Source organism: Cebidichthys violaceus, unplaced genomic scaffold (genome assembly GCF_023349555.1).
Source record: "Cebidichthys violaceus isolate CVI_PGR_0920_01 unplaced genomic scaffold, fCebVio1.0.p SCAF_10, whole genome shotgun sequence".
In the NCBI taxonomy this organism is placed as follows: Eukaryota; Metazoa; Chordata; class Actinopteri; order Perciformes; family Stichaeidae; genus Cebidichthys; species Cebidichthys violaceus.
The window spans coordinates 12,799,305-12,871,393 of NW_027176263.1; the positions used below are offsets into that span (position 1 = coordinate 12,799,305).

Below are 72,089 nucleotides of genomic sequence, written 5' to 3' on the forward strand. Positions count from 1 at the left end.
ATACAGTCTAAATGTCTAAAAAAAATAAATGGTAGTTGCCAGGTCAGGTGGGAACAAAAGGGAAGTGTTTGGGAGCATTTTTATCTCACCCTGCCAGAATATCCTGTACTCAATCAGCTCGCACCCAGCCGGACAGACAACTTTTCGTGCATGACAAATTCAGATAAAACTACAGTAGATGATTACCGATACGTCTCTGCTCCATTCATTTTCCTCTTTTGACATGCGCAAAATAGAACCTGACGACGAAGCAGAGCCAGTGAAGTCATGCGTGGTAACGCTCCAAAAACAATATTTTTGAGTCGGAAACGAAACACCTCTGCAAGTTTGCTTCTGCGCCTCTCTGCTGAAATACGGAGTGGAGCGGAGCCGACACATCATCAAAGACAAACGAGCCTCAGAGACGCTGACAATTTCACGGGTAATATGCCCGTATCGGCGGGATAATGACTTGAGTTATGATAGCAGACAATATCAGCCTCCAGGGGTTATTGCTTTTGTTGTGTTTCACTCCTTGCATTACAGGAAGCTGCAGGAGGAAGCAAACACATGTTCCCAATATACAGCACAGCGGCAGATCTGCGATAATCTGCGCAACTTGGTACATGAAACTCAAAAGAAAACATGAGCATCTGAGGTATGTGCCGTTTAAAAAAGATGACGTGAGAAAAGTCACGTCTCACACGGCAAAGCAGGAGTCTTATGTCATTACAGTTTACACCTGTCAAGTCTGCATTACAGCAAGATTAACGCGAATCTTTCTATTTAAGCTTGAATCCTGTACTGGCCGAGGATAAAACATGCACACGGGAAGATCCGACTGCGAGTTGTGTAACTTAAGACGAGTTTAGATTGGGAATGAGGGGATATACGGAGAATGAATGAATGTTTGCGAGACTTTAGAGGCGTGGCGTTCAGAGAGGTCACGGGCGGTGAAGATCGACCGATAGGAGCTCAGGAATGGAGGAACAGTCGCGCCGAAATGTCAGCGCAGGGCTCGAGTCAGGACTGTCTCAGCAGAGCGGCGGTGGACAAGACGACCGCGCGCTACAGGGGCACTGAAGATCAAGACGTGAACAGAAGTAAACGATGTATAGACTAGGCAGGCGACTGTGTCCTGTGGCCCCACAGCCTCAGGGGCCCCAAAGGCTCCAGGTTCACTGTGTGGCAATTAGTTTGTGGTAATTTGATACTTGTTTTTTTTTTCTCCCTTTTGTGGTAATACTACATGGATACAACGCTAAAGCACTATACAAAGTGAAATGAAAGGGTCTAAAGGTGACACCTGCATTATTACATAATCTTGAGGCCTCTTCTTGTTGAGAAGCTCAGAATCCAATTTTCAGGCCTTTATTATTTCAGTTCATCTTGTATTTACACGGCACATGTACCCAGAGAAGTTTGTGGTTAATGAAGTTAGCACAGACTTATTGCTAATGCTATCAAATACGCACAGCAAGAGGGAGAAACTGGTGGCTGGTCTCTGGCCTTTAGGAGGGTTAAAGGAACACTTGGTAAGTTTTGGGAAATATGTTTATTTACTTTCTGCTGGAGTCAAAAGACTGATACCACTCTGTTGAATGATAAGGCTACAGCCAGCATCTAGTTTGTTCATGTTAGCATAAAGGCGGGAAACAGCTAGCTTAGCATAGTTTGATTTTGAATTGAAAATTTGCTAAGAAACACCCCTAAAGATCACTAATTTACGTCACATCTTGTTTGATTTCATCTGTGAGAATTATAATTAGCCAGTTTTCCCAGAACTAGTGTGAAACATAATCCCCCAATAAAACTAGAAAGTGTCTTAAAATGTTTTTAGTTTTTTTTTTACATTTCTCACTGTTTTCGCACATATTGAACGAACAAGATATATTGTTTAAATTAGTGAGCTTTAGAAGTGCTTGATGTTGTTTACACTCGGACAGAGCCAGGCTACTTGTTTCAACGTTTCCGGTAATTGTGCTAAGCTAAGCTAACCGGCTGCGGCCTGGAATTGAAAGGAAAGCTGTCAGAGTGGTATCCATCGTCTCGTCTAATTCTGCCAGAAAGCTAACAAGTGAAATTCCCAAAACATCAAACTCAAGTGTTTGCAGTGCTGAGGGCCACAAAAACAAAACAAACAAAAAACACATTTGTGTGCCTGAGACGAAGATGAAGTAGCATCAAAAAAAGACAAACTCAGGGGAAAGTGACCTGCAAGAACATCTGAAAGCTGCAGCCTCTGAACTCTTGTGCAAAATCTGGTCCTTGTTTTTTAGGTCAGCATATACAGACATCAAGATCAGATGCAATCACCTACAAAGACATTTTACACGGTGCCTGTGAATACGTTTAAAACAGGAATCCTGCAGCGGTTTCAACTGCGGCTTTTAAATGACGTTCATAGGAGGCTCGTGAAATCAGTCAGGGAGAGGTGAAGTTTATATGACTGTATAAACAAACACCTGCGCTCATTTAGAGTGGCTCTACCATGATTTAAAAAAAAAAAAGAAGGCTGCAACATGACTAGACTGGTGGCCTGAATCTGATCCAGTAGCAAATTCCAAATTGCCCTGGCACAAAATGTACAGTCTGGGGGAAAGGGAAGGGATGCCAGAGAACTCCACAAACACTGGAAGTCATGCAGGAGCCTGCTGCTTACATTTTTACTTGTTTTTGGATTAAGATCATCGTAGTCCCCAGAAAAAAATCACTACGCATTTTAATTATAAGTTAGAGATTACAAAGCGTATAGCGAGAGGGCACTCATCATGAACTGCAATAAAGCTAACGATCACACAAACAAGCAACACGCGTGACAAACGTGACACCTTGTATTGCACAGATTTTATTATAGACTATTGTACCATTAATCATTCAGCCTTTGACATTGTACAGTATATTCTCTATGTAGTGTATGAGATTTGAGGAATAGTGTACGTGTAATGGCAGTTGAATAAAATCAAATACATTCGTAGTGCTGGTAGAAAAATCTGTTAAGTGGCAAATTAACTTGTTGTAATTTTCATTTAAAATCCCCGTAACCTTAACATACATTCAAAATGAATCGCACTCTAAATCCATCTCTAAATGCGACTCCAAACAAATCTCAAGAGTAAACAAAGATGACGCCTCATGCTTTCACACAATAATGCCCCTCTGAAATGCATCACGCTCATCACAATATCGATGGTAGCATTGTTAGGAATGCATGAGCCGGTAATAAAGGGAAACATTTAAACATTACATCCGTCAGATCGGCTCATATTGTAGTAGCGTTACCCAACCTGGAATGTAATGGTACAGCATGCACCATCACTTCATGCCTGCATCGTCTATTATAGTATTCCTAGAGAGCCATTGGTCCAACATTTCTGTTAGAAACAGACGACAAAACCCAAACCTTGCCCTCCACTTTCTCAGTGAGAACTCCATTAACATGCTCACCAGTGAGGTTCATTATTAAACACCTTCATGTGATAGATGTTACGTGTTCTTCAGTGCGCTGATGAAGCATCTTTTGTCACTTTGTGGATGACAAATTGTGGCCTGTGTGGACTTAACCAGGGTGCTTTTTTTACATTAATTGAAACCTGAGCAAAACACCTAAATGGAGCCTTCAGCGAGATAATTAGCTGCTGTATACTGCATATGTAGAGTAATCGCAGCCTTCTATAAACATTAAACCATTTTGAATTTTTCTATAACTTGACATACCAAGTAAGTTTGGGCATTGCCACATTGGATGGCCTCTCCACTGTCTCTGGCATTGGAAAAGTTAACAATGAAACACGAGGTTACACCGATTTAAAAAAACAATATAAGACCTATAATGTGGAAAATCAAAAGGATTCAGGAAGCACCCCCCTCCCCCCCTCAACAGCAAGAGAAACCTCCCTGAAAGGTTGCACCAGGATTGAAAGGAGGGGGAGTTTGTTCCAAAACACCTCTACAGATGCTTCATATCACCCCTTAGCATGAGTTACAAATAAGGTTCTGTATATATAGTCTTTACATTATTAATTACTTTCTATACATGAAACATCCAGGGGCAAATGGAAGTCCCTCAGACTGATATATTCTCTTCTGAAAAGTCCCACGGAGAGTTCCAAGTAAAACATCAGAGGGGTTCTGTAAAAATATGAAAAAGCTACAGGGCTGTCTGAGAGTGTAGCTCGTCTTCATGCTGGATCATTAACCGCAGTCATGCTAGAGTGACATCACTGTCACAGGAGCTGCACTGTAGCAGGCGGTAGCTGAATAATGAATGTCCTCAATGGACAGATGCCAAAGTCAACAAAAGAAAAGACACCATGAATCACCAGTGGGTGCGTTAACTGCACGATTAAATAAGAGTCTGCATGTCGATGTGAGCCGGCGAGCACCGAAGCCGGTCTGAGCGAAGAGGGCGAGGGGTCGTCCCGTGGTCACCGCATTCCAAGACCGTTGTTTGGGGCGCGCCATTGTCTGGTGTGCTTTTGTTATTGGCACTCAAATGTGTGATGGGAGACGCAACAAAAAAAAAAAAAACAGGATGGAACAGCGAGTCCTGTGGGTCAATTCACAAAAAAAGCGACAGGTCTTTGTTGTCAAGGAAACTTAGTATCCTTGAGACCCACTGGAGAGACTTTCGCTATCAGAGCAATAGGTCGACTGGGAATATAAAGACACACACTAACAATCACACTGAATTTAACTTCAACACATCATTTCAACCACAATCCACCTCATACACTTGATTAGTAGAGGAAGTGAACAACAAATTGTCTCACAGATTTGGTACGATCCGGTGTGAATCATTTGTTTTCCACTATTAAAGAAAAAACATTATTAGAATACAAATCAGATTTTAAACTAGCTAGGACGGTTCTGATTGATCATATAGTGTCATAGTACACCTCCCTCCACTCACAGAGTGAATTAACATGATGGCCTCTCAATATACCCGATATCCACACACACATACACATACACTGAAAATACAGTTCCAAAAGAATGTGCTATGTGCATACTGTCATCACACTCCAAGCGCTGGGCAGAGTAAGTCCAGCTCCTTTTGTGCCTCTTCATCCTGAGGAGAACAAAAAACATTATTCAAAATGAAATAAAACTAGAAAGGTGACCTCAGTAGAGTGCAAAATCTCCACCAGGTGTGTCTGCAACGACCACCGCCGCAATTGAACAAATACAACCCGCTACTGACCCTTCGCTAAGCCCCGCCCCCTGCTGCCACTCTGTCAAGCTGTCAGAGCTACAATGGACTGCATAAATATGATGTCATTCTTGGAGAAACCAAAAAGTGATTTCAGAGAGAAGCAGACAGCGTTTGAAGGATATATCCAAGATGTTAAACGGATACAGCAGTAAAAACAGGTTATAAAGATCACCTGCTGATGGAGTGAGAAGAAAATGAAATTAAGGAACAACGCTGTTCCTGGAAAGCAGTGTTTGTCTTTATTCACCGTTACAATCATTAAAGCAGCATGTGTATACATTCAGTATACCTTAACTAGCTAGCGTAGCATAGATGCGCCGACGCTAGTTAATAATAACAATAGCTGGCTACGCTATGATTGGCCGGTCTGCGCTGGAAGGGCGTGGCCTAGCTAAGGGTCAATTGACTAGACTTCAAGTGGATCAAACAAACGTGTTTTTCACTCGCACAACGAATAATCTCTCATTTTATTCTATGATACAGCAAACAGGAAATAAAAAGGTGTTTTGAGAAAGCATGCATCAACGCAACTACAAGAGGTCCTTGACTGAGCATGCAGCCACAAACGAGCCCCCAAAATATGATGCAGTTTGGTGCAGCAGTATGGGAGATTAGCCGTGGACAGACACAGAGATGTGCACACACACACACACACACACACACACACACACACACACACACACACACACACACACACACACACACACACACACACACACACAGACACACACACAGACATGACCGATCTCATTATCTACTGGCGGAGATAATAATAAAGTTGTATTCAACCGTTGCAGATGGAATAAGCATGTGAGATGGCTATAAATCCAGTACTGCAATAGTAACAGTGATGAGGTCTACCTCTTTGGTCACAGTGTTCATTGAAGAAGCAGCTTCACACATCTTCCTCGCCTTGTCCCTCTGACCCAGGTCTTTGTAGCACTGCCAGAGAAAAGAAACACAAACTGTCAATGCATTGTTGAGTCTCAGCAGGATCCCCACAGAACAGTGCACAGACTAGTCCCAAAACAAACAACGGCGATGGAAGTTCAACCCAGAGTTTCTGGTACTGACCTTAGCTAGAAACACATAGTTGTTTTTGGAATATCCTGGCTGGATCTCCTCAACCTGAATTAAGAAAAAAAGGTTAAAAGACACTTAATCTCTTCATAATGCACACGCAGGCATGGTCACCTGTCCTCACTGTATCATTACAAAGGCCCCTCGACTCATTCACCTGGCTCTCTCTCCCCTGCAGCTCCTGCAACCCAAACAGCTCTCCTACAGTTAGTCAAGTACTGATAACCACAGGTTAGAGGCTGGGGACCCGTGAAACCTTGCAGGATGTGTTTGTTAAAGCTCAACAGCCTCACTGGAGGCTGTGCTCCGGGTCACGGGCGGCATGTTGTAACAGGGACCACTTAAACTCAAATTGATGGGTGAGATACGCAAGACATGAGGAAGAGGCACCAACAGGGATATTGGCCAAGAGCATTTCTCTACTGCTATATAAACAATTGAAATGTGGGAACACGGATTAAGCCTTTCTAAAGACGAACTGTTCACTCGTTGAAAACCGGGTACAGGAGAGACCTGGCTGTTTATGAAAACATCGGAATTGAGCAACTACGTCCGACAATTATTGTAACTGTCGGAAACCAAAAGTCACGGCCAGTGTTTTTTCAGGAGTGTGGAGGTGAGAAAAGGGGCAAGTTTAAAACTCTCAAGTACCTGCATTAAAGACACCGTGATTACCTTTCACTGTGTGCCGTTTGTACTCGTTGCGTCTCACCCTCTCTATGACGGCGGGCTTTCCACACCACGTTTTTAATGTGAGGTGAAACGGCTATAAACACTTTTCACAATGTGAATGACACCTTGCAAAAAAAAAAGAAAAAAAAAAGACGTTCAGAGGAGAATGATTTCAGAATAAATTTCCTAATGTACCTTTTGAAAATTCTTCAGTGCATCTTCGACTGTTGCACTCGGAGGCTCTCCAAATAACGTTGCGGCGACTCTCCTCTCAATCCACGACAACTGAGCCACCTGCAAAACAGTCACAACGCCTCAAAGTCAAAAGGCAACTCTGCACATTAGCTTCACGGTAACTTAACGGCACGCTAAAAAGCAGTGCATCACTGCCCTCTCTGGTTCCAATGCTGGGTGTGGCTGGGTGTGGCTGGATGTAACTGGGTGTGGCCGGGTGTAACTGGGTGTGGCTGGGTGTGGCTGGGTGTGGCTGGATGTGACTGGGTGTGGCTGGATGTAACTGGGTGTGGCTGGGTGTGACTGGGTGTGGCTTTTTGTAACTGGGTGTGGCTGGGTGTGGTAAGTAGTGTGCGTTTGTAACGACACCCGACGGGGAAGTCACAGTGATCCTGCAGAACACTCGTACATCACTGAAGCAAGGCGGCGAGCGAAACCATTGGAGGTCAGGAAAAACAAGATATTCAGGGGATGTTAAATGACTCTCTAAGACATCACTAATGAGCTGTTGTCAATATGTGTGGCCATCAACTTAAAACACTTTTTTTTTTTCTTGTACTGATGTAATTACTAAAAACTTCCAAAAAAGTCAACATTCATTCAGGTTTCCAAAATAAAGTATATAAACTACTTTTCAATTAAATTCATAATTCTACAATCAAATTTTGTTGACATCTATGTTCAACTTTTCAAAACTTAAAGAGAGTTCTCATCAGATCTTCTTTGGGCATATCACTGCTATCTATTGTGGAGATTTTTCCTTTTTGCCCATCAAACATAGTCACATCTGCGAGCCACCAACAGTGGGAGGACGTGCTTCAACAGTTAATGGAAAGGTAATGGATTTTGTGGGTATTCGTTTCCATAAATCTCCAAGCCGGTTTGATTACATATAATTTTTCTTAACTATTCCAGGCCAGAAGCACTACTTTCCTATTGACACTCTTCACAGAAGATGATAATGGCCAGGAGAAGCCTTGGTCAAACATGTAATGTTCCCGCCGCTCACCATTCATCAGAGCGACGTCTAATTGCAGGTGTAGCGTTGCTGTGGCGTCGTCACGGGACCCTTCAAACGGAGCCGCTGGCTGACTACAAACAGTGGGTCATTGTTGAACATGAACGCACCACAGACAGCCAGGAAAACTCAATCCACAAAAATATCAGGTGTTACCGCTCCGCTTATATTCGCACAGTCCCTCACTCGTCGTCTGGTGCCAACAGTGTAGGTTATATAATTTAAGTCAGAGCAATCGCTGCAACACCTCCCTGTGTTGCGACACCTTCCTTCCTTTTCAGGCAGTTGGTTTGAGCACTGGCACAGAGTTACGTGATAAATAGTTTGTCAAACAGCAGGAGCACTCAACAGCAGAACGTACGTAAACATCATCAAGGATCATTTTTAAAATGACCCGCAGTGATTGACGGATGAGACGCGACCATCATAGAAACTACCCGCGCCGAAAAAAACACGAGCTGAACAGAAAACAGGATGAAAACGTCGCCCTGGTACAATCTGATTTAAAGCTAACAATGGCTGGCGTTAGGCTCCCCGTCGCGCTTTCTGCGAATATTGCAGGGGGAAAAAAACAAACCTCGGGGAAACCTAAACAGTGGGAATGAATGAGGGGAAACCGTGGGAAGGTTAGCAAAAAGGAGGGGGCACGCAGACATGTCAGCCTCCATAAATTCACAGTTTGTGTATGTGCAGAGAGATGGGAGAGATATATGTGTTGCGCAGCGTGTCGGGAGGGTCACATACAGCGTAGCACCAGCGGCCCAGCAGGTAGTAGGACATGGGGTCCTGCGGCTTCAGCTCGATGGCTTTATCCAGATGATCCTGGGAGGGGAAGGCACACAGACACAGAGACAGGGGTGAAGATCTGCACTGTTGATTCATGACACGGCTGCTATTTCTACCGCCTTCTGTTCTGACCTGATCTGTCCTGCTTCACCAACCCACAAGTATTTCACAAACACCTCTCACACACGCGATCTCGCACAGCGACCACGCACCCCTGGCTGTCACACACCCTCCCTCCCTCTTTCTTTTTCCATTCTCCCTCTCTCTGATTCTCTTTTTTTGCTGGTGTTGTCGTATCTTCCCTCTCCGGCGCTCCACGGCTCTCTATTTCACCTGTCAAGAGTTTACAGGTACAGTGTTTTGGGGGAAGCCGCTGACAGAAGATAAAATGCTACGTGCTGTTGTTCCACACTCGGTCATGTCTTATGCAACCGAATGGCTGTGGGAGGGGCTTACTGGCTTAAGTGATATGAGGGGCCATTCCCCTCTCCTCGGAGTACATTGGGAGAAGCAATGTTCAACACGGAAATGAGAAATGTACGCACAGAACAGTGCAAGAGTTTCACTAAGTAGTCACAACACGCTTCAGATTGTGCACAGGACCAGACACAACATACGACTGGAGGACAGACTTACCTTAAAGATGTATCCGTTCTTTATCTTGTTCTGCACGGTGTCGTATTCTGCCATAATTCCACACATGATGGCGTACCTGTGGAGGGACAACAAGTATGTTGATCAGCTGTGTATCGGGTGTCTACAAACAAGCTCATTGTTTCCAGAGAAAAAAAATGAAGTTTGAACAGGTTTTTACAGATTTTATGTCCCCAGATCCCAAATTGTTTCCTGCTGCAAGATGGCAATGACCATAATTGGCAGTAAAGTAAATCCTTCTTTTTAAGAGCACAACTGACAAAAAAAAAAGAAAAAAAAAAAGAAAAAAAAAAAGTAGAAAATGCAATTACAAACAGCGGTTCTAAAATCTCAACCAAAGTGCTCGTTGGATGTGACAATTTTTTTGTACTCTTCCTTAATGGACAATCCGCGAGTATACCCACTTCAAACAGTGATTGTCCAGGTGTGTGAAGTAGGCGGGGCATGGACACAGTTGCTCTGAACAATAGGACAGTAGCTCTTTTCTACTTTTGAGTAAAGACGGTCTTAAAGTGTGTGTCTTTACCTGCACACGTTTTACAGTGTGGCCATCTTTTTGACCATCCGCTAGCCATAAGCCAGTTGGGTGTCTTACACAAGAACACCTCAACACAATCACCTAATCCACTGACCATTAACATCCATTAACAACATCACCTCTGTGCTCACTTTGCCTCATTGTTATAACACAAAATGAACTGCAACCAGCAGCAGGGTGACGAGGCGCTTGTTATCCATTCTGCGCTGAGAGCTGCATGTTTGCCTTTTTTTTCTGAGCGCGGAGGGTTTAAAAATGTTGAACTTTGGCTAAAACGCTGCACTCGTCACTTTTGACCCAGCCACACAATCATAGTGGAGAAGGGGCGGGACAAATAGCCTACCACAACGACGTGATCACATTTGTTTTGTTACGAGTATGTTGTGGTCCTATTTGTGTATGCTAAACTATCGCTTGTCTCGTTTTTACTGTGGACCTAATAGTGGACTTATTTCTGGACCTCTGGACCAAATTTCCTCGTATGTGCTGAAAGTTGATCTGAATCTGAACAAAACGATGGCAGACATATCAACGTTAATAACTCAAATACTCCCAGCTTTTTCTTTGGAGAGAGTCTGGTGTTTTCAGCTGGGGAAAAATGCTTTGGTGGACACATTAGGTCAGAGAACTTTATTACTCTTAGTCGATACTGTGTCTGTTCGTTAATGGAAAACCTGAGATCCGACTGGAGGAATATAACATGAATTCAAAGAATTACAATGATCGTAACCGGCACAGTTTTTGGTTGCCCAGTCTGGACCGACTACAGTACAGAAGTCACGTCGTGAAGTTTTTGCATTTAGTGAGGAGGGCTTTTCAGTCACGCCACCTTTTCTCTGGGTCACTAACAATGAGGAACCAGAAGGACTGGAAAAAAACCCCCACCAACATTCAACCCTCTTTAGCGAGACTCCTCATTAGGGCAACATCAGCAGAGATAAGCCGCTTCACCTTACTCCTTTACACACTAATTAATACGCTGACTTGGACCAGTGGGCAGGTGGAGGGCAAACAAAGAGCGATCTCAGCTTCGGGATCTGTAAGTCAGCGTGACGCTGTGGGTTTGGAGAGGAGAGGAGGGAGCTGATCAAAGTCTTTTTCACCGCGAGGCTGCTTTAATCCTGCTGGTACTCTGTCAAACACCACCGAGCGACATGAATACCTTTTCATATGAAGGATCGGCGTGTACAAAGGTCATCCGACAGTGTTGGCTGACATGGCGGTGCTGATGGTAGTTGGAATCTGCAACTGTGCGTGCGTGCACAGAGGTGTCTGACATCTGTGAATGGACTTTTTCTTTTTTTTTTTAACAGGGCATGATTTGGCGGCGGGCTCCTGTTCTCCGTTGTAGCTCTCATTCTTTCTGTCTCGGTCTCTGGACTGTGATCAGTCAGAAAAAGTTGAAAATGAAAAAAGAAAAGAAAATTGTTCTGCAGGATTAGTTGGTAATTACTAAATTAAGATAACGTTGGTACAATGATTTTTCTCATTCGCGAGTAAGAAAAACTGGGGATTGGACTTCAGTTGACAAAGTTCCAACCACTGACTGACAAATGTACAAAAACAAAAAAGAACATAACTCAGGTAGTTGTAATTGGGGGGTAAACATCATGCAAACATGAATCTTTGTGCTAACCATCATCACTCTTATTTGAAGTGGGTGGTGTGGAAAATGAACAGTGATAAGACAAGTACTAACCACATCACGTCTGAGTGCCCAGAATATTATTTGCAAAAGAAAACACAAGCAGATGAATTACGGGCAACTATAACCAAAAAAAGGTCGGTTTATTTTCTTACGGCAGCGCAGGGTGCGGCCAGACTTGCCACCGGTTGGCGCTGCATGAGTGGAGAGCTCCGCAACATCACAGGAGCACAGATGCTATCTGTCTGCAGTTGTGCTGCCGAGCCTTCCAATGAAAACAGACTGCTGGATGCGAAGGCTTTGAGCAAATCCATCAACCGGTGACTCAATATCTGCCGCGAGGAAGCGGAGCCAGGGCGGCAGCTGGTTTGCGCCTGGCCTCCGCCTTTTAATACGATTTTTCAGCTGCTGTCATAAAAGCAGAGAGAGTGGTTCCACGAGCCACGGCTTTTAAAAAGTGAGAAAACTAAAGCAACAGCGGCTCAAAATTTGTTCGGGAGAAGTGTGAACAATTGGAGCTGGAGTATTGGATTAACGTTTATCAAAAATACACTCAACAGGTAGGGGACCATTTGCTTGATTAAAACACGTTTTAGCCACGCTAGCTGCTAATAACTATTGGATGGATTGGCATTCCATTAGCGCCGTCATCCGGACAAACTTTCACTTTGACCAATACTTTGGTTTGTGGCCAAATACTCGCTATGTTTACAGCTTTTAGTGTTTGTTTAACGGTGACTAGCAAAGGTTAGCGTGCTAACGTGCTAACCTAAGATGCTGAACATGGTAAACTTAACCTGCCACACATAAGCCTTATATGAACTCATTGTCATGTTAATACTTGTAGTAATCCAGTAAATACAGATAAAACAATTAGTCGAATAAATGATTGATGATTCGTCAATCAACAGAAAATTAATTTCAGAATTTTGGGCTGTTGACTGAACAAAACATGCAATGTGCACACGTCACTTAGGAATGTAGGACATTTTTTGGACACTGATGATTAAGCTGCAAATGAAAAAGCTAATGAAAAAGAATCATTACTGACAGCCTTATGCAATATGCTGCGTTAATTATACGTAGATGAATACAAATCCCAACACATCCTTCCTGATTAGTGAAAAAAGAAGCATTCCTTGCTTCTCTTACTGTAACAACACCCACAATGTTCTGTGAATCCAACTAGCCGATAATACAAGTCAATAATGCACTATGGCGCTACGCTGATCTGATTAAATGCAATAAATCTTGCATGGTGCTAGCGATGAGATGAGGAGAGCGACCAGCGCAGCATACCAGAGGGGAACGGTAATCAGAACTGAGATCCAGCATCGCCCAGGTGAGGGCTGTGGGAGAGATTATTATTACATCCAGGCTACCACAAGACATATTTCTGCTTCCCTTTGATTGGCTAGCTCTAACAGTATTCAGCATGTAGCAATTCTGGCAGGCATTTAATGTTGGCTCATCTCTGCACTTGAACTTCATACTGTAGAGTTGGACTGGGGGGGGTTGCCTTCGTGATTGTTGTCAAAGTTACTCCTCGGCCCACGCTTGTCTTCTATGTGAATAATATCCACTAATGCACCATGCAGGAGGTCGATTTTGGTCTTATGCAACACCTATTGTCATTGTGAGAAACAGCACCAGGCCTTCAGGGCGAGAGGCGGAGAGAAGTGAGCGTATGAGAAGAAGTGTGGAGGTGCAGAGAGGCGTGCCTAGCCTCAGGGACCAACCTGCTGTTGTTTATACTTTCCTGTCTTCACCGAGGTGAAATACTATATCTCTACCCGTCCAGAAAAGGGAAATATCAAGAGAAGGAGGAAAGGTGGGCGGCAGCAAAACATGACAAGGGGGGGCGGGGGGGAGAGAGATGAAAGGAGGACAGAACACTTAATTGCGCAAGGTTAGTCCACGTTTGTACCGCGGCTCAGTGAAATCCCCGACTCTACCGGGCGAAAACAAAAGGGCCTAAGTGTCAGCTGTTCATGCGGAAACAGCAGATTGATTTCAGCCTTCAAATCCAAACATAGAGACCTCATTCAAGACGGAGAGGCCGTCGTACAGGACCAGGAGCAGGAACTCAAGGAATTCAAGGACAGCCTGTGCCTGACGATGCACCGGGCCCACGACAGGATGGGCCGATAGAGTTTTTCTTTGCATGTGAGGCGGGATTTATAGATTTGTCAAGTGTTCTCACGGCGATGAACCGGAGCACAGCGAGGTCTAAAAGTTTACAGGTTTCCACAGGGTTTCCACGGCTACCGGGAGCGCAACGCTGCCACGGTGACACTAACGGTGTCCGCGGCAAACAGAGGCACGTGTTTGAAATTAAAGTTGTCTTTGTGGAGGTCAAAGTGACCCCTGTCCTCCCCCGCCAACAGCCCCCCCCCCTCCCCCGGACTGGCACTGCCACAGGCTCCCTGCTTAATCCGCGGGCCTTTGTACCCTCAGAGAGGCCCTATAGTCAGGGATTTACATGGGCTGAATTCACACGCTGGGATCATTGGAAACGCACCTATAAACAAAGCCGGCGATACAAGAATGCAATCACATCGTCAGCCCGCCGAGATTATACAAATAGGCTTCACACTCACTGTCACGAAAGCACCCCATGTAACCCCACGCAAGCACAGCGTACGCTCCCCCCCGGACGAAAACACATCTTGTGCTGTATCCCAAATGTGGTCCGCGCATTCAGCTCTCTTTGTGGTTTGTTAGGAAGCTCTACGGCCGACACGACGGCTTACAGTTTACTAGATTTTGCCTGAGCATGAAATATGAAATGAAAAACGAGGAGGTGTGGAGAGCCGTGGAGATGCCGATAGTGTGGCGCTCGTTGACTGCCTCAATACACGTCCAACTTCAAAAGAGTCCTCGTCCTCCTCTCCTGGGAAAGAGGCGCAGAGGTTTGGTGCATGACAGATTGGGAAAGTATGCGTAATCTCTGGTGAAGTGATGGCCGTCATACGGACATCACGCTCATTCATCGCTTCAGCTCTTCAAACGGCCGGTGCACAGGCTCAGCGAGGACGCTGTGTGTTTTAAACTGCATGAGGTTCGCAAATGTGCCGTGCTCGTCACATCAACATTTTTTCATAGGTAAAAGCTTTGGGTTATTTAGTGTAATCCCTGGTTCTATGATAACAGTCGGAGATCTTTCACCATGGCCATCGATAAATAAAAAAAAAAAACTCACAGAATGAGCTTCGCAGTTTTTATTTTTGTAGTTCCATATATAACATTTTGTGGATGTGGACAGGGCACTGGATTTTTGGATAATAAACTTCTGATAATATATCAGTTGATATTGTTTTCACATTGCAACAGAACAAGAAACACTCAATAAGGATCCCTTAAATGTGGTTATTTGTTAGTTATATGCATTATACCAGATATATATATATATATATATATATATATATATATATATATATATATATATATATATATATATATAATATAAAAATAATAAGCTGATATCTGCAAATAATGAGACAGTTATTTATCGGTTGGGCTCTAGTAGCCATTATGCACAATAGGCAGTCACTCCAGGAGTGTTTCAAATACTGTAAACTCCTGAACAACAACATCAGCCTCCATTCAGGGTTCCCACTCTTTTGTAGAGCTGATTTCCCAGAACATTGACAGTGACAATCTATGTGGTGTAACAGACAGGGATGATGCCATACACTAATACGTTCCTCTTTGTGGAAGCCTGATCTACAAGACGTGCAGTCTGTGGCTATAACTTCTCTATGAAATCATCTCTTGAATTGAAGTTGATTCAGGTTACACTTTAGCCCCTTTACTAGTAATATCAGCCTAAGAGGAGCTTTTAACAATGCTAATTACACCCACTGTGAGCTGCTGCTACAAAGTAAAATATTGAATTGTATGGTCTATTTGAACTTAATGGAACAGTGTGTGACATTTAAGGGATTTGATTGGCAGAAAATGAATATATAATTGAATTTAAGTGAGGATTATTACCGCCACTCGATGCCACTAAATCTCACACACTGCTCCTTTAACACTGCGTTTGAGGAGACGGTGCTAGCAAAGTAAGAAGGTACAGTATTTAGCCGGGGTTTGACTCATACAGTTGGGCTCCCGCGCCCTAGTTTGACCCCAATCATGACTATCCAACTCTCTCAACAATGCCCACACATTTGGAACCGTTGCTCCCAGCCACAGTTGAATCACAAACCTTAAACCTTTGCGAGAAAAACAAGCTAGCAAGCGCATCGACTGCGATTGACCCAAACATGCTAATCAAGTGAACATTATCCAACCGTTTAAAACGAGTTGGGAAGAAGTCAATGTTATGCAATGGCATCCGACCTGCGTGTGCTACCATGTGACCTGAGTTCGCAGCGTTTCCACAACATAACAGAGAGCAGCCGACTCAAAATTCTCTCGTCCATAAACTACCGTTTGAACGTTAACATTATCCTGAACATAACACACAGGGTGTACCAGCACATTTACTCATCTCTGTGACTTGCCCTGCAAGCTACAAATACAACAGGTTTGTTGAGACTGTCCTCCTCACCCTGCCTGCTAAGCTGTCACTCAAAGATCTCTGAGTGACTATGCATTAAGTCAATTTCTGGATACGGTATCGCCAAGAAAATAACAAAAGGCCAATTTACACTAATCAAAAACAGATTATTTAAAAACTCATTCGGTGGGAATTGTTATTTTAGAATTGGTTCTAAATTCGCACAAAGTCATAGATCATCAACAGTAATTAGGCACTAATTGTAGATGTGTAAAACTGGTTTAACTCCACAGAGTTTGTGTGTCGTCAAAGTTGAAGTTTCAGAATAAAGGTTTTGGTAAGCGTCCAATTAGATGCTTTCGGCAAGATTTTAGCCAGACTTGTAATGGCACACGGAGAAACCTAAGAATGAGTCTTTGTTTTGGTAATCGTAATGCCATAATCAACACTAACACTTAAGTTGTAAACAACTTTGAACAGGGTGAAATGAACATATTACAACAATAATCGTGTTAGTGACAGTGCATCCAACAACGCTGCCCTTCTCTGTGACTTACAGTACACAGCATGCTGTTCTGCCACTTCATCACTATGTACATTCATCTCAGCATTATCCTAATAAAATGTATTTTGCTGCACCTATTATTTGCTCATACTATATATTTCATCAGTGTGTTGCCTGCATATTTCAGCTGTGCCTGCATTTCTTTCTGTGTGCGTGTATTTCCACAGATTTAAAGAAGGCTGTTACAAAGATAAACCTTCAAAATCATTTGTAGATTCTTCACATCCCAAAAAAACACATTTGCAACACTTTAATAAAAATGTAATTGGGGTAGATGGCAATGGACAGGTTTCAAAAAGCCGTCCATTCACGTGTGCTTTGTCAAGAAGACTATGTAAGTAGTTTCGGTGGCAGCGCATCTAAACATCACCTGCCAAATTGTGACAAGCTGGACGGCATTCAGGAAAACAGGTGACAAGTTTTCTCACGGCATCGGCGCACTAAGTAAACAGTTACCTCAGACGTAAACTTCCTTGCAACACTGCCTGGCACCGTCCCCAGTCCCTGCCTCCTCCCCTTCCCGGAGCGCGGCTTTACCTACTTTGCCCTGTCCGTTCAATTTAGACCGCGTTTCTGCTCGGTTTAAGAACCTTACAAATTCCATTAGTGGATATAGGATTAAGCATTAAGCTTTTTCAAAGCTGTTGCTCTTAATTAACTAAACAAACTCAGCCTGCTATTCCCCTTGACGTCTCGAGTGCTGCGGTATGTGCATGAGCTAATGCTAATTATTCCCTAACGAACAGAGCAAACAGCGCTGCTGGCTCGAGCGGGCGGTCTGCAGAAAGCAACCACATGATCTCCATTACACGGGGAATGTAATTAATGGTAACAAATAGACACACACTGGGGAAGCTATTACTGTTATATAAACAATCAAACACACTGTTTGCTGTATGGACACGAGTAAAGCAAAGCCAAGTAAAAGGTCTTCGTATGGGTTCGCTGCGGCTGCATTCGACGTATACTTTTATATACTTTTGCAGTTGTTTTGAAGCCTCTGCAGTTGCAAACTGATCTCGGAGCTGCATCTGGTGCAATCTTCATCTCTCTACTCCAGCCGTGGACTCCGTGTCTAATCAGCAGTCATGTTTTGACATGAGCGGCGTTTCAGATGAGGAATGCACCACTGGGGCCTGCACAGATACAGACGGGATTCATGCCACCAGGCCCACTCTTCACAACTAATTAAAAAGCAGGGGGATTTTTCCCCGCTGCGTCACAGGGCAACCGGGGAGGTACACAAGGGTGGAAGAGGTTCTCCCGACTTTGTCTGAGAATCACCTACGGCGGCGAAAATCCCCTCGACTTAATATCCACTCAAAGAGAGAGAATTAGCCATTTTTAAAATGTCCGCTAGCATCAGCCAGATGCAGCAAATATGTCTTTTAAGTTATTTTTTTCATTTCTGTGGAACAAGTCAGATAATAAACCACAGAAACAAGAAGACAGAACATGAAATGCAGTCAAATGTGATGAGCTTGACACAAAAACAAAATGTCTGGGTGCCAAACGATCAACAGCAACTCCCCAGGCATTAAATCGTTCCAGTGTAACCGGCAGTCTATGTGAGCGAAGTAAAACCTAGGCCGTGTTTACGTTCGTCAAAATAATTACGGATGAAGTGGTGATCTGCAGGGAGGAGATGTTTGGGGGGAAAACTGCTTTTATCTCACATTGACGCATCACTGCAAAGCGTGCAACTATTTCATTCCTTCATTTGACTACATATGCACTTTTCTTTGCCTACTCCAGTCCGTGTTGGTCCAAAAGTTAAACTGACACAATTCACACCACTTCACTCCGTCTCTTACCCCCCCATGTGTTTTCTGCGACGTTCGTCTGGATTCATTCAAGTCAAATTTGCTAAAATTGCTCAAAGAAATGCCTGAGTGAACATCCACTCAGATACTGAGGAACGGCAGCTCGAGGCCCGACACGTCACTCAAAAGCACAGCGCCTCTCGTCTGGGGAAAGTACCTGTGTCTACGCTTCCATTCTGTCTCATGGCCTTTTACTGAAACAGTTTAACTGGATTAGAACGCAACCATGGGCGATGTGGAAAGGAAGGAAACGAGGCAAACCTACCACTGATGGCTTTCAGCACACGTAGGGTTCAGGCTCACCGCCTCCTCGCCAACCTTCTTCCCTAAGAGCAAAGGAAAGACAGACAACAGATAATGATGCTCCACTGGAACACAAACGCAACACACTCGATTCACCAAGGACGTTCTCACACAACAAAACGAGAGAGCGTGGATTAGTAGAGACGAACAACAGGGTATTCATAGATAACGAAACATCACAGGGCACTGCGATGAAGAATACAAACACCAGCGACATGAAATGCAATCCAAGGAGAGCGCTAAGTGGTAAATCCGTCCTCACTCAGTGGAAAGCGTCTCATTCCAGCTGCACTAATAATATCAGAATGAATGTCAAATATGATGCCCTGTTGCTTTAAATAGCCCCGTCAAGAAACAATGTCAAATGCATCGACACGTTATCTTTTCGTCCAGCACCTGGCCAGCTCTGATTAGAGACACATTGATGAGGAAGGATTACAGAGAAACAGGTCAGTCCAGTCTGACGTTCAGTAGAACCACGAAACAGCCTCTGTTTGAGATAATAGAAGAAAAAGCATTATGGATTAAACCCTGCTTTAAAAGAGCCTGTGGGAGATCAGTGAGACAAATGTTTTGTCCTCAGGAAGATGTCTTTAAGACTGTAAGGTGTCCTCTTTGTCGAGTGCATAGCCTGTTTACAGTGTGTGGGATACACACTTTGTAAAGCAATTTCATGCTGACTGTTTAGGGTGGATTGGATGTCACATTGTTTGCGATGGCTCTAAAAAACACTTCCATAGGTGCAGGACTTTACGATAACAATTTATAACCATGTAAGATGAATGTTTGGTAAATCGTAATGGTAAAATCGGAATAAAGAATAAACTAGTACTTCAATACATTGAAAAAGAATAGGAGACGGAAGTGGTTGCCACCGGGGTAAAGATGGCATCATGAAATGTCAATTTTGCAAAGTTGGTTTTGAGAGAATGTATGAAGTATCAAGTCCTTGTTGATGTGTGTGTGTGTATGTGTGTGCATGTGTAAGTATGGATGCATGCGTTGTATAAGTGTATGGCTGTTGTGTACGTAGGTGCAGGTGTACGTCTGTATCAGGCGGCAACCTCCGGTTCTGACGAGTGAAGCCGATGCAGAAAATGTCATAACACTTTTTGACAGGTCGCTGCCGCCACCAGGTAAAAAAGGCAAGATGGCGACGGCCAAATCGACGAACTTGAGGCTTCAAAACTGCAGTCCACAAACCAATGGGTGATGACTACGTCCACTCCTTATAAACAGCCTATAGTCTCTATCTGTGTGCTGTATTCACCCCAGTTTATGTAATGTTATGTATGTTGTAATATTTTATATGTTCTTTTCTGTCAACATGAACTGATATTGTGATTTTGGTCCTAAACTTCTGACACTTTCAGATTTTTGATGCGGCCTGCTGAAGCTCTGCAGTAATTCTGCCGTCAGTGGAACATTGTTTTTGATCGACAAACAACGATTTCACTACGTGTCTCCATTCATCTGGAACAGCCCAAAATCACAGTGTAAAGAAGCCTTTGAACTCCCAAGCTTCAATGGATGCACAGTGCTCTTTCCACCACAACAGCCAGAGATTTCACTAAATTAAAATGGACATAAATTGGATAAATAACCAAGATGTGGCTTTTGTTCACCAATCAAGGATTTGACCCTTAACTTGACTACAAATATGACATTTGGGGTTTGGTCAGAATAGCAGCTGCGGTCGTGATGCTATAGCATCTCACATCCAGAGTGGGGTGCGTGGCAAATGAGGTGCATCACAACAAAGGTTTAGTAGATTACCAGTTTCCGCATGGGTCTTCTTCTCCTCCAGAGTGCAGCTGACGTCGTGAACATCACAGTAAGCCCGGATTAGCCGCCAAAGAAACGTTGAGTTCTGTCCGAACTACAGAAGTGTATATGGAAGTGTTAGGACACGCTGTTCCGCATTGGCTGAGCTACAGGATCACATGGGTCAATCAAATCTACGCAGGAGTCAACATACCTCCTCTCTCTGCTCCAGAAGGAGGGCGAGAATTTCCCTTTTGTCCGATTCGGTGGCCTGACGCATGCCGTCGATCCTCTCGAGGAGGACACATAGCCTGTCTGCGGGTTGTTCTTCCTCCCCCTGCTCCGCGTCGCTTAGCTCTTCTTCCTCGGAGTCCGTCAGCGCAGTCATATACCTGAAAGCACAAACAATCACAGGACAATTGTTCCTGCAAGATCAGCAAGACGTGCCTCAGGAAGCGTCAATAAAAAGGCCAAACGTTAGACGATGGCCTGTGTCCCGGTAGCTCAGTCTAAAGCCATGTTCAACTTGTGAGGTGGAATGAAAACACCTCGGCTGAAGAGCTTTTTCATATCAATCAAAAAATCTTAACGAGCATCTTTTACAAGCCGCTTTCTGCCAGGTGCTGATTTAGAAAAGGATCAATCTTCGCTGCCTGTATACACACACAAACGGCGGGCGGGTTTGTTTACATAAGTGGGTCACCTAATTGTTTATAAGTTCTAGCTGTTAAGAAACTCTTGACGTCTTAACGTGGATACCTAAAGGCTTTTTCACAAAAAAAACCCAACTAAAAACACACAGGGAGACTTGTTTGTCGGGGTGAGGCACGCAACACTTAGCGTTGGATGTTTTATGGTGCCCTCTCAACTCCTGTAAGCGTGTACAAACACCCTGAGCCAACACTTAAGACGCAGCAGTATAAAGAGCGATATTATAAGGTACAGGGAAAAAATGAAAGACATAGACAAGGATGAAAATATGAAAAGCCTCTATTAAGTGTTGGCAGCGGCCGCATGTGCGTCATTGGTGGTTAAGGGAAGTATTTTGGGCTGCGAGCCATGGTTCTGGAGGGATGTGTCAGAGCGGGCCACAGACAGAACCAACAGGTGCCCCGAGGCCGCTTCCTGGCTCCGCCCCCAAAACGCACACCTTCAAACCCGAGTGCCGCGATTTCAGTAGTAACATGAGGGCATTTGAGCTGACGAGACTTTTTTTTCTTCTCAGTCGAGAAAGGAGCTGTCAAGAATAACGTCCGACAAAGTCAACAACACGGATGAGGCCGCAACGGTACGCTGAGACCGAAGAATCCCGTCCTGTTTTACAGTGATAATATGTCAGGGTTGTGTTGTTTGAATAGAAATAAATCGGTTTTAAAGCCTGTATGTTAAATAGTCTTATATAAACAATGGAGCAAATGACTTGTTCCCCCTGCCCCCATGAGGCCAAAACATTAGTTAATGCCATAGACTGTATGTAAGAAGTTGGCGGAGTCATCGTGCCGTTTTGAGTATATCTTGGAATACACGCGGCGCCATCTTGGCTTTTTTTGCAACCGATGAATGGACGTTACCGTATTTGGAATGCGGAGGAGAGACGTAGAGACATAATTTAATAAATGAACATCACGCTGTATTGAAGAAGACGGAAGGAGTCGCCGCCTGCTGGCCAGTAGAGAGAACGCACTTTTTAAGACGCTTCCACATTGGCTTCAATCGGCAGAAACCGGTATTCTCCCTTTTATAAAAACAGATGCAACTAGAATCCACGTCTGTGCAAAATGTCATCACTTCCTCACTAGACATTTGTGTAAAACTGTCATATTTAGCATACGACTTCTTTAGTTATGGCCAAATTGTAAAACGATCCAACTTCACATCCAGAAACTAGACTTTACAGTGTCTTCACTTTAATCTCTATTTGTGTTTATACCGTCATTTTGAAATAGTGTGCCAAAGCTGTTCTACAATCCCCATCTCTGCACTAACCCCTGAGTAAACCCTAAAAACCTGCAGGCAAGGCTCAAACCACTTATTGGCCAACACACCCAAGCTTTAAAAAAAAAAAAGAAAAAAAAAAATCTGAATGTGTGTGCTTTCGTGTTTACTCTGACTGTTGCGGTCTTCCTTCTTCGTCTGCCTGCACCGTACCACAGAGCACTGCGTTGCAACAGACAGGCCTGGTGTTTATCTGCAGCAAGATAAGTCACATTATTGGACTTGTGTCATTCATTCATTCCCTAATTCATTCATCCTTTTGTCCTTGTATTCATTCAGCAGTTCGGTTTGCCAGCCTCCCTGCAGTTATTTACTCAGTGGAGCTGGAGAGACAGGCAGTGCAGTACTGAGTGTTCAGCGCATTCCTGTCACGCCATTCCACGGCTCATGAATCACTTGAGTTGAAAGAAAAAGAAGCTAAGGATCTATTTGCATTACTGTGTGTGTGCTGATGTAGTGTCTATATGCTTGTGCAGGAAACATTATTGCCCCTGCAATGTTACTAATAGTCTAAATATTGTCAGTAGCGTTTCAACACCGACTAAGTAAGTCACCTTCTGTGACTCACACGTGAAAGGAAATATCGTTTTATACCTGGTTAAGGGCAGAAATAAACTACTGACAATGTGCAAAAGACAATATGATATATTGACGATTTGGTTTTGTATTCAGCCACCCGTGCTGTGTAACACACTTGGTAAAGTGAAAGCCTGAAAAGCTTCAGCCCTCGTTTTCAACAGGCAGTGTGCTCATTCGAGGAGCTCGGCCACTCAAAGGGGCACTGACGGGATCTCTCACCGGAGCTTAGCAAAGGCGGTCTCCGCGGTTACACAGTTCAAAACAAACCTGAGTTACCATCCCAACGTCGCCGGGCCTCGGAGCACGCAGCCCAGCTTATTGAGGCAGTGTAGCACTGCAGGACCAATGAAAGCCTGCTCTGCAACATGGGCTGACTGACTGGAGAGAGCCGCCACCCCCCCTGCACAAAAAGACTGGGCACAGACTTTTCAGTTAATCCTAAATTATCACTGACGTAGCTGAGAGCATTTCTAACTATGTCCTCCTCTGTTGTGGTAAGTGGGAAAAAAAAAAAAAAAAAAGTCCTAAATTTGTCACAGACACATGATGACAAGGCAGTAATTCATCTTGCGTGTTCATGCCATGACATTGATTGTATTCTAATGGGTGACCTTAAATAGCACTTCTGTTTGGATGTTGCAACACATGGTTCCTAAAATAGCACGAGGAAGAAACAAATGTTTTTGTACACAACCGCACACAAATGACAACTGGCTTGTCACTTCGCCAAAAGGCAAACAGGCAAGATATAGATCTGAACTGGAGGCGGGATGACACCTAGTCTTGAATGAACCTCAGGAAATAAGAAACAAAAAAAGAAAATTAAAGAAAAAGAGACTTGGTTGATGAGGGTGACCTAAAGAAAAGTCCTCTAATAATGGCAATAATATGTATTATAATAATAGATAATAATAATAATAATGAAGTTGAGGGCAGGAAAACCAAAACAACTAGAAAGGTCCACGCACTGCAGTATCTGCAACCACCACTGCTGTAATGTTTGATTAAATGAATACAAACCACAAATGTTTTCCATGTATCTCTTGCTCATCTCAGGCAACAGATACACTCTCATTCAAATCAGTGCCGCTGCCTCATGCGGCTTCTACCGGCTGGTTAAGGGGAGTGCAGAGTCAGCAGTCAATGACGCTACGGAACAGTCAATAAAATCTGTTTATTTCAAAAAAGTGTGAATCACCACAACCACGAGAGGTACAAAATAAAATAATAAATAAATAATAAATTAGGCTGATGGGTCCAGTAGTATGAGAGATTAGCCGTGGACAGACAGATGCGCACACACACACACACACACACACACACACGACCGGAAACACAATCTCCACCCAGGCTCACAGCTGGAGATAATGAGCTAACAGATGCTAACAGACGCTAAAACCCTCTGAAAGGAACTGAGTCGGGACGATAATTCTCTGTGGGTCCATCACCGAGGTCGAGACATTTCACAAACAAGTCGATCCTTTGCCAACACAAAAGAATATTTGGTTATTCAGGGAGCCAGCGTTGGCCATTAAAGTGGCGGTATCTTCGTCACACTTTCGATCTATAGTTGTACACAAATCACACACACTGTGTGGGTGGTCAGAGTGAGACTCGACAGAGACAGGTCAGAGACAGGCCAGCGGGACCGCTGACACGTCAGAGAGCTTAACGTGTGCACGGCATATACATTGTGTGCAATTCAAAATAAGTGTTTGTTTGGCTAAAAGCCTTTTATTGAAGCATGAACCCGAGGATATAGACGTGAATGTCTCGGATGCGGACAGCTGCGGAGCGGCACGTACCATCGCGTTCACAGGGAAGTTCGACTAAAGCTTTTAATCACAAAGCAGACAATGAGCTCCCTTTTCTCTTTCTAAACATTTCTGCGCGAGTTGATCAGGCTTGCCCGTCTCTAAACAAAACTCCTGCTCAGATCTGCTTAAATCAACAACCGTCCAATGTCATAAATGCAATTCTTTTTTTTTTTTTTGGAAAAGGAAAAAAAAAAAAAAAAGTGGTAATGTCCTTGAGCTACAGCGACATGATGTGAATAACCTCGGTGGGAACTGTTCAAGACATTACAAGTTCCTACAAGACGCTTTTCGACGAGGCCTCTGACAGCTTGGCACACCGACGGGGTGATGGATGGGTCTCCTCTCTGAGGAAGCCGCCGTGACACACGAGGAGCCAACGGAATAAACAGCTGGAACTTTTCAACCCCTTCGTTCGGCGTGTTTCCCCGTTTCGCTCTATAATTTGGACATTATGTCACACTAATTGTTCCGAGCATTACGCAGACAGAGGCTGGAGCTACGCCGCCTTAGCGGACGATTTGGTAACGCTGGTCACCCTTTAAACACATCTCTGCAAACTGATTTATAAAGAAATATATATATTTCAACACAAATGTCAGAAAACCATTAAGCTTATAGAAGCAATCATCTCCAGGAGAGCACAAACACCAGCCTTCACCTATTCATGACTTGGATTTGCTGAAGGCCCTGTTCATACTTGCACTAATGCCCCCTGTAGGAAATCTGCTGCCCCACGAAAGGCATCATTTACAGTTGAGAAAGTTTAGTAAACTGTGCCGTTTAAGACACGTTTCACTCCAGTTATTATTAGAGATAATCGTATTTAGAATTATTCGAACTGACTGGCATACAGCTCAAGTTTTTGAGGCGGCAAAATGTTCGACCGAGATGTTTGCAGACTCAACATTTTGCACCAAGTGATAAATGCGCTAATCTTGCTAATCTGAAATGGATTCTTAAGGCTTTGGATTTCAACAAACATGCAATAACTATTACACAACCCTTAGCGTCAGTGCTCTTATGGGGATATCGTGTGGAGATGCTGTTCTCTAAAGACTTCCAAGCCGGCCGAGCAGACATGAAGGGATGGATGCGAGGATTAGGGGTGTACCTGGGGGGGGGGGGGGGACGCTACACATTCCCTAAGGGGCTGGAATTTCTTCGCCGCACCATTCCACCCCGCACGCTCTGCTCGTACAAATAACAGAGCGGCAGGACAAGCTCTTCAATTACGGGAGCAGTGTGCGTGATGTGATTTCTTTCAAGGCGTAATAACCCCGGCTGGAATTAAGAGCATTTGATGTGGCCGACGGCTGCCACTCAAAACCTGCGAACCACATCTGCTGGAGGGCAGTCTTTACACTTCCACCTGCTCCCCCAGCCAATGAGGAGGGCGATGGTAACACAAGTAGATGTAGGCCGACCTGAAGTGTTTATCCATGAAAGGGGACTCATACGATACGGTGTTATTACCCTTGTATGAGCCGTCTCACTTCCTATGTCTACAAACGTACGGACCAGCAATGCTTTTAGGGCGTCATTAGTCCTTTTTGAGCTGTTTAGGCACAAATTTTGCCGAGAAAATAGTGCATCTTAGATGACACAGACGGTAAAACACAACACTCATTAATTATCCCGGGTGCACTGGATGTTCGGTTGGCCTGACTTTATGTTGTTATAGTTGTAAAAAAAAAAAAAAAAAAAAAGGCGCTCTAAGGCAATTTATTAATCATTGCGAGGACAGTGATGGGGAGGAGCCGCACAGCTCTGATCTGAGGCTCACCGTTCTCACCTAATATCTGTGTGGTTAGGGTGTAAAAGCAGCTGAGTGTTATAATGTCTTCTTGGCACTTCACATGCTCTACTTCCTACACCGACGAAGAAAAAGGTCAAATCAAGTTGAGTACTCGAGTGAGGGCCAGCGATGTCCATCCAAACACTCCGGTGTATCCAGTCGTGTCCAATGAAAACTGAAGTCTGCCCAACAAAAACGTTAAAGCACACAGGCGTAATCACCATCATTTAACTGTTGGTGTTTGTTTTTATGAGATCATGAGATTAAAAAGAAACACATCTGTTGTTTATGTTATCTGCGGATGGCACAAGTTCAAGGCATTTGGGCGTGGATGGAGGTGGATGACTGGGCATGTAGTGAATGATTAGTCTGCTGTTCTCTGCATGCACCTGAGGCAAATGTACACACTGTCAGGGCTATAATTTAGCACATAGAGTGAGCGGAGCTAGCCTGGTGAACTCGGAGGGCCACGAGATTCTGGATTCACACACTGATCGACGGATGAGGCTGTTAAAGTAAAGAACGACCTGAAATCACTTCACACTTCGCCACCTGTTCAGATAATTATCTGCTGCTTATCTACCTTGTGTTTATCTACTGGAATCATTTACATTAAGAAATGACAAGAAGGCTGAAGTCGATGTTGATAATTCGCAGAAAGAAAAAAAAAAAGATTATTGATGGAGACGCATACAGTTTTTGTGATCATAACAAAGAGGGTCATTGACAGCTTTTCTGAAACCCCTTACGCCAACATCTGCTCATCTGTTACACTGTGCCCACTCATGAGCAGCAGCTAAGAACTGTAAACAGTGGAGTCTGCTGGACAAACTATGTATTGATGACACTGATTCTGCACAGTTTCTTCTAGGGATGCACCGATCGGGCTTTTTCAGTCCCGATACCGATACCTGAATTTGGGTATTGTTCCGATACCTTTGTTTAATTAATAAGCTGTAAGCCTCACTGTGCGGAAGCGGCAGGATCATTCTCTTATGTGTAAGGCGGCATTACGATTGACCTAAACACTGCTTTCCTAACTTCATAAAACTAAAGGCAACAAATAAATTGAATGACATAAATATACTGAATTCTTATCTATTAATAAAGTCATTAATGGAACACCAGCAACTTAAACAGGAATTATAACTGTGCAAATCTTATAAATGCAGCAACAAATTGGTCAAAACGTAATGTCAAAGATTCTCTTTATATATATTTATTCTATACACTGATGTTCCTTTTTATTTTCATTTATGTAAAGCCCACTGAATTGCCTCCGTGTACGAAACATGCCATAGAAATAAACATGCTCGTCTTTTCCTCGTCCAGGTGAAGCGATCAAATGTCACTCAATGAGTTTCCATTCGTAAAACTCTACAACAGGTGGAGCGACACGGACGCACCATCCTCGTCTTACTGGTGATGGTCGGTGCTGTGCCGAGGCCTCGGATCGCGTGTCAAGTAAGTCCAGGAAGTTTTCCGTGAAGCAGGTATCCAGGTTTGTATCGTTTTAGACTAACGACGCGATCGATGACGTCCGGAGCCGAAACACGTTGAGAAATGATTTGGATCATGATATATTATATTGGCAGGAGTGGCAATGTCAGTGTTCTAAAACTGTAAAGGATTAATGTGCACACATTTAATGTATTACTCACAAGATAAAAATACAGCAGCCTATATCACAGATCACAAGGTAGAGATCATGAAGGAGTGTTGCCTTGTACTCTAATATATCTGCCTGTTTGATACGCCACCAGATGGCTTTGTGAGCACATGAAGCCTTGAGAAATGAATCCTTTCGCTTTCCAATTTTCTGTCAAGCTTCAATGCTTCATGAAGCTTCATCCTGCCAACCCAACTCTCTCTCTCTCTCTCTGTTGCTGTTGTAGCGTTCCAGGAACCCTCAGGCTGGTCATTATGCGCCGCCTTTTATATTGCCAATCCGCACGTTGTGCTAAACTCAGCACCTGTTACTAACGCCGTACTGCTAAAAGTTTCCGATCTTTGGTTCCACATTACCGGTACCGGCTCCGACACACAGAAAGACCTCAATGTAGATGCATTACGGAGTCCCTAACAGCCGTAGAGGGTGCATGTAAAATCAGGGGAAACAATTAATATTCATCTAAAACGGTGTTTGAATAGAAAGAAAAGTGTGATGAAGATACCGGATTTTGAGCACAGGGTGCTCTGGCAAATGAATGATTGTCAAGGGGGCAACGATCCAAAGTACTGGCTGTGATCAAAGGTCCAAGTCTGCCCTGTGATATTAATATTTGGTTTACAAGTTAGCCAGGACAGAGAGTGTGTGTGTGTGTGCGTGTGTGTTCGGTTTTAAAATTGTTAATATTTTGTGTTATTATTTTGTGTAAGCGTGTCTGAATCCTGTAAACTTGAAGGAAGACTTTAGTCTTATGTCTGTCATTGTGAGGGGGATGCAGTTATGACTTGTGGGCGTTGCTCAGAGGGAGGCAACTTAATGAAACACATCACTGACGTAGAATATGTTGCAGCAAAGTTTGAACAATTTGAAAGAATCTGATGTGAGCGTGGTGAGTTACGTGAGGACACATTTTTGAGAAAATGTACTCACCCTCCCTCACTCTCCGCTTCCTCTGAGCTCCGCCCACTGGCTCTGGCCCCAGCGATGGTGCCTGCAGCCCTTTTCCTCCGCGTCGGCGTGCTCCTGTGGAGAGGGCTGGCTCGGCGCGCCTCACCGCGTCCCCTCAGCTCCTCCCTGACCTGGTCCTGCAGCGTCGGCAGAGCACTCTTCAACGACTTCATCTCCTCCTTTAGCTCGGACACGCACTGGATCAGGGCCTCGAGGCGCTCCAGAACCTCAGCCTGACCCCCGCCGTGCAGACCTGGGCCGTCCACCACCATGACGCCGGAGCCCGGTGCATTAGTGTGGTTGAGGTTGCACCGCGGCCACGAGCTTCTTCGCCTCGACCTGAAGCCCCGGTAGAACACCGCAGCCAAACCGATGCCAGCCACTCCAGCCAACGCTCCCAGAAACAGCACCTTGCCGTCTGCCTGGGCCATCCTGCAGGCCTGCGGAGAACGGACAGAAATAACAAGGAAGGAATTGGTTCAAAGATTACTCTGGCAATTGACCAAAAAATTATTTAGTCTATGCAATGCCAGAAAATTGTGAAATTTCCAAAATGATGCCTTTAAATTACTTTTTTTTTTTTTTTGGGACCAACAGTACAACACCCAAAAATATAGCAATTAACAGTGACAGAACAATGAAAAGCTGCAAGTCCTCACATTTGAGAAGTCATATTAAGTAAACATTTGGCATTTTTGCTTAAGAAATGACTTAAAACTATTTATTTATTACATTTTCTTCGGAGTGTAAATAAAGAGTCTACTGGTTTCAGATTTTTTCATTAAGTTTTTATCATCTAATGTTAATACTTAACTCTGTATCAACTAATAATCAGTTCCATAAAGATAATATTTGATTTATAAGTTAGCCAGGTGGAGTATGTACAGTGTAAGTGTCCAGTTTGACATGTTGCGTGAAGAATCATGGTGCTGTTGTAATGGTTGCTAAGTAGCCATAACTGTTAAATTATAATCAGATGAGAAATGACAACAGTAAAAAATGAACTCTGAAACTATTTTAAAATGTAACTTGTAGTAAACTGACACAAGCACCAGCTGATACATTTGTAGTAATTAAAATGAGCTGGCAAAAAGATCTTTGTCAGATAGTGACCTTCCACTTTTAACCCAGTAACACAATGTGCTCTCAGTGGCTGACAAAGTTACAGACTTCCCTGCTTTCAGACATTTAGGTTACAAACAGGTTATTACATGGAGAAGAGTCTGTCGACCCAAAGCACAAGGACACAGCAACGTGTGGCTTCTCTAAAAATGAAAAAAATGATGTCTTTATCTATGTTAGGACATCATTCTCCCTGTGTGTCCTCGAAATGTGCCTCCTGTCATTCAAATGACACGAAGCAAAAACATAAAGTACTTGTAGTTTAACCTAAACTATGAACTTTTACTAAACCTCACCAACTAGTTTGGTTCCTAAACCTTGGGAGATTCCTGGCAGAAAGCCCTGAAGGCTAACTTCATGCAAACCCTATGGTGAAGGAAGGCTAAAGTAAGTTCATAAACGAGAGATAAGAGAACGACTAACTGTCTGAAAACAGACAACAACAACAACAACAACAACAACTAAAGTTAGCTTATATAATTGGATCAACATACTAATCACACAGCGAGGGCGTTAGCCAAAAGTCAGATAGTGACAGCAGCTCTATAACGCCAGACCACAGTTGAGAAGTCCTGACCGTCGGGGGGTCTCAGGCATGCGTCACCCTTATTAACTTCATATTGTTATTATTACGCGTACATGTGGTAATTAGCTGTCATCGACAAATGTCTTGCTGCTAGCTAAAAGTCGCCAAACGTTGGGCTAACACTCGGAAAAAAAGTTACTCGCGGAGGTTAAACGGTTTAAACGCATAATATGTTAACTTTCAGCAACACAGTATCACAACAAGACGTTATGTAAACATGTTCTCTCTAAAATACCACAAAATTGACCATTTTAGAGCCCTTACTACACAGGTAAGAGTGGAGACACCTCTGTTGACTTGAAAGCGTACTGGTGTAACCGTCAAAACATTCCGTGTGTGCTCAGGCGCCACAATGAAGGGTTCCGTGCTTCGTGGGTATCCTCACAATACTACTTACTTACGTCTTATTGTAAGTTTGGCGCAAATAAATCGTCAGCAAAAATCAAGTTGACCTAATTTGATCCTGTTATGACCTCCGATCTTTTAAATGGCATGGAAATGTCACTTTCACGTCATAACTGCTTCCTCACAGGTGCGACTCTCTGTGTGGAGTCAGCATGTTTCTACCAGGTGCCCCCTCCCTCAACCCAAACTGATTCATGTCACCTAAAAACGACTCAAAATTTCCATTAGTGTGGTCGTGTTACTGTAGATCTTGGACCCGAGGACCACCCATCAAATTAATTGCATTTTTAGGGGCTAAAAGTGATCATAAACTCACGAAACTTTGCAAAAGTGGCAAAAATGATGTCAGATGTAGATCTAATATCGGTCTGGTGTTCTGGTGGGGCAATATGTCTCGATAGCGCCCCCTACAAAGTTGCTAAAATTAAGCCGCTCCCTTATGTTTTACCTACGTACATGTATAGTTTTCACAGAACGCCCTTGCAGTGTTGGCAAAAAAGTGCATTTTGCCTTTAAAGTTGTTGTAACTTGAGCATACATTTTACAATCTACTCTAAATTTTTGTTCCTGCAGACATTTCCATCTACTGGCAAGAGGAACAACAGGAAGTCAGCTTTATGTAAGGGATTTACATGAACTGTACATTATGTGGTCTAAAGCATGTTTAGTGCGTGTTCTCTAACACTGCATTGGACACAGGAAGTGATGCAACATTTGCAATACATCATCTCCTGCACCTTACATTGCGCGTCCTGCTAGTTATCCCTGACGTGCAGGAATATAGGAGGGTTAGTTCATCCCTTCAATTACCTCTCGCTTTCCACCTACTGGGTTAAGGCTCCAGGACCCAGAAGTCCTTGTTCTTGAAATTTGGAAGCTCCCATTATATTTCAAGGACCGCACTCTGTATATAGAAGAGTTTGTGGATTCTATTGCACAAGGAACTTATATTGTTTTTAATGCCACATTGCTTTCTTTTGTCTACCATTGGGGAATTGGGGACATTACTTCTTCCTCATGAACATAGCGACTGCAATAGCTTTTCCAAATCTCCGGTAGGCTAAAGATTCTTCATTGTAGTCTAACACATCTTGAAATATGAAAGCCAATTTTTGAGCTTGTGCTTCCTGTACAGGTTGAACTTTTTAGTCACTGAGTCTGCATTCACAGTACAACTTTTACTTGTATACGTCACACAATACGTTTGCCCTCACATACTGTATGCTGCCCTATGTATACTGGCAGCATAAGTAGTCCTATTCTTTATATGAACTAAAGAGAAATCCTGTCTTTTTACCTTGATGAAACTACAACATCTTGTCTTTCTGGACCACAGTCTATCTCATCTCAGAAAACATCATTGGCTCTAAACTGAAATGATACACAGGCACGTTCCTCAGATCGTTAAAGCACCCTTTGTAATGAAATGTATGCACGATATACTAAGCTGTGATGAAGCATTTGATTACTGCACGCATAAGGGTTTGTATTGCACTGGTTGTTAACAACTTGTTATGTTGCTATTTTGACATTGTACCAACAGAGATGTGGATCTAGTGGTACACTTTACCCTATTTTGATCTTTTGTGCCAGAATTGTATTCCTAGAGAAGAGTTCTCCTCAACCATATCATCACAGCACGTGAGGGAATAATCAGTGAGCAAAGTTGAATACCAGAGCTGTAACAGTGTAAGGAGCGTGTTGCATAATACTGTTTGTAAGAACGGGTGATAATGACTACACTTAAAGGCACTCATTGATCATTATAAGTTCATTTATGAGTTTAATTTCAGATAGAATGTTTACAGTGTACGTGTTGCACCTTTACTTCTGTCTTTACTTAATATCAATACATCATGATTTTACAAATTTTAAAATACAAATTATTGCCATGCTGCTCTAAATCATTATTCCAGTTAAAAACAAAGACCTACCTCTACGATTCACTCCTCTCACCAGTGTGTCCCTGCAGGGAGTTTGGACGGAGTGTGCACCAGGATTAAAAAAAGTTACTAAGTACACATGTTATCACATCAACAGTGGACCTTTAGTCAGTGGACATGGAGCTGTCCCTTCCTGGGTTTTAAAGTGTTACAAATGGCAAGTCCTTTGGAGGACAGTTAGAATGATAAACTAGTGTTTGACCTTATGTAAATACTTCACTATCACTTAATAGATATTTTGTATTTATTTTAACATTTTTGTCAGATGCTTGTGTTTTTTTCGTTTTCTCATTATATCTCGTTCGTCAGCACAAGTTCATGATTAAGGGTTTGGGAAACTTTCCCTCTGAAAACAAGCGACAACGATGACCTTTAGAGTTAGTCCATTAAGTCACATGAATGGGACGATCAGCGTTTAATCGACTGGGCGGAGGTCTACGTGCGCTCTCTAAAAGGTTATTTCTCTCAGCCTGCAGAGAGGTAGACAGCCAGTCTTGCTTGGAGACAGAGGTGACAGGGAGTTCCCTTGCATAATATGATGTCAGGATTGCTACGTGCAGTTTCTTCCCTGCTCTCTGAACACGGTATTGTTCCTCAGCCCACAGCCTGCATTCTGCCTGCACGGGGAACAAAAAGCCCAGCTGAAACCCGGAGCCATGGCGATGCAAAAGAAAAAAAACATTGGTTCTGGGTTGGCCCCGCAGACGTAGATATGCCGATAAGGCAGGCGCATCCAGCCATGGCCTTGCTCCCATCGGGTCAAAGCCAGAAGATAAGCAGATATTGTCAACACTGTCGTTTTATCCACCCACCACACATCTGCCCGAGCTCTCACACCACGGGGTGGGGGAGAAATCAAAGCAGCCTCAGATTTTGCCTTTGTGCGCAAGAAACAAGCCCATTACAGTTGTCAAACAAAACGTGGGAAAAAGAATCAGGGTGAAATAAGGCATCGCTATCAGGACCCTACTGCCAGACCACAGAGTGTGAAGCCCAATTGTCCCCTGTCAGTTTTCTACACATGTGCATGAGACATCCACCTGTCTGCGACAGCTGCGTGACGCGTTCACAGATAGTTTAAAAGGCTCATTCAGACGTGAATATGTGTTGTGTAACAGAAGGCACAATAGCACTCCGCTGTGAGGAATCGGGGAAGTCCAACTCCTAGGCCCGCACTTGCTTTCCTGATGTGTATCTCAGCTGCGAGCACTTGGTGTTCTTATCCTTAAGCCCAGCAAGAGACACTCAGCGCGCTACTGTAGTCAGGGCGTGTTGCCAAGGAAACGGAAACTGTTACAAAAAGCAACATAAAATGGTGAAAAGCCCTTGACAGCAACAGTTATTATCGAAAGGTCTCAACCATGAGGCTGAGGCATTTCAGCTCTGCCTTTAAGCAACTTCCATCACAACTCTGATCCGTGCATTCACCTCAAAAACAGGACATTGCAGCTGATTTTCTGTCACTGCATTGGTGATGGTCTGCTTTGTCCCTTCAACTAATAACTGAGGATGGTTCGGTTTGAGGCACAGGTCTGGCCAAGGAGACGGATGCTCATACTCCTGAGGGTAAACCAGGAGGGTGAAAGTTAAATGCATCCATTGAACCGAAATTCAGGAAATGCTGGTTTTAAAACATCGGGCTCTCACTAATTTTTCTGGAAACTTGTTTTTCTGAAAGTCTGGATCTGTTGCTGGAATGACAACCAATACTACTCCTGATCCCAAGCTAGTGTTTCAGGCTTCAACTCTCAACCTTGGCGCTCAACAGGTGACTAAACTGAAACCTATCAGTGGGCAGTGTTCCAGGCAGGAGAGCAGTTCTCATCAGACAGTTTGTTCGTTCACATGTGACCAGAGCTCACTTGATGGTGTTATACCTCTGACTAAAACCAGTATAGTATTTATATATGTATATACATATACAAATACATATATATACATGTATATATACATATACAAATACATATATATACATGTATATATATATATATATATATATATACATATATATAATCCCTTTTTTAAATTATTGTTAAGTTAAGTTCCCGCCGCTTGCTGTCGCTTATCTTCTTCAAAACACAGAGAAAGAAGCTGAGCAAGAACTGGAATCGTGAGAATAAAGCTGATTCGCATGTAGACAATGTGCTCTCTCTCTGTCTGTAAAACACAGGGACACGCATCCACCTCACCTCCCTTATTAAAATCCTGTTTCCCCTGTCTGACAGTCACTGCACCCTGGTGTGGCACACAAAAACAGCGACTCTGAATATCCTGAAACAAGAATGGTGACAATGATGCTAAATGTTTGCAGCTCAGACTTTATACATGTTTTTTGTTGTTGGTGAAAATAAATAAAATACATGCAATATCAGCACCATAAATCGCTAGGTGTCCTCACGTCACTTACAGTAGCAGTCACTCACCCATGTGTCCAACTCATTATGTTTATCTGGTTGTTGTTTTATTGATTTTATCTTTGACAGCACTCACAGATCTCAAAAGCCACACTGTACAGATATGAGCTTATATTGATGAGATTTCCTGACATTGACTTTTGACATTACAGCAATTATATAAAATGATAAAATATCAATTACAATTTCCAAAATAAATTATCAGCATTAACTTTACAACTTATGCCATATTTGTGAAGTTTTTACATATGTACGATTTGATCAAACTATAAGAAATAAAAGCTAAAGAATGGTGCAACAGTTTGTAGTGTATGTTAATGTTGAACATTTAGGCTTATAGAGCGCATGCTATTAGTATTTGATGGACATTTGAGTTATTTAGATTTTATGTCAACTGCATCCTAAAATATCTATCTTGCATTTATGACAAAATGTTATTACTCCCTGACAAATGATGCATGCTGGGAAAATCTGATGCAAGCAGATTGCATCAGAGACCTCTCTGTGACTTTTGACATTGTGGTCTAACGATTTCTTCCTTCCTTTCTGCAGTGACTCGGGGACACAATCATGTCATGCCATCAGACATCCTTCATTCCTTTCGAGAGCAGATACACATCACTTACAGAACAAATGTGACGGCTCCTTAGAGAGACGCTTGCCCCTCACAAATACAACATTTTGTTTTCCCCAAAGTCTGAAAAGCTGGTAAGAACACATAGGTCCCTAAAAAAAATGTCATTATAACATCAACACATTCCAGGCCCTGAACTTTGATCGGCCCTCCCTGTCCTCTCCCTCTACTAAGTAAACAAACAAGCTTATTACACTTATCTCTTCTACAAGATGTATGAACTTTATCGTCAACATTTAGTTTGAACAACAATCGTCTTTTTGAAAAGGTGCTGGAAACTAAAGTGGATAAATGTGATCTTAATGAACAAAATTCTTCAGCATGATTGTAATAAAAGTCTGATTGGAGCGTGTGAGGAAAAATCCTTTTTATAGTTGCAGGCAGCTTGTGGCCAGCAGGTGGCGCCTAAAGAATATGTATTAGGATCCTCCTGAGAGGATGAAGTGTGGGTGATGAGTAGGATATAGGAGACGTGACAAACAGAGATGTTGCTCATTGTCATCTCTATGCGAGTTTCATCACTAGTCTGCATTGACCGAGACACAACAGCTCTTTGTGGTTCAGGGTGGAATAAGCCCAAGATCGAGATAATCTGCTCTTAAACACAGTCTGGGCTTAACTTCGACAGCTCCAGACGCATTACCCAGCCTGCATCAGTGTATGAGAAGGTGAGGAAAGCCTGAGTCACGTCTATCTGGGTAGTTACATTATGTCTGCTCTCCTCAGGTATACCAGAATATGATAATTCGATATTACCAAATGCCATGTTCATGTAACAGCTTTTTATCTATTTTGAAACAAGCAGAAATCAGAAGGTGGAGACCTATGTAGAACCTCAACATTTTAAATAAAACTGTCTCAGGTGTCGATAAAGCAAGAGCCTACAGTCGTGCCAGCAGCTCTACGAGGCTGTACTTTGGCACAGCAGTGGATTGAGCAAAAAGCTAACATCAACATGCTAACATCCTCACAATAGCAATGTTTGAATGCCAATGTGTAGCAGGTATAATGCTTACCATTTTCATCATCTTAGATTAGCGTGTTAGCATGCTTCAATTTGTTAACTAGTACTTAACACAAAGTAGAGCTGAGGCTGATGGGAATGTCATTATCTCCTCCATGAGGATCATGCGTTAGGTACCATGTATAAGTTTGTGCGTCCATGTGTGAGTCCTTGAGTGTGCATCTCTGTGTCTGTCCACGGCTAATCTTGCATTCTGCTACAGCAAACTGCGTAATATTTTGGGTGGCCAGTTACCACTGCATGCTCAAGGACCTCTCGTGGTTGCGGTGACTCACACTTTCTCAAAACAATTTGAATTGCTTGTTTTAAACTGCCTTTGAATGCTCACTCACTACTCTTAAACGGCCAGTAGGGGGGCGCTAGAGATAACACAGCTGAGTGCATCGCCTACCCCCAGCCGTTACTCGCTACACAGTGGGGGTGAACAGTTGTCTCACTTTTAGTGTTGTGGATGGTGTCTTTGGGTTAGCCAATTGTGGGTTGTATACTTACAATCACTCAATACAGCTGTGGTTTTTGCAGACACAACTGGTGGAGGTCTGAACTCTACAGAGTGCACCTTTCTAGTTAGTTTTGAAAGTGTTTTGACATTATGATAGATGAAAAGTCAGAGGATTGCCAAGGGCATCAGGATTTAGCATCTGTGAACTATGAATGTCTGTACAAGGTTTTATGCCAATCCAATATTTTATTAGATATTTTAGTCTGGAGCGGAATGATGGACCGAATGGTGCCCGACACAGAGCCGTGTGTGTGACTGATAAAAGCCTTTGTTTGGGTGCTCTCAAAAACTGTTACGAGACACCTTATAACCAAGACCAAAAAACAACGACAGAGTAAATAACTCCACGTCTGTTGTAGCCCCAGGAGACGCTGTTGTAGAACATCCATCAGCTTCAAAGAGCAACAGAATGTTCTGCTTCTTTCTTCATTTTCTTTTGATCAATGTTTGATGATTTCTCAAAGCGGGGAACGGCGAGTGCACGGCAAATAAAAGTGAATAACCAAGTAAAGGGAGGAATACCAATAAGAGTGTGTATAGCCATCCCTTCTTCCACAGGTGCCATAGGATGTTACAGAGTTCATGGCTATTAATGCTGTCTATCACCCGTCAGTTGTTAAATATATTTTCCATCCTGATGGGAAAAGCAGGTGCAGTTCAGAAGGTGATTCATTGCTGAATTGGCTGTAGGCAGAGCTGATTAGCCTCTACAGAGCAGACAAAGGTGAAGTTATTATCATGAGGCGCACCGCAGAGGGGCTGTGTCACCACGTTACAGACAGTTCAGTGGGAGGTTGAGAAGATGGTTTATTATCCATGACACGATGGACAGCATCCAGCACAGGCTTGTATTGTCTGAGGCCAGTGAGGCCTTACAGGGGAAGTGAGGAAGTCTTTGTGTTATTTCTAAAACGTGAGATAGTTGAAGTCGCTAGAAGAACACGTGGGGTTTGGTTTGTATTTGAGAGAGTTACATTCTGGTTCAGAAATGACAATATTTAAACAAAGAACTTCCATTCCTTGTTCTGTGGAACATCTAAACTGTTACTGCATGTGACAATGAATGTGAACTTCAATCATGTAACGGTATACCAGTAAAGCTGTTGTGTGATGCTTTATAACAAAAATAACAAACGGGATGAGAGAGAAGGCACAGCTAGGGCCACCAAGAGTTACAGTGTCTGATTTGCATATTTAAACACAACATTTAAATTTTTTTTAATACAAAAACGATTAAAGTCATCAATTGAAGAAGTTTCATGCTGATATCTATTAGTTAATTGTCTTTCACCCTATTCACCTGTAGAGTCTTCAAAATGTTATACATTTAGTTTTATGAATAAAACATATCTTTAAAGGCTGTATTCTCATAAAAGAAAAAAAATTCTCCGGCTCTGAGTGCTGCTCCACTTCAGTAGCACTTACATAAACCAAACTTAACCAAATAATTCTGAACCTTGTTTCATCCAATGTTCAGATTTGTTTTTTTGGGGGATGTGTATGCAAATTAGCACATATTTAATAAGTGAATGTCTAATTTGCATATTTAAACATAACATTTGAGAAAACTTGTAATACTAAAAATATTTGCCTTAATGTAAGCAATCAACTGTTCATGGTGACATGTATTCATTAAATATTTGACCCTTTTCACCTTTAGTGTTTCCCCTTAAGTTATAATAACATTGTTCACCACATCATTTAGTGAAATTACTAAAAAGAAATCCGGGGGGCAATAATCTGGCTAAACCTTTGATTTGATTACAAGCTGTCTGGTCGCCTGACTGCTCGTGTCGCATGCCCCATTGGACTTGGCTGCAGTGTCACCCTCTTCTCATATCTCAACACTTAGTTTTGTGAGTATAATGTCATCATAACTGACTCAAGCTATAATTAACCAGCTTCATAGTGCTGGTGATGCTACGGCCGACTTATAGTAAACTGCAGCGGTGTCTTTGTTTCGGCGACGCCGCGTCCCCATAAATCGTCCCAGATGCCGCCGAGAGATGATGAGAAAACAAGACAAACAGTAAACAATGCATCTCCTCCCCTCTTCGCCTGAAGCTTCAATTTCTCATGTTTTTCTCTCCCAGGCTTTTACTCTTTACTCGTGTGGTCGCTGAGGGAAAGCCACCACAGTGGCAGAGAGGCCCAGAATAGCCGAGGGTGGGGAAGGCCAGTGGACTTGCATGTGGGCTGCTGAGCTGCGCGCTCTGTAGTGTCTCTAACCCATCCGCGGGCCTGTGGAATGGAGGCTGCTTCCTCGTGCATGCCAGTGGTCGGAGCGCGGCCTACACACCCTCAACTATTTCTGTCCTCTTCACTCACTCTTTTTTTCATTTTCCCTCCCTCCGTCGCTCCCACTTTCTCTCTCTCTCTCTCTCTTTTGCCATACAGCTGCCTTTCAGAGTTATAACAGATTTGGAAATGCAGTGGAAGCATACAGGAAGATGACAAGTAGGAGGGAAATAGAGTTTGAGAGGGAAATAGCTAGATTAGATGCTGCACCAAAAATGTAAATATATATCTTATTCTACGTTTCCATTATTCCTATCCAAGTTTGTTATGAGAAAAACAACTTTTTGAATTAAAAAAAATAATTTATTCCACATATTCTTGACCATGCACGCCTTATTTTTTGAAATGTAATATTTATCTGTTTTTTCCCTTGTCGTGAACCGCTCTGTTGGAAGGAAAAGCTTAAATACAACAGGAAGAAATGACACATGCAATGACTTAAATGCATGATGCTATTTCTGGATTGAAAAAAAGAAAAAAAAAAAGTAAGCAGTACGGTTAAAAAGGATAAACACACCCAGTGGAGTTGTTAATCACAGCATCAGTCATCAGTGTGAAATGAAATGCACTTTTAACGATAACACCAACATTCCTGGGGCATTAGTGCCGCTGATCACACAATTATATGGAGCCGATTGAGCCTAATTCAGTGACTAATGAACGTTTAGCTACCTCCGGGCAGGGCAGTGTAATCTGAAAGAAACGCAAAACATTCCATTTGCTCGGTATCTGAACGTGTCGGCGAACTGCACCGCTGGGACATATAAATCTAAAACAATGTAATGACGGGCTATTGGGGGAATTTTTCCGCCGCGCTGAGACTGGTATTGTTTCAGAGTGGCCTTAAGTTAACATTTGTTATTCTCTGGCTTTCTTTGCTGACTTAAATGTGTGCTATTCAGCAACACAAAGGACCATATGAGTGAAATATTGCCTGTTTGTCCAGAGGCATTCCAGGCACCTGGTGAAGCACAAACACACGGACGCTCACTGTAGAAGAATGCGTCCACTGAAGACAACCGCTGCTGCATCTCCCACTCAAACACTCCCTCTGTCTCTCCCACACTCACACTTACTGTACTTTCGTGGCCTGGGAACATGCCAGGTAAGCCTACTGTATTTCTCTACCATGCATTACATACATGACATACTGGAGGCCCACTCTTTATGGTTTACTGACCTATATTACCTACGCTGTCAAAACCTTGACACACACAGTAAAGAAAAGCCCTCGCTATCCACCCCCCATAATGCACCCCAGTCTTTTCTTCACAGTACGTATCAGCGTCCTAATGCTCTGATTGACGGCAAGGTTTGGCTCCAGAAAGTGAGAGATAAGCAGGCCCAGATGGGGCAGGTCGGATGTGTCTGCCCTCATGATTTAGCCCCTAGTTTGGGACAGCGGAGGGGACCAGCGCCGAGCTCGCTCCCCAACCCCCCGACCTCGGCCCCATGTCAAATACATACCACATGTAAGAGGTGTAGATCATCGTTTGATCTGCCTTGTGGGGGAACCGGCATATCCAAACTGGTGGGTTGCTGGCGGGTCTCTCTTCTCATCCACTGTGTGAGCCGCGGGCAGTGAGGTTGAGATAGGCAGTAAACTGTGACGGATAAAATATATGGCTGCTCGTTATGCCACACAGGATGTCCGAAGGGTTGATCTTGGACATCAGTCTCATCGTTTCACAGTTGCGAGCTGACCCCGCTGACTGGTGAGGTTGGGAGGTTGCATTGCATTGTGCTGCCGAAAAACAGAGCTGGTTGAGAAATGGCTGCTAATCACGGCACGCAAGATGAATGATGGGCCAGTAATTGTAGCAGATGTTATCATGTAAGACTAAGTGCTTCTGTCTGACCTGGGAGAATGGAGGGTTAGTCTCAATAATAATTACCCATCATTTTGTCGTAAACTATAATGGACAACAACTCTCTGTCAAAATGTAGAAGAGACACAATGACAACGCTAACAAGCTGATGATTAGTAGGTAAAGTGTTTACCGCGTCCGCCGTGTCAGTTTAGCGTGTTAGCATGCTAACATTAGCAAATTAGCATCAAACACAAAAATAACAAAGTGTTGGACAGATTGCTAGCGTGGCTAAAAAGGAAACACGCAGTTTAACGTAGATTGTTTTGAATCAAAAAATACAGCTCATTAATAAATCCGTATATTGCAGATTAAATTATAGCTTTTTAGTGCAATGTAGACTATTTGTAACTGGTAAAAAAAATCAAGTACAAAAGCATGCTATTTAATGCTCTATAATTACAGCAACATAGGACGTTTTATTTCATTACGAGCTGTGACCTCATATTAAGCTATTCTTTTGGATCTAAGGGCTCAGAACCTCCCAGGGCTTTCATTACCTAAACCTTTAATCCAGAACATTGAACGCTTACAGGCAACATTAGATAATAACCACAGCTCAATGATTCAGAAACAACCACTTTGTTAACTGGAAAGATCCGGGAAAGATGCATTCGTCAGTTAATTATCAGCTCGGCTTCCAACCAGCGTCCTCTTCGATGGTCTCTGTGTTGACGCCACACACCGCTTGTGTCCAAGCTATCAAATGGCCTTCCTTTCACATGATCAGCTCTTTTGTGGCCTCTCCTTTGCCTCTGCCTTTTGCACACACTCAGTTCCACCGCACACGCTCGGTGTTTCTGTACTTCTGTACACGCTCGCTGGCTCTGAATACAACAAAGCCTGAGGCATCCCTGGTATTTGTCTAGCCCCCGCAGCAGCTCCCTCTGCCTCTGGCACACACTAGGGTTTCTGAGGAACAGGCCATTATTACGGGCCTCCGCACGATCCTTTCTGAGCAAATTTCTATGTTGGAGTTGAGAAATGCAGAATGTGATTCTGTGTGTGTGGCATGTATTGATGTTACGTAACGTGGAGGGTCATTTTGTGAAGTTGAACAGACGCTGAGAGGAATGGCAGGGTCAGCGGGCTTCAGTTAGACTAGACTAGTAGACTGGGGAGGTGTCAAGTTAAAATACCTGGAGTGTTCTTGCCTTCTGTCGACAGGTTTGGACAGGACCCCACTGTGTCAGCTTTTAAGCTACAATGTCAGCTCTAATTAACAGTCAAGGCAGATAGTAGTTGGAAAGTTGCTTTGCGCAATTTTGCTCTGGGTGAAAAGAATTTAGAAATATGATCACACCTTGTTCTTTTCCCAGTAGACTTGATTTACCATGCTATTCTTTGAATTCACACTGTTTGTATTTTCCTCAATTTCGACTTTTCTCCGTCTCTCTCACAGCTTCTTCTTTAAGCATCTCTGCCGCAGTGTGAAGAGGCACGTGCATGATGAGATTAACTGATTCCAGCTCAATATCTGTGTGGCTGTGGGATCAGTAGCAGCTCAGCTCAGAGGTTGTTAAATACAGATTTGAGACCAGTAGCTGGTCCCGTTTGGTTTTGTGTTTCCAGCCGTAGCAGGCAGCTGTTTTTAGCTAAAAAGTTCTGATAATTCTCAATGTACACAAGGACCAAACGGCAGACAGACAGATTAAGCAACTAGCTGGTGAACACAGTGGAGCATTAAGCAGCTAAATAGCCACATATTTCCCTCAGGAGTTGGTTGAGACCAAAACAGAGCTAAAAGAGGAGTGAATATTGGATATTACACCCATGCTAATATCACTCTGTATCTGCTAGATGCATGGATAGGCGGTTGTTAGCTGATACAAAAGCATAATAACTTTATCAGGTAAAAAAAACAATTCACCCAGCTTTAAAAATATCCACTTCCTGTTTAATAAATAAAAGTCACTATGTAACTTTATATGTAGTTTTGAAAGTTATGTAATCAAGTATAAAGTCTGGAGCTCCTCCATGAACAATGCAATGTTTACTTACATTTTTGGACTGTCTTAGACCATAGGAAGAACATGTATGAATTCTGAAAATGGGTGCAGCTCCTCGTCAAGCAAAGCTAATTATTCTAAACTTTAATCTGAATGCAGTAGGGATCCATGAGCCTATCTCACTCTGGTCAAAAAGTTTAAATTGTCCAGTTTCCCAAAAATCTTAACGTCAAATAAAGACTATGTATTTTTGTTAAAGTTGGTGGCACTCGAGTTAGATTGCAGAAGGCTTACAGGCCATGATGTACATCGTCAACTGACACAAGGCTTTATCCAATATCTTCTTGCAAAAAAATAAATAGCAAAAGACAGATTAATTGGATTCATTTGGGAGAGAAGGGAGTTCACGCTGAGTTACATACACTGTTTGAAAGAATGAAACTCAAATTTAAACTGTTGAAATCCAAAGTAGAGCAGATGGTGTCTGGGTATCTTTAAAAGTCCTGGCTCAAATCTTCTCGTGCCTCTCTGCCATTGCGTGCTCAGCGCTGTTTTGGAACCAATCATATGCTTTACTGTGGGAATCGTGCCATATACATGGCTGCCACCAAAATGAACAATAATGCCCGAGAAATCCTCAAGAATGCGTTTCTTATTTCAAATTACACAATTAAGCAATTTTATAAGAAGTATGAATGCAATCAACTCAATCAAAGGATTTCTAAGTCAGCAGCTGGAAACCTCCAACGCTTCTAATGAACTGAGCCTTTGGAGATAATCTCACCAGATGTTACAAAGCACATTGCTGTTGCTGGAAATGAAACCACACATACTTCTATCGAAAGCTGGGGGAAAGTAGCCAACACACACTTATTCTGATAATGTACAGTGCTTCAAAACACTCCCAGATATCATATATTGCTATTGACATTATCTGTTCAGTCAAATAAAATCAAAGGCATAACTTTCTTGAAGTAATTTGGGACTCTCGTTTTTTTTTTTTAAAGGACACAACATTTTAAGCGTCAGCTACAAACTTCTTTTTCTTTTTCCTTGGAATGTTATTTACCGACCAAACAGATAAGACCTTCATAAACCAAACTGGAGCGACACATGGATTCCCAGAGGACACAGACATGGAGGAAAACAGGAAGCAATCATTCGATCAGATTTGGAGGTAAGCGGACAACGATGGGTTTCAGTTCAGGGGTCATTCCCCACCCAAAGTTGTCATGTTACGACCATGTAATGTACTCCAGGCTCAAAACTAGAACTGAGCAGCCATTCACCCAGTATCGCACTCGTATCTCATGAGGAATGCTGACTATTTTTCCTCATGTGAGCCATGAGATCCGCAGCAGGAAACCTAACTGTCTGGGTCGTCGCTCAATAATTGCATCCAAACATCAGTTTACTCACATTATCGCCTCACATGAAAAATAATTATAAAGCCGCTGCTGTGTACATTCTCCAAATTCCAACATGGTGGAGCATGTTCTCCGAGACTGGAAAGCATTTCTAATGAAGAACAGACTACGCCAGGGGTCGAAAAATAAATCAGTGATCTGCTAAGGACACCGTTTGTACAGTACAGTGTGTCCCTCAAGCTATCTAAAGATCTCCAGCAGCACAACGTGTGACATCCATGACCGTTGTTGGCTCTGGTAGCCTCCTTCCATCCAATGATGGGAAAACAGCTCAGGTTCAGGCCACCAGCTGGCCTCAGCTTGACTCGACTAGCCGGTGTTTTGCTCCTCTCACCCTTCAAGATATGGGCAAGGGCAGCCTGCCAATTCTCATGGACATAATAACTCTTTTGGTTGTGGATGAGGCAGGATACAAGCTGGTGGAAATGGACAACCGCAAGCTGATTGCAAGAGGGTGGCCTGTGGCACAGCTACTGGAATTCCAGTGGGAAGACTCACTCCTCACCAAGGGATGTATCACACTTACTCTCTTGCCTATGTGAGCCAGACATCGGCACACTAGCTAGGATGTGGTCAAATAGGAGGGAGAGTAAGTCTCTACAAGGTTAAAGAGAAATCCCCCTCGGATACTCTCACGCTATCATCAATCTGAGATGTTTAATGCATCCCAGGAGTTGTTTTGCGATGAGGTATTACATTAAGTTACATATACTCGTTAATTTTTCCCTCAAAGTCTGTCCTGTTTCCATTTTTGTGATAACATGCCTCGGTTTGCTGCAATCAGTTGTGGTTTTTTGAGAGGCACAGCGGCAACGATAGCAACAGATAATAGTAATGATTGAGTTTTCCCCATTTACAAAATCAGAGAGTCGTGCCCCTTACTCCAAATGCAGCATGACTGTGGCTGCATTGCATTCTGGTATTTTGAGGCCATCAGTATCTGTGCCATGTTTGTGATTATTTATCCCAGTTTGACTGTTAAAGCAGTGACGCACGCTGTGAACACAACTCAACACAACACAAGTGACCTTTTAACGATTTGATGGCGAATGTGTGTGTGCAAATAGTTACCTACTTAGACAGGGAGTAACATTAGCATCAGTTTGGAGTCATGTTTCATTTGCGACATGACAAATATAAGTCATATAGTCACTCTCCTTTTAGCTCTGTTTTGGTCTCCACCAACTCCTGAGGGAAACAGCTGGCTCTTTATCCTCTTTACTGAAGATTACATTACATTACATTACATTACAGTCATTTAGCAGACGCTTTTATCCAAAGTGACTTACAATAAGAGCATCAACATTGGTAATCAAAAGAACTACTAGTCACCAGAAGTCATAAGTACATTTCCTTTTCCAAACAAGCATCTAAGAGCATGAAGCAGAGCATAACTCAGAGTCAAAGTACAGTACAGAAACAAGAAAAACAGTTAGTGCTATAAGTAATCCGAATACAATAAGTGCAACAAGCTAGTATGAAAACAATAAGCGCTAAGTGGAAGGCTCAGGGTAGCACTTCCTGAAGAGGTGGGTTTTCAGCCTGCGCCGAAAGATGTCCTGCTGATGTCTCCGCTGTCCTGACGTCAGTGGGAAGTTCATTCCACCACTGTGGGGCCAGGACAGAAAACAGCCGTGATCGGGTCGATCGGCCGCCAGGACCTCTGAGCGACGGGGCAACCAATCGCCCCGAGGCAGCAGAGCGAAGTGGTCGGGCGGGGGTGTAAGGCTTGACCATGGCCTGGAGATACGAAGGAGCTGTTCCTTTCACTGCCCTGTAGGCTAGCACCAGAGTCTTAAACTGGATGCGAGCTCTTACAGGTAGCCAGTGTAGAGAACGGAGAAAGGAAGTTGTGTGGGAGAACTTGGGGCGATTGAACACCAGGCGAGCTGCAGCTTTCTGGACAAGCTCCAGAGGTCTGATGGCCGACGCCGGGGCTCCGGCGAGTAGAGAGTTGCAGTAGTCCAGGCGGGAGATGACAAGAGCCTGGATGAGAACCTGCGCCGTCTCGTCAGTCAGGAAGGGACGAATCCTCCTGATGTTGTAGAGCAGGAATCTGCAGGAGCGTGTGACGGATGAAATGTTTGCCGAGAATGACAGTTGGTCATCCAGGGTCACACCCAGGTTCCTCGCAGTCCGAGTTGCCGTCACCACGATATCATCAATGGTGATGGACAGGTCCCGGTGCGGGCAACCCTTCCCCGGGAGGAACAGTAGCTCAGTTTTGTCAAGGTTGAGCTTGAGGTGGTGTGTCGTCATCCACTTCAAGATGTTAGCCAAACACACAGCGATGCGCGTCTCCACTTGGGTGTCACCGGGGGAAAATGACAAGACCAGCTGGGTGTCATCAGCATAACAATGGTAGGAGAAGTCATGCGAGCGAATAACAGAACCCAGAGATGTTGTGTAGAGCGAGAAGAGAAGGGGGCCCAGGACTGACCCAAGATCTGAAGGGGGCCCAAGATCTGTGTTCACCAGCTGGTTGCTTTACCTCTTTAGGTGTGCCTTTTGGTGCTGGGCAGGTAATGCACATGGGTTTATCAGGGCTTATTTGATAAAAACATCTACCTGCCTGCTGCACTTAAATTTGGGGTTGATGAGAGCGTTGGGACTAAACAAAACCGAAAACATGCTAAAAAGCTTCGATGAGCTGGGATGGACTGCGAAGCCCAGTAATAAATCTCCAACTGTTTGTCACAATGAGTGATCTCTTTCACATAAAATAGTCATTTGACTCAACGGTAATACAATGAGTGTGGCATTCAATTTGCTTTAACTGCTGTCAAGACAGATGCTCTTGCTCTTTGATACCAAAGTGGTGATATATACGTGTTGTGGCTGGAAATATATCTGCAGCATCTTAATGTAATGTCAAATCATCTACATTTGGCCATTTCCATGTAAAACGCATCCGTTCGTTATCATCGATGAAGTGTTTTAGGGGAGTCGAGAAAAAGAGTCACGAAACGTACAATAAAAAATGTAAGTTGCATTGCTATCAGCATCGGATATCTTGACCTCTTGCAGTCCTTGCTCTTGAACTCCACCTTTCACCTCATGCTCAGTTTGTTCAGTTGCTAAAATAGGCACAGAAGCCGAGGTGCTACCTGGTGTGTGTGGTCTGCTGTAATTCATTATTGTGCATCGCCGCGCACACACACACACACACACAGAAGACATTTTGGTATACAGCCACAGAGCAAGACGGTGTTTAGACTACCCACAATCCCCTCCTCCCCTCCGCTCGGCTGCACATCTCCTGTACTCAGAACACTGGCCAGTGCCCTCAGGATCGGGTCCCTCCCTGTGTGCTGCCTGGAGGGCTGAGAACATTGTGAAATGTTTTCTGTCAGGATGAAAATAGACGTGAGGACCTTACAGTGAATTAGTGCAACCCTGAGAGAAAAGCTCTGATAAGAATGTAAATGGAGAAATTATGGAAGAGGCCGTCAACATGTGGCTCCAACTGTTATTGAACATGTCTGCTGAACATTTTGTTAAAAGCTGAGAAAAATGTTGACATATGCCATTGAAATCCCCTCCGGAGTCGAAGGGAGGAATGTTGTTGCTACATATATCGTTATTATTTTAGAATTGTTCGCTTTGGAATCAGTTACACTATCATATTGTATAATATTACTGTACTATATCTTACATTCAAACCAATATTTCTTCCATACGATAAATGGATTCCAGTACGTAAAGACTGGGCAAACTTCCATCCCACTATCAGTTGTTTCAAATAACCGCACTGAAAAGCCAATCTATTCCAATCCTCACTCATCCTCCCTCAGACATCAAGTGATAATGACGCAGCTTGCTCCATAATGGGTGTGAACACATGCGTCGCAGCAGCTTGAGGAGGAAAGGGTGGAGGCTGCCGATGTGTCAACTTAGTGAGGCGTTAACGTGAGATTCAAAACCAAATCCATAAAACAGGAGAAAGCCATCGTCCACACTTACTGCTTGATACAATCTGCTGAGAAAGAGCTGAGCGCGCTTCTTTGAGTAGTAGTTTTCCCCCAGTTGATTTACTTTAGCAGACAAGGACAGGCTTGTTTACCTGACCTGAGATCAGGGCATGGCTTTTTCGGATGGAGAAAAGTAACCTCAGTGGAACGGTTTAGACAGGACACCTCAGACTGTACAGCAACCTCCCTTTAGAAAGCTCTCCTTGTGTAAACGGCCACCAGACGGGCCAAAGCAGGCCGAGGCAAATTAGTCGTGAACTGGAATATAAAAACAAGTCTTATTCCTCCAGTAACACAAGTTGTAATGGCAAAACAGAAACAAGATGACAAGCATATTCCTGGCAAACACACAGCATTCAAAAGAATACACCATACTGTGTGAGTTAATGCTGCAGTTTTGAGTTTGGTGAAAGAACATCTGAGAATATTTGAGGGGAAAAACATTCTAAAACAGTGTACAAGTGGGCTCATCAATGTACTTTCAATAGATCAGTAATAACCCAGCAAGCTGGTGTATATTCTCCCCCAGCATGCCTGCTTTTTTAGCCATTGACTTATACTAATTTAGAAGTGCAGACTTATTAAAAAGTGAAACGCGTTGGTCCATGACTTCCAACATGTAACTACAGACTTGATGGCATATTAGAGCCACATTCGCAATATAGAAAAAAAAGTGTGTGTTGTAATTGCACGATAATCATAATATTTTTTCTCAAAGGGTTCTTCCTCTAATCCATTAGGTCTGGAGTTGTAAATGGTAAAAAGTTGCTCCTCAATGGCTTTTGTTTCAGACAAAAAGATTTTTCACAGTTGGGCCAGCCATATTTTTCTTTTTTAATGACTTAATGGATCTATAATGCAAACTTATTCTTATTTGCCTTACCGTGTCCTATACTTGTATTTCTGACCCTACTCTTCGATATACCTTTTTAATGGTGGACATTTTGGCATAACAGTAAGAAAAATAATCATATTAACGATGGCTGAATTCCATTTAGCTGCTACAGCTTCTGGGTCCTGGCATTGTGCATGCTGGCTCACACCTCTTCCTTAAACACAAGCAAGCGCAAAAAAGCAATTGTCCTCATAAACAACGAGCGATGTTGCTCTCTGTGTAATAGAGAGTGATATCGATTAACTGTCAGTCACAGAGTCGATTTTGAAGGTTGGAGGTGGAGCAAGTGCGCAAAACTTTGCAAAAATAGAACAAGGGCGAGTGTTTTTTCAAACAACCTGTTCGCTGACGCACTTAGCAGGTTAGGACGTCTTCATTGGGTAAAAAAATTGCATTCAGTTAGGAAGAGGTGTTACACTGTCATGGCTTACGGGGACAGTTGAATGAAACAGAGGCATCGTATGTTGTTAGTGGCTGTACTTTTCGTCCTATAACAAGTCGAAAGGCCTCCTGTGAAAAACGGCTGTTGGTTAAAGAACATCTTGCCAAAGGGCCGCAGTTGAAAATTAGACAGCTGGCTAAAGCGGGCATATTTACAGATTAGATGATTAATGTGCATTTCCCTTGTAAAAAGTCAATTCAATGATTTACAAACCATTTTTTAAAGTTATCATCTACAACTTATAAACCCATTTGACCCATTATTGCCTTATTAGGAAGTTACCACTGACTCTGAACTCTGGAGTTTCCAAGGTTTGATGGTCTTCCTAAATGAGAAGACAGTGTTGTGTGTTCTACTAACGGATCATGTGCCGGCCACATGAACGCCGCGATGACATCACCCCGAGGCGACTCCACAACACCATGCTAAAAGAGCTTCACTCACAACTGCTGTTTAACAGCTAAATAACGCCTTTGTAAGTTAAATAGAGGGCGCCTCAGCAAGGCAAGCCGTCCACAAACAACCACGTATTCATTTCAGCACAAGCCTTTGCAAAGCATTATGTACGGCTAGTTATTACAGTGGTGCATCCGTCACATGAAATACAACCAGCCAGATTCATCAGGAAGGAGAGGTGGGAATTTGCGGTGTTTGCAGAAGGATGTGCTGCTTCATAATGCTGGACAAGGCAGGATTATTGTTAAAGTGCTACTACTGCTTGTGAGGACATGCAGTCACCACATTTCTTAACCGCAGACACACACACACACACACACACACACACACACACACACACACACACACACACACTCACACTCACACTCACACTCACACACACACACACACACACACACACACATTGATTGAGACACAAGCACCCCTCCCCCCACATGTATCTTCTTTGCCCTTTTGTAATACACTGTACAAGCAGAAACCCCCACCTCTACTCTTTGACATCACCTCTGAGCTGCACCGGTTACCAAGGTGATAGACTTTTTTTTTACCATACCTAATGGAACCAAAAAAATAAAAAATTGGGATGCACAGGAGAGGTTTGCCATGCCCTTGACTTGAGGACATCAGGGTAGAAACCTTCACACACACTGTCTTGTGCCTCTGCATTTAACATCATCAGAGAGAAACAAAGATTCCAACTGAGGAAGTCTATTTTTGCTGCAGCACTACTCATGTGCTGTCCATTAACCTTATCTGTAAACGTCCCCTACATTTGCTGCAGTGCTGCAGTATTCTGCAGCGATTCGTCTGTTCGCACAGTGTACCGCCTCAGCCTGCTGCAGCTTTGCAAAAATATGCACAACATGAATAGAATTGGTGATTATGCAGAGTCTTATAGTTTGAGAAAACAATGTGAGGATATGGCTGTGCATGTGTGATAGATAAGGATAGAAAGGAGAGGCTCAAAAAAGAGAGACAGGGGGAGTCCAATCAAGTGTCTGCCGGCTGCCACAGAACAGCTCTTATCAGATTTGGGCAGTCGCAAAGTCAGACAGGGTGAGGCAGAATAGCAGGAGAGGGAATGAGCGAACATAGACGCAGTGTGCATGTCATGAAGGACCGTTTTAGAGAGGGGAGACAGCCAGACATCCCATGAGGCCAGCGCCTTTCTCCGCGAGACCGGAGCTTGTGATCACTCATCACCGCAGCTCCACCAAGGCGCAGGAAGCAAGGAGGATCCTCAAACACCACAGAGCTGCTAAAAAAAAAAAGACAGACATGCACAGGTGCTGCTAGAGAGGAGAGGAGGGAGCGAGAAAGCAGAGAGACAGAGAGAGGGTGAGAGAGAGAGAGAGAGAGAGAGAGAGAGAGAGAGAGAAGGGGGGGAGTGAGGGAAGGCGTAGGAGGAGACTCGCTTCAGAAGGGAATAGAAGCCGGAGAGCAATTCCAAAACAGCTGTCCGGCAGACGTCCCAGTCGACAGAAGTGCAGCCCTGAGGCAGAGACAGGAGGCAGGGCAGTGTCAACAAGCCACAGGAGCAGAACAGCAGCCACTGAACACACACACATACACACACACACACACACACACACACACACACACACACACATACATCAACCACAGAGGTTGCAGCGTTCAGGAGAACACCAGCGATACCTGAGAAGGATCAAGATCTCCCTTTACCGGAATATCTGAGGTGAGTGAGAGCAGGAGCATGTTTTATTTCACACTCACTCTGCCGGTACAGGGATCAGAATCCGTAGATGGGGACAGTGTCGCCGCAGTGTAGCTGCTGTCATGTTGAGTGTCTTGGTTTGTGTCTGGAGCAGAACAGGATATTTGCTTGGTGGCAGTGAAACGTGCGAAAAGCATGCATGGCGAGTTCAGCTCGCACGGGAGCGCTTGTCCGGCAGACGCTCTCATACATGTAACACAAGAGCTGAACTGTTAGGCGCAACGTGATATCCTGTCGGCTTTCCAAGACTCTTTTTTTTTTTTTAGTCGAGCTACACAATTTAAGGCATGTTCCTCTGAAAAGCAGAGCTGGCTTTGCCTTTATCTCCGAGGGGAGTTTTTTGACTTCTTCTTTTTTGTATGTTGACATTCCCTTCATGTTTTATTATGCTTTGATTCGGCATCCTGCTCATCACTGCCAAGGATAACTTTGGCATGTGCCGGCCATGCTTGCGGGTGGCACAAGGGGAGCGAAAAAGAAAGACAGAACAAATACTCCACCCTGCCATTCACCCTCGCCCCGGCAGGCCCCCGAATGTAAGGCCTTTGCCTATAATTGAGTTTTTTCTTTCTTTTTTTGTGTGTAACAAACAGCCCTGTCTATTCTGTAAGGCTACTATTACCCTCTGAGGTATGTGCATTTGCTTTTTATAACAGCCCCAAAGTGAGGGTCTTTCTGCTATTTAAAGGCGTGACAGAAGTCGAGGCCACGCTTAGATGTCAGAAGAGTATTTGCAGACCTCAAACTTCCACAAAGTTGCTTTGTAGACACAGTGGGAGGACGAGAAGTTTGTCTCCCATCCGCTGATGGTGTTACACTCACCGCAACCACTACACAAGATCAAGAAAGCGGGGCTATTTTTCAACAGCGCCGATGTGAAATGTCAGCAGAGTAATCCCATCGCGGGAGGAATATTTCGGGCTATTTTAAACAACGAGGAAGTCATATATAGGTCATATTTTGAACAGCTGCTCTCCTGAGCCTCCCTCTCTGTGTACGTCCCTCACCGCCGGCTTTGGAGCGGTTCGTCAAACTGTAACGCATCATCAAACTGTAGGCTACAGTAGAGTTACACTGCCTCTCAGAATACACCGACCCAGTAATATCACACACGTGACTTTGAGGTGTCCAGAAATACCCAGACAAATCACGAGCCATTAGTTTAATTGCTAGATACCAACCCCACATTTATCTGGCACCACGCTCAAACTTTCATCACCCTCTGCTGCTCCGCTCTCTAATAACCAAACCCACCAAGCACGAGCTGATGAGGCTAAGCTCCATTTTTAAAGAGGCTGGAGTGGCTCCAGATCACTTCATGCCCAGACAGATAGCTTTTGCTGACCCAATGACACAGTGGCTTTATCCTGCAGCTCCCCATCATGACAGGATGGCTGCACAGGCAAGTAATTTTAGAGAGGAAGGTGCCATCAGATCCTCACTTCCCCCGAGGTGTAAATGAAACCCGCGACTGCATTCTGTGGCGGCGCCGGGCTTGAAACACGTGCCGCGCCGCCTCTTTTTGGATCGGTTCCAAAAGAAGGGTGCAAATCTGGCCCTGGCTTTGAGATACACCAGAATACACCTGCTCAGCTATGAACATCCTGCAGGGGCACAAATGGATTCATTGGGTCAGGCCTTAAGGGTCCATCCTAGGATATCCTGAGCTGGTAATCAGTGAATTTCCTCTTGGGCCAACACAAGCTTAACTAACAGTGCTATGACTCTTGAGATTCTCTACATACACTCAAATCAATACTAATGCTCTTATTAAAACTGACTCGTACTCGATTCCTAAAAGACCCGAAATGAGGATATTGCTTTTCTTCATACTTTGTTGTTTGGCCTCTGGAATTCCAGTCATGTTTACCATATAAGCCCAACTGGGCCACCAGCAGGATGGCTGACGTGAAGGTCAGACCTCCAGGCTTTCATCGTACACCAGCTGACTTCTCACGGGCCACAAATGTTGACCTTGGGTAGGATGCACAGCAGATGTCCCCCTGCGAGAGCTGCAAGAGTTGGATTGCTCTGCTACGAGAAGATTTCCTATAAGTACCATCCATAGTATTGATTCCAACCAACATTATCATCTGTTATAATGCAGGAGATGTGTGTTTTCTCATGCCACTGGAGGGAAGGTCCACACAGAGCAGGCGGGCAGATGTTATAATTTCATCAGGGGCAGACCAATAATCAATTGGTACGTTTGATAGGAAGTCTTTCAGCCAACAGCACAGCAGCAACCTTCAGTTCTCTGTAAGAGCATTGTAAAAGTGAATACAGATATAGATATGTGCTCTCTGAGCCCACAGGAAGCAGCTCTTGGCTTGGTGGTGCATTTGTTTCACTTCCTATCCAAGCCCAATTTCCCACTGCAGTGAGCTGCAGCTGTCAAGGTCAGAAAGGACTAAGGAGCAGCAGCGAGAGGGAGAGAGAGAGATTACAAAAAAGAGGAAGAGAAATGGAAGAAAAACAATTTAAGAAAAGCTTGAGCTAAACAAGTGAGGGATTTCGCAGCACCCCGCCTCCCTTCATCAAACACCGCAGCGCTCTTCCTCGCCCTCCTCCTTCCCTTTCCCTTTCTCTTTCTCTCCCTCACTGTTAGCAAACAAACACGCTCTCCTTCGCGCGCACACATGGCGTGCGTTCAAAACCGCTATCTCTCACGAGCTCAGTCAGGCACCTCGCGCAAACACTCGCACCAGCACTCGAAAGCACAAGGACCCTCGGAGAGAGTGGCGTCGCCATTCTGCACACTCACACATGTTCCGCATCCCTCAGTGTTTGTCACGGCTATATATAGCCCCACAGTGGTGGTTGGGCGACAGGTTTATTTGTGTTGCAACGGCGTCCCCTGAAGTGCGAAGACTTCACCTTGTACTTCACATCCCATACGGTTTGTTGAAGCTGTGGCTCTCGTACGGTAGATTCTGACTCTTGAGCGCCTCGTCAAACAGGTTGGAAACACAAGAATCCATGTTGAAAGTGCATGTCAGCGCAATGGTTTCCAGCCCACTATTTGGATTCAAATGGGCAGCAAGTGTCCGCCTCTCTGGCTCCACACTAATGTGGCTGCTGAATAAACATAGCCATACTTAAAGTGTCTCTGATAAGGCTGATGCTGTGCGTCTCTATGGGGTTGGTTGCTGCAGGAATGTGGATGTTTTCTCGGTGAAACTTTTTTTTTTTTTTTGGGGGGGGGGTTTGGACCTGACCGCCCAGGCGCTTTTGTGCAGCGGTGCACTGTGTCAGACAGTCACTGCTGACAGACCTCTCATAAGTAAATATGTCTATAAATGGGCAAGCTCTCTCCTCACTGGTGCTCACCCCCCCCCCCCCATCACACAACCCATCTCTCTCACACACACACACACACACACACACACACACACACACACACACACACACACACACACTGTCAACTCCCTTCCTCCACAGAGTGTTTTTCCCTTTCTTCTCAGTTGCTATGTCATTTCAAACGGTCAAACCGATTCTCTCCTCTCTTTTTTTACATCCTACGCTAAGCCGACTGCCTACATAGTGATTCTCAGTTTTGTAATAGGAAAGCTCTGAGAAGACAGCATGCAACCAGACGCCTTTTATTAAATCTAATACCCCCTTAATAATGTTTGCCCATCCTGATGTATTGTGTAACCTGGCTGGTATCTCAGCCCTTATTAAACTCTCTGCTCATCACAATCTACATCAATCTTTCTTTAGATCCACTTGCTCTATAATCCCTCACTCTATCCCCCGAAACCCCCTCAACCTCGTCCCTCCCCTCTGGTGCATCTCTTTCTATCTCTGTGCGTGTCTGAGCAGTAGTTTGTTCTTACAACAGGCTGCCCCGCTCTGATCCTGCTAAAGTCCCGCTTTGCTTCTCCTCTCCCAATCTGCGGTCCAGCTGTTCCACATTAGCACATCCAGAAGTTGTGGAGGCCAAAGGAGGCTCATGTGTGGAAATGTGAATAGAGCCTGAGACCCAGACCTCATCCTCCTCTGCTCTGGCTTCTGAGCTCGCCAGATGCACGATGAAGATCAGATTGTTTTTTCTTGCAGCATCCAGAGTTTGTTTGTGGTACTTTTGTTGCAGTCCAGATTTCGTATTTTATGTAAAGCAGGACAGGAACCATGAGGAAAGGTTTTAGTGCTGAGTTCATGATTTAAACAAAATGCTGACACATTCTCTGTTTGTCTCTGATTTCAGGAAAGTGGCCATTTGACCTTTCTACACCGGCGGGGACATCACCAGTCCTGCTTGGAATCCCATTACCTAATCGATGTCACAGTTGCTGAGATTGTTTTTGGAGTCCTGTCTGACCGGTGTGTTACTGAGAATGTAACTGGAGCTTCTCCCTCTGGGAACTGCAACGTCCAGAACTCATAGAGCATTTCCGACTTTTCTATCCCTGCATATCTGAGATCTCTTCTGCAGTTACAGCAATGCCAGCGAAAGCACCCATATACCTGAAACCCAACAATAGTAAGAAGGGAAAGAAATGTCGCCTCAGAGATATTTTGTCCCCGGACATGATCAGTCCACCACTTGGGGACTTCCGACACACCATCCACATTGGCAAGGGCGGTGAGAGAGACGCCTTTGGAGACATGTCTTTCCTCCAGGGGAAGTATGAACTCCTACCCGGCAAGGGAGGCGTCAACCCTCAGTACGGCATCCAAAGTGAGTTTCTGAGAGCTAACAGCACCGGTGATGCTTCCTTTGCAGAGACCCCCTCTCCGGTGCTCAAGAACGCCATCTCCCTCCCAACTATTGGTGGCTGCCAGGCACTTACCCTTCCCCTGATCTCCTCCACTGTGTTCCCAATGCCCCCGGAACCACTGGAGGACATCTTGGGGTCTCCCATGAAACCTGACAGCACAGAAGAGGTTGAGATCCTGCAGATGGACGCCCTGTTGCGCTCCATGGACGTCTTCAGCAGCGAACCTTCGTCTCCCACCGCAGCTATCCAGTCGAAGCCTGACGTCCTCCTGGATCTGCTGGAAAGCACACATAAGTCCACCTCAAAGGCGGTAGCCAAGGCTAACAAAATAAACAAGAGCGAACCCAGGTTTGACAAGCCATCATCCTATTATATCAACGGTCACAGCAACAGCACCTTCAAAGCTAACGGAAGCCTGAACAGTAACGTGAGCAGAGACAGCTTTGACAGCTTGAGCGGAAAAGGGGACTTCCAGAACAAGATCTGCAACGGCAGCAGGCGTCTCAATGGCAATAGCAACTGCAATGGTTATGGACACTTTAACAAAGACATTAATCTGGGCTTTAAGCAGGAGCTCTCGAAGTGCAATGGAGAGTGGGTGGACAGGGACAGCGGGGTGGAGGAGGGCCGCATCTGTGATTTCGAGTTTGAGTTTTCCAAGGAGAAGAGCATGTCGCAGGATTCCCTCACCCAGATCACAGGGTCATTCCTCTCCCTTGAACTTGATCTGGGCCCGTCCATCCTGGACGACGTGCTCAACATAATGGATAGACCCGCAGCGAAAAGCAGGCCTTGAGCTGCGCTGAGGCCCCAGCAGGAGAAAGGGAATTTCTAAACTATAGCCACGAGGAGAGAAAAAGACTCAAAAAACAATCAAAATGGTGTCTGGATATATCATTGAGATGAAGATGAGCTCAATAGATGGAGCTGCTAATGTTTTTATTGTCAAAACACATAACTATTCTGGCTTCTATGGAGTGTTAGTTCTTCTTCTTTGTGTTTGCCATGTCAGCCGCATGTTTAAGATGCATGTGCTATTGAGTTACAGCTAAACCACAGCCATAGTGCCTTTTGATTTTACATTCTGTAAAAATGCTACATGATAGATTTGTGTTTTTATGTTGACTTCCACCTTATGTATGCACAATAACTTTGAGGCCCTTCGCTTTTTTTACACAGTCTGGAACATATTGCATTTTGTGACTTTAAGTGTGTTTAACAAAGCATTATTTTGTCTGTCACATAATTAATTTGCCACGATTCAAAAAAACAGAACACTATGCATATTTGTGTTTTTAAAATTGTAACACAAATAAATTAATTTTGTCCTATTCAATTTTGGCAGGTGATGTGTGCATACACCCAAACTGAGAGTTCATTCCAAAAACTGATTATACAAGATAAAGCAAGAGAGGCTGACAATTAAAAAAATGCTGGAGACAGAGGTAGCACAAAAACGAAAAGGCAAACAGGGCCGATAGCAAGTAAAGAAAGAGCTACAGATTGACAGAAAGACAGATAGAATGGATTTATTTTCTCGCCTCTGACATTCCTTACATTCTACGTCCATGCCCTGCAGTGGGAGCACCGGTGGGCCTTCATCTGCCCAACCAGGCGCCTGCTCCATTTGTTTGCGTGTGGACGGGACAGGCAGAGGAGGAGGTCATTGAAATTCCCTGCATTCCAGCCACAGAGCACAAGTGTCCAAGACCAGACATAAATCAGCTGTTTCAAGTGAGGGGGTGGGCTCCAGCCTCTGAGCCACGCTATCGTAGACCAGAATGTATAGCGAGATGAGGTTGTAAAGCAGGAGCTAACAACCCGCAGGCAAACTTTGTTCAGTGCTGAACGATGGATGAGTCCTCTCTCTCGGTCTAGTTACAATAAAGAGGTGTTGACCCAGCAGTGCTGGAGCAACAGTCTAAAAGAGCACGACAGCAGTGATCACCCACACAGGCTGCTTCTTGAACTCAACCACCCACAACTTAATGCTTCATCCACACACTATTGTCACAGTGTAGAAAAGCACATTGCTATCGCCGGATGAGCTTATTTTCTGTAACCAATGTAGCATGAAAGTATGGTGGAATTAACATGCTAGTTAGCTAACTAGTGGTCAGCTGGCTAGTAAGCTAGCTTGCTAATTCCACCATGTTTTAATGCTACACTGGTTACCACAATTGAGCCAAACAGTGGTGGCCGCCTCACTCGAGATGCTACCGCACGCCACAGACTTGTATGGTCACCATAACAATAACAACAATCGCCATTTTCTTTTGCACCAGTCAAATGACCATAAAAACAGTTCAATGTCCGTTCCTCTCCTATTCTATTATTATGGTGTAGGCACATGAAGGTTAAGTCATAGCGAGACCTTATTGAGGCTTATGGCAGGCTTTCCTCAAACACCCACATACCACTGTGTCATGCTTGTCAGGAGAAATCACCTCTCTCCGAACACATTCAGAGTTATATGTACTTGGACTAGCAAGCTAATTTCATATACAAATAATTATCTGGGTTTGATTTCACTTCTCACATTAAGTGGGCCAATGTGGTGGACCTCCCCGACTCCCTCAAAGGCCTCAGAATGTCCGTAAACAACCGCCACTGGCCCAGCTGAGGCATCTGAAGCCGCCGTGAAACCAGATGTTAGAGGAGAAGAAAAGCCCGGTCATGGCAGATGCCACTGGAAAATCCCAGCATTAGTGCTAGAGTTTGTATGCTGAGCTGAAGCATCCAACCCAGAGTATGAGTAATGAAAACCTTTGCCGTCAAGGTAATTGCTATGCTTATACTTGCAATGGTACATTATTGACTTGATGACAGCCTTTATTTTGACGGGCATGGACCCCAAGCGAACACCTTTTGGTTTACAAAAGAGCTTGCGACCACTGCACTGTAGTGTGTTGTGTAACATATTAAAAGTATTTCTGTGGAGATGCCAAGGCTCTCGGACAGAAAATACCAGGAAATACCAGTGTTCTATGAAATCCAACACAAATACCCAACATATGTTACACCCTGAACTCTGAGTTCGGCACTCTACTTGAAATACAGAGTGAAGCTTTTGGTCGGTTGGCTCTGTGCCCTCATTTCATAGAGGTTTGTCTAATCTGTATATGAATTGCGCAACTTGAACAGTGTGGTTGCTACTGCTAGACGCAGGGTGTCTTGTCTCGTTTCTGGCTTTCGACTTCTCTGGAGGCCTGAGGGCAGAGGAGAAGATGCCAGAGTCAGAAGGTAGTTACTATATGTTCCTGTTGGGCCTTTTCTTGTTACCATAGGGCCGAGTTTGAAGTTTGACCTGAAGAGACCTTAAAATCTAACTGCCTCTGCCATTCCATGTTACTGTAACACCACCAATATGCCATTCAGCAACACAATCAGCCAACTCATTGTGACACCCACCGACTCACAAGCAGAACAATATTCTACTTGTCTTACTTAGCTCTTAGCTTAGCTTTGTGTTTTTCAGTTTGCTTGCATCTCTCTCAAGATGAATTCACCCAAAAACGAATGTTCCTTTGTATCTTTGGTGAAGCCAAACTGGTGTTTCTGAAAACAGTGACGTGAGCCAAGAGAGGGAGGTTACATGGGTGTTGCCACTACCTGCTGCCTTGTAATTTCCCAACCAGTTGCTCTCTTGAAAAAAACTGAAAAAAAAGCCTAATTGCTAAATTCTTTCTCTCTGACTTTGATGCCTTGGTTTAGGAGGATGACGAAAAACACAAACACACAAATCTAACATATGAAATATAAATTATCAAGACAAAAAGGCACACAAAGGCAGTTTTCTCTCAACATTAGCCCTTACATTACAAGTTAATTATTGAAGACCATTATAAATGTTCCTCCAGCAGATCGGTGATCCGGGGGATCATGCTCCTCCGTTTCCTGGGCTAAGGTGAAGCTGTCAGTTCACAGATGAATAAGCTTCGGCCCAGAGGCCACCGGTGCCAAAGAAAGCACAGCTCAGACCCAGCAAAATTTTCCACCCAACCTCCACAACAGGGCTGCATAATGTGCACACTGTCTTTCGCATAGAGGTGTCAGTGAAGGAGCCCCTCATAGCAAGACTTGTAGCTGTGTCAGGCGGATGAGAGGGGAAACTTTAATAAGATGTTTCCCCGTGTGCAGCAGGATAAAGCTCCACTTGTCTTCACCTGTAAATGTCCTACAGCACAAAATTACCCAAACACAGATACTTTCCAATCGAGCCAACAGACCGAGCAGAAGGAAATATGTGAGGTATGAGAGCAGCTTCTCTTCGAAATATTATTGTAAAATATTTCTCTAGCTTACTGAAGAGATCTTGTTCATCGTCGTTACACTTTGTACGTGCTCCAAAATTAAATGCCATGACTCTGATAACCGGGGGCCTAGGAAGTAGAACTTTTTTTGGGAACATTTACTTTGGGATGCTGAGCATGAAGCTTGGAATCAAGTGTTCTGCAGATCTGCTGATTTAGCAGCGCGGGGCTGCAGCTCCCTTTTCAAAAGACAACAACAGAGAGAACTAATTCCCAGGGGTGAATAAAATGAGCCTGAGCATGGGGTTGATGCAGTGCAGATACGAGCGAGCTAGTAGTTTGGTCTGGCAGGCAGTGGATACATAAGGTTCACTGCACTGTTGACTGTTGTTTGGCTGACAGTAACCATGGCGAGTTGGAGTTTGTATCTACGGCACGTGAGGGCTGAGCTGAAAAGGAGGGCAGAGAGAGGATGAGAGTTAAACAGCAGCGTCACCTCAGAGGCACCAAAATACCTCTGTGACAAAACCCAGGCCCAGTTAATCGCAGGGCCACGCTATGTAGAGCAAAACAAGAGCTACTGTACGCTTATTCCCACACTTCATTTATCTCTAATTGGCATCATCATATTGAGGTTATTTGCACCGGGCAGTAATCAGCACAATACCTGGTCTAGTGAGAATAATGAAAAGTGTACAACTATTAACTGTAATTTTAAAAGTTAATTACAATATTAAATGCTGATATTTTAAATTTGTATACTTTAGAAATTGGTCAATTTTGGAATTAAACATCACGGATCAGATCTTTAGGGTACATGAGACTTGCACGATTAGAGCTAAAGGTAATAAAAAGAAAGACCATATTTAAAGTGATACTATTAACATTTGAAAGAAACAATAACCTTCCTTTTACAAATATAACTTGAAATTCATAAACACTAAAGCACACTCTCGCACAATTCAATACACTCCAGGATTTTAGTGCTGCAGACTTACTTGGTCTGGAATGACCAGTAATTTATTTTGCAGATTTAAGATACTTTACATATAGCTAATTTAGATATTGCTGTGTGAGAGACAGTTTTTAGCTCATTGAAAGTTCTCTACCTGTTTTATTGTAATAATATCGCATTCACCATTATTCTTTTTAACTTACTTTTGTGGCCAGTAGCAACTGTGCTATGCTATAGTTTTAAATAGTGTCACACTGCTTAACTGAAGACTAAAACCAAAGGAATAAATGAAAATCTAAATGAAACATGAGAATTTGACAAAAATCTATATTTCAAATCTATATTTAACTCAAACACATGACGTTGTGTCACAACTGTGTGTTATTATGTCATGGTCATGTCTTACAGTACGGGGCATGTTTCCAGATAGACACCAGATAATGCACGTTGCTGTATTCGTGTCAGCCTGCAGTCAGTGACATTTACTGTCCTCCTCTCAGCATTATTATAAATACTGCAAGGGTGCTCTGAGACATCGGGATTAGCAAAAAGTCTGTGCTTGTCATTTTAATCGGCTTAATTTACAACAACCCCAACACTGCAAACAATTCCTGAATTATTCATATTTATTCCAGCTTGGGAAGAATGGGACTGTGACTGAGCCCAGTAGGATGGTGCAGTAATGTATGTTCTCTGTAGCTGAACTCTCCTTCTAAGGCAGCACCAGGGAATGAAACCAAAGGCAGTGATCATGTGAGTCTTTCTAAGATCACCCTTGTCTATATTTTGTCTCTTTTTAAAATGGCACGCCCCCCAGCAGGGCAGCAACTGCCCATTTGGTTCATCTTCTTTGGCCAGTAACTTATAGTCACCCAGAGGAGGTATTTATATATTTGCTCTTTGCTGCATTTCCTCCCGACAACCCTCTGAGAATTCCTCCGATGCCATGCAGAGGAGAGGGTGTGAGAGGGGACTGGGCTTGGGGGGGGATCTCCCCTTATAGATTTGGGTGACATCACTTACCATCTTTTCCTCCAGCAGGTCAACAACATCTCTGTCACCGTAATGAGATGACTGGACTCAGTCACCTTCTGCGATCAGTTAATGAGGCTGGGTCATCGAGTTGTCCTGGGAGTGGCGTTTATTGGCGGATACATGCCAATCCAAAGAAGAGTTTAGAGATTATTTATTAGAGTTAAAAATAAAATGAAAAATGTTTCTATCGCACATGTCTTTTTAGTGTTACTATCTTTAATATACATTTTTTGATATACTGTATTTGTACTCTGTTGAATAGGCCCTTATTTTATTGTACCATAAACCGTTATGTATTATATAATCATCATTGTGAAGGAATAGTTCAATATTTCTGCACATACAGTAGCAGTAGCCTACGTCCAAGCTATTGCAGCCCAGTATCATGGCAGGCCGTGAAAAAGTCACAAAATGCAATGTATTGGTTTTGTGAACATGGATTTACATTTTTCTGTTTTTTTTCATGTCGCACAGGTCAAAAACAACGGAAATAAAACGTCATTAAGGATCCTTTTTTGTGATGGCCAGACAAATTAATGGCATTCACATGGCTATGTATATATTTGAAGCCCAACCATGATGTTTTTTCCTAAACTAAGTAGTTTTGTTGCCTTAATATAACTTTCGTTTTGTATCGTAATTTTGTCCTGAAAAACAAAGTTGTTCCAAGCGACAGAAAAAACTCTGACAATTTGTGACGCTGTACACAAAACAATAGCTTGCATTTTGTTATTATTTTACAACTCCCAACTCGTCAAATACTGCCACTTGGTTAGTGATCCTTGACATTGTAAATCAACGCACTAGGTCCCCTTTAGCCTTAGTTTTCAGTGTGTCGGGACGGTGTGTCAGTATATGCTCATGTCCTGTCACAATAAACTTCCACCTTCACAGTAAGTTAGATTTAGGCAACAACAACTGTAAGGTTTAGGAAAAGTATGTGGTTGACTGACGAGTCTCATGACACTACCGAGTGAGTAACATGACTCACATGACTTACGTGACTAACGACACTAACAACCCATGTGACTAACGACTCAGATGGCAAAATGCAAATGTTACCTTTTAGTTTTGCACGTGACACGGAAGACAGTCTCCTGATTGAAAGTCTTGTGTTTGCTTGACCCATTCACCAAACATCCCGCCAGTCCCGAGCAGACTCTCACCCACTTGGTACTACGTCACACTCTCACCCACTTGGTACTACGTCACACACTCTTACTGCCACTAATGCCGTGGGGGGGGGGGGGGGGGGGGGGGGGGTTCATTGGAGTTAGTTGAAGGCCGGTGCGTCGCATTCAGTCGATAAAGGGGGCTACCGTGTGTCAATCTGCGATGAAGAGGGGCACTGACCAAGCGACAGTATTACACGAGTTGGGAGTGAAAAACAGATTGGTAAGTCCATTTGTCTTCTTTTAAAGAGTCGGATGAGAGGTTTGATAGTCTCATGTGCAAATGTCAATACTGCATTCAAACAATGTCTACAGAATGGGGGAAAAAATAACCTTGCCATTATTTGACTTTGGTGTGTTCACACATGGTTAGCTAGACTTGTAGTCACACCGTTGAAATAGTGTAAATGAGTTGCTTTTGGAATTTTGGTTATTTAGAGCAGCTTGTAAACAAGGGAGGCCGAAAACAAACAAACTGTGTAAAGTTCTTTTCACAAAGGAAGAAATTCTTGATATCTCTGGCTCAAAAGGACTTGCTAGGAGGCTGACATGAACGTTTTTTTCTGACTTGTAGCTAGACTAATAATAATAATTACTGTCTAAATAATGTGACGTGAACGCGGCATAAGTATGGAGCTGCAGCCGTGACATGGTTAGCTTAGCCGAGTGTAAAAACAGCAAGTTCTCTCGAAAGTAAAAAAAAACAACATATAAAACTACAATTTGTGGTTTAAGGAGCACTCACAAGTACTATTACTTGACAAAAAACGTACTACTGTGAAACGTCCCAGCTATAATGCATGCAGGTTGCTACATGTGGCTGGTAAGTGCAGGTAGGCTACATGTCTCTGTACAGGTATAATAGTACCGAACCCCAGGGTGGGACCTTGCTAATTGTTTGCCAGGATACAGTAGCACATAACTCCTCCTAAAACCCCAAATTGTCAGTGTGAACTGGCTAAACTAATGAAATACAATGTGTGTGTGAGATTGAGAGATGGACGCCACTCTCATGTTTGTATGCTAAATATGTGGCCACTGCCAGCAGTCGGTTAGCTTAACTTAGCATAAGGAAACTGAAAAAGCTAGCCTGGCTAACCGACTCCTTGCTACAGCTTCATATCTGGCGTACAGACACTACAGTACTATCAATCTTCTCATTGAACTCTCGGGAAGAAACAGAACAAGCGTTCCAAAATGTTGAATAATTGTTAAAAAGCTGCATCCTTTAGCTGCTCCACTGACAATGAACAGGACATTGAGTTGATTCATGGCTTGTTACACCCGATGAGCATTATTTAGTACTTTTTACTCACAGAAGACCTTTGTAAAGCTTTAAGCTCTCACAAAACTAAATCTTCCCACATCGCTAGAAAATTACCTTGGCTCTAGAAAGTTAGCCTCCTGTTTATTTTCAGTGGAATTGCCTCTGGTCTCTTGATAACATGCAGAATTCCAGACTGTCTTGTATCTACAAGAAGGGGATGACTCATGACTGAACTGTCCAAGACCATCCAGCAGTGCCGGCCATTTACTCATATGTGTATTTGTCAAGGTTATAATGTGAGTACTACCTGCATGGAATTACACAGCAATAGAAAGTAGAGTGTTTGAAAGCACTGAGGGTTCAGGTCAGAGGACTACATTCCTGCTGTTATGGCCCACAGTCTTCAGGATTCTGCCTTTTAAGGTAAGCCCCCACTCTGTTTCTCCCTGTCCCCCACGCAATCCCTCTGCCTCCCTCCAGGACTCACTGGGTGCCCCAGAGTCTCCTTGTGTAAGTTGTCACCAGCAAGTCATGCGATCACATCTGCAGGAAATTTCCAGGGCAGGTTTCTTTCCTACGACCGTAAAAAGAAACAGCAGCTGGTGGCCATTCACTTTACACTTTGTTTGGAGGGACTTTTACACTTCAGGTTTGCACAGCTGAATTATGGCCAGGCAATAAAGCGGGACAACATACAACAGAGAGAGAGAGAAAGAGAGAGGGGGGAGAGAGAGAGAGAGAGAGAGAGAGCGAGAGAGAGGGAGTGCAAAACACCAGATCTCCGAACTTCCAATTTTAGTCGAGGAAGAGGAAGAGCACTCTCATAGTGCTGTGACCTCTGTCCCGCTCTCAAGAGCTGCATTGTGCTTCCACCTGAAACACGCCGAGCCACGTCTGCAAAATTCATCTCATTTCCATTTGACACCATGGGGAGTAAAGCAATATAACAGCTTATGCTTCAGCCTCTTTCACTGGGTTGTCAATCATCTGTGAGGACGGAGGAGCCCTGGCTCTCTTCATAACCTGCATCAATATTAAGAATTTCTTGGACGGAGTCCCGGTATGCATCAGAATCAGCGTTAAATGACTACCAAAAGTTTTAACATTTAACAATACAATGGGATCCAATGTCTGGATTTGGACATCTCAGAGGATGACTCAATAACTCAAAGCAGAATGTCGTATTGTCTCAACAGAAATCCCCCTGGGCCTGTGGACCATGTGATCAATGCTTCACTGAGCGGACAGACGGATAACAGTATAGCAAGTTGAGCCATAACACTATGTAGAATATTTGTTTTTCAATGTTCACTTTCCCTGTTTCCTTTGCTGATGGCATGACTTCTCCAACCTTGTTGCCCCAACAAACTCATCAATCGCACCCTCTTAAAGAACGCTTACATAACTGACCTCTCCCAGGGTTCACAGGTCACAGGGTCGTCAGCAACCAAGTCTCCCAGACGCAAAGTTCTTTTCTTTTTTTTCCCAGTGAGTTTGAACAACGTGGCATCTCGTGAGTAATATCCCAAACCAAAGACAAATCGCCGAGGTCAGAGTTGACGTCCTCTGAGGACCGGAGTGCTCGCGGCTTCCAGGAGCCGCTCTGCTGCAAAAACTTTGTGAAATATGTCATATTGATGGATTATGGATTATAATGGTCAGATAGGGAGCCCACACGCAGAAGCAGGGATGAAATACTGCTAATACCAGACACTATAGTTACTCCCACTGTTAATCTCAGTGATTGCAAAGTTGGACACGCACGGATACAAGAAACTATCTGGATACTGTAAACACAGAGAAGCTGGTCAGGCTTCTGTCCAAATGTGGTGCGAAATTTGACCGGTTAAATATTGTTGGGGAAGTGTATCTTCTTTTCCCTCCATCTTCTTGGTGAGACTGATCCCTGTATCTCACACAGTGCTACTTCTCAAATACGCTTTAGCACTGGAGTTGATTGTGAGCATTTGGAGCCTGATTCATTGTGGGAATGAGTAATATCTGTTATTCTGTGTAACACAGGGTTAGCATTAAAAGCCATTTAAAGGCGCTGAATGCCTTTTTTTTCTTCAATCAGCTACTTGTTACTACAGGAATGTGATCTTACATAGCATTTTCTGACACAATTGTAACAGTTTTGGCCATTTCACTCTTGTTATTTCTATATATTGTCAATAAATGCTGATCAAACCTGAACAACCTTGATGAAGCAGATACAATGATTCTTTGTTAGACTCTATTAAGATAAAAAGAATGTCTTTTGTTTTATTTTCAAGTTTAATTGTAACTTATTTAGTCATGAATATTTTTTGTTGTAGGTAAATATAGAAAAAAAAAGATAATAATAAATCCGTGGCTTTAGGAAGACTTTGTGAGACAGATTTGTGTCCAAACCTGAGTAGAGCTGTTACTTTTTTTTTTTTTAATTAATATGTGAAACCTTGTTTTTTCACACATTTATAAAACTGGTTAGGAACGTAACTTCAAAAGTTCAATTACGATTGGGACCTTTGTTGCTCATGCGTCAGTCTCTGCTGACATCAGCATAAACTTGAATTACTAATGTATGAACACACCCATTTACCACCAAATGAGTACATTCATTAAGACAGATGAATAGCAGCATTACTTTAAAATATGGTCACATAAGCTGTTAAATAGAAGTAATGATGACTATTTTAAATATCTAAAATGGGAATAAGCCAAATAAAATCACCGTTCAATTAATTGTTCAATTCTTTTGTTACATTTTTTTGTCACTTATTTATTCAATGAACTGTTTTTATTTTTCATCTTTTATCTTTCTTTTTTCCTTTTCTGTGTAATTGGATTGTTGTATACACACTTTTGTGGAAAGTTACATTTAATTATAATTTAATTGCAATAAAATACAAATTTAAATATTTACCCTGCCAGAATCTGCCAGCTACAATCTAGAAAACCTAGAATGTCTAATTCTGAAAAAATTATCCCAAAGCATCACAGTGGTCACAATAATAACAGTATCAGACAACGGTGAGCAGCACCCTCTGCTGTTATAATAGCTCGTGACTCTCAAGTCCATGATCATTAATGGACATAGCCAGAGCTTTAACAATCATAGCTTTCACTTGATTAAGAGGATTTTTTTTTTTCATTGTTGGCACAAAGCCGATCTGGAGACCACCCATGTTTGTCTCACCACTGGACGAGAACATTCCTCGCTTATGAATGTCAAACACGATTAGGTCCGAATGTGCCCTCAGTTGTCCTGCAATCTCCTTAGTACGGAGAAATGAATCCGGGTTTACAAACTATTGTGACTGCTAAAGGTCAAAGCGCGTGGATGATAAAACACGCGCTTTTTTGTGCTTTAACCTCGTAAATCAGAGGATCTTAAGATGATCACGGCACCTCTGACTTCCATCCATCATAGTGGGGTCGGGGGGGGGTCAAAGGGTCGACACCAGGGAGCCAAGCCTGGCCTGAACTGTTTGGGTAGGATGATATCATTATAACTTTTAGATCACTCGGGGGAAAGACACATGTGAGATATAACTCAGCCGCAGGACGAAAAATGTTCAATCAAGCGTTACTCCGAGGCTCTTTTACAAAAAGTTATGTTTTACTAATGAGATTATCTGCGTTTGCACTTCCCGGGGAGGGGAGGAATGGAAATGACTCAACTATTTCGTGGTCTGGCCTGATCCCAAGTCCTTTGCATGCAACCTGCTAATTCGGCGGCTGGCTAACGACCCGCTTGCGTGCAGTCGATCATTAGCGCCCCGTCAGAAACGGTCACCAAACATGTCACATGCCCCCCCCCCCCCCCCCCCCCCCCCCCCCCCCCCCCCCCCCCCCCCCCCCCCCCCCCCCCCCCCCCCCCCCCCCCCCCCCCCCCCTCGTCGCTCTATTCAAGGCCGACCGCCATGAGCGGAGACGGCCCATGACCCCGCTCAGCCGAGATGCTTGGAAAAGAATATGACAATTAGCAGTGAGAAGGCTATTAAAAGCAGGCTAGTGTTTATATGATTTCTGCCACATGAATTATTCCTGTCTTAAACATATTAGACCACTTAAATGTGATTCTAGACTCAGAGCACCTGGTGGATCAAGATTTACAAAATACAGTAGGTTTGGCAGATTGAAGCCTGTAAGACAGCAAATAGATTTCCTAAAATATGGACGCTTGCGGTTGATTGAATAAAGTCTTAATATGTAATTTATATTTCCTAATGCAGGGAAGCTATATACAACTTAGTAATTGTATTCATCGTTATTGTATTACACTTCATATTGCTTGTATGCTTAGATCTGTTCTTTTTAATCGATATTCATTATCTTTTATCTCATTTGTGTCTTACGTAAGTGTTTTAATACAATTTAAGGTTGATACAACTGCAATTGCAATGTGCTTGCACATAAAAACAATAACATATTTGATTGATGTATTGCGTGATTGATGATGCCACTGATCCCAATTTTATTTACATTAAATACACATTTTTATATTACAAAGGGGGGTTAGTGGAAGGGTTTTGTTTTACCAAGTAAAAAAAAAAGTAAAAAGGGGGAAAAGGTAAACGCACTATTATATTGCTATAAGGCAGACTATAAAAAAATGTTTGTGGCTAAATATTAAAGAAAAACAAAGAGTTGCCTCCCTTGGAATGAAGGTTTCAAGGTGGCTCCTCAAGTGGTGAAGCACTTCTTATTTTCTGTGGTGCAATCACCATCAGAGTCAACTCCAATCAAAGCCTTCTTGTCATCAGTCATAAAGTTCCAAGGGGAACTCCTGTAAAAAAAAAAAAAAAAGGTAATTGTAGCAAGAAAAATACAACAATTTCAGACTGTGCCACATAGCTTAAAGGCAGATGTAGATATTTTTTTTTTAAAACAACAGAAGAAGAGGGAGGGTTGTGGTTAGATGATTGCTGCTCTATGTGCAATTCCCTACTGCCTCTCTGACGCACTATGAAGCTTATAAAGTGTCAATCATTTGCTTTCTGAGAGTCTCTGGCAGCAAAACGCAGCGTATAGATCCAATTTCAGATTATCAGAAGAAAGTGAAGAAATCTAATGATTATTATTTGAACAATTCATTTTATACTTATTTGGTCCTTGTCATGTGTGAAAATAAATCATATTACTTTGTGGCACTAAGCTTCTTCTTCTTCTTCTTTACCCTCTGTGTTTTATTGTCATGTGGTGGAACCACTGGGGTGGCACCCTGCCATTATGAAATCCTCTGTCAAACTGACAACAGATGATCATTTCTCTCTGCTGTCATGAAATCACAGAGCGCTGTGAACTTTGTGTCGACATGGCACACAACCCCAGAACACATAGAGCACAGGAGGACTAGCTGGACTCTCTAGTGGGCTTGTGGTTTTATCAGTGTCCCCAGGTTTAGGACACTGGGGACACTGGACTTCCCTGTCCTATGA

At 43.5% G+C, this 72,089-nt stretch overlaps 2 protein-coding genes across 4 annotated transcripts; one reads left to right on the top strand and one right to left on the bottom strand.

Moving 5' to 3' along the window:
• Positions 1-2,807: 2,807 nt before the first annotated feature.
• On the bottom strand, positions 2,808-33,711 carry LOC137884581 (regulator of microtubule dynamics protein 2). Of its 3 annotated transcripts, none has more exons than XM_068726445.1 (11): positions 33,634-33,711; positions 29,569-30,026; positions 20,998-21,175; positions 20,796-20,898; positions 18,982-19,042; positions 9,621-9,696; positions 8,943-9,020; positions 7,142-7,240; positions 6,269-6,322; positions 6,056-6,136; positions 2,808-5,050 (listed from the first exon to the last, which is right to left on the bottom strand). In XM_068726445.1, the coding sequence occupies exons 2-11, from the start codon at positions 30,015-30,017 to the stop codon at positions 4,997-4,999; spliced, it is 1,233 nt and encodes a 410-aa protein (XP_068582546.1). In that variant the 5' UTR covers positions 30,018-30,026; positions 33,634-33,711; the 3' UTR covers positions 2,808-4,996. The 3 variants fall into 3 exon arrangements, with proteins under 3 accessions (XP_068582546.1, XP_068582537.1, XP_068582528.1); XM_068726436.1 differs by lacking the exon at positions 33,634-33,711 and adding an exon at positions 31,559-31,600; XM_068726427.1 differs by lacking the exon at positions 33,634-33,711 and adding an exon at positions 31,542-31,591.
• Positions 33,712-52,589: 18,878 nt separating this feature from the next.
• cdc42ep3 (CDC42 effector protein (Rho GTPase binding) 3) lies at positions 52,590-59,317 on the top strand. The gene is made up of 2 exons (XM_068726456.1): positions 52,590-53,218; positions 57,468-59,317. The coding sequence occupies exon 2, from the start codon at positions 57,704-57,706 to the stop codon at positions 58,775-58,777; it is 1,074 nt and encodes a 357-aa protein (XP_068582557.1). The 5' UTR covers positions 52,590-53,218; positions 57,468-57,703; the 3' UTR covers positions 58,778-59,317.
• Positions 59,318-72,089: the final 12,772 nt, after the last annotated feature.

Bases quoted from the DNA above. Each gene is read 5' to 3' on its own strand.
- LOC137884581 (XM_068726427.1), bottom strand. The intron at 19,043-20,795 runs GTAATCTACTAA...CTTTGCTCTTAG, and splicing joins GAAGACCCATGCGGAAACTG to GGAAGAAGGTTGGCGAGGAG. The intron at 9,021-9,620 runs GTAAGTCTGTCC...TTCCCCTCCCAG, and splicing joins AGAACGGATACATCTTTAAG to GATCATCTGGATAAAGCCAT.
- cdc42ep3 (XM_068726456.1), top strand. From the start codon at position 57,704: ATGCCAGCGAAAGCACCCATATACCTGAAACCCAACAATAGTAAGAAG.